Genomic DNA, 72,089 nt, shown 5'->3' on the forward strand with positions numbered 1-72,089 from the left:
CTAGTCAACAGCCACTTTACATCTGGGATGTGATTCATCGACTAGTATGCATTTTGGTGTGTAGAATCCGAATATACCTTTGAAAATGTTCCAGTACGTACAATTTTTTAGTTTTCGAAGGTTTTTTATTTTTCGTACTCAGTATTTTGCTTTTTGCTGTACTTCTGTTTTAAGTTTAATTGTTTGTTTCTGATTTGCAGAGGAGAGCTAGAAGATCTACAAATCGTCAGTAAATGGTTGGTGTGGTAATCCAGTGCTGTGAAAGAGATCCTCAGGGAGTGTTTCCTGTGAGAGACAGTGCAAACCTTTTGTGTTTAAAACTTACACTAAGAAAAATGGCAATAAATCTCGTTGCCGTCTAAACCACCCCGATGACTTTTGTTATGTGTGTGGGAAATTCACTTCAAAAGCCCAAAGAAAACGAATCACTGATTTGGTTAAGGAGGCATACAGATTGTATTTTGATTGTCCTGTTGGTGATCAATATAAATATTTTGCACCTCATATTGCCTGCATAACCTATACTACAAATTTAACCGTGTGGTTGAAAGGAAAACGCCGAGCCATGCCATTCACTGTTCCGATGGTATGGTGTGAGCCTAATGACTATTAGTCAGACCGGTACTTCTGTCTTACAAATATTTCGGGAATTCGAGCAAACAACAATAAATAAAGTATCCAAATGTATCTTCAGTGAATTTGCCTGTGCCCCATGATGGGGGGGGGGGGGGGGGGGGGTTGCCTGTTCCTGTCTGTAACTTGAAAGCCACGGAATCAGATACCACGTCAAGCGAATCAGAAAGTACTGAACATATAGAAGAGTACTGCCTCAATATCATGAAACTTTGCCTCAGCTCTTTAATCAACAAGAATTCAACGATTTGGTTCGCGATCTGAAACTTTCGAAACAAGCTGCTCAACTCTTGGGGTCGAGACTGCAACAACGGAACCTTCTGGCTCCAGGGACAAAAATTTCCTGTTTCAGATCATGTGGTGCCTCCTTCGCTCAATATTTCGATACGCGGAATTCAATGTGTGTATGTAGAGATGTCAATGGTCTGACAAATAAGAAAATTGCTGAAAGATCCAACCTTTGATACCAAACTCACAGATATCAAATTAGCTGCTTGGTCTCCTTCTAAAGTAATTGTGAAAGGCTTTTTGGGTAACAGTAAAGACAAAAACTATGTTACCATTGTGAATGATCTGTTGGACAAGTATAAGAACATGAGGTGTAGAATGTCGCTTAAAATTAACTTTTTACAGTCTCGTCTTGATTTCTTCCCGGAAAATTTGGGAGCAGTAAGCGATGAGAATGGTGAACGCTTTCACCAAGTACATTCTTACCATGGAACACCGTTACCAAGGCCATTGGAAATGTTCGATGATGGGTGATTACTGCTGGGGTCTTGTGAGGGAGAGTGACGAAACGGCAAACATAAGAAGAGATCCGTCGTCTCATTTTTCAAAAACCAAAGACGATTAAAAGTGAAAATATCTTCTGAACTAATTTGGACCTTTTATTGGCATCATGCCCAAGCATACATACAAAATAGTATTGATTTCAAACGTTCTGAATGTGTATTTTTGTTTGACTTAATTGTGTCAATTTTCGCTATTACATGTTTTATTCTGCTGTGTATCTAGGAAATGTGACGACATAGAGAAAAACTGATTTTACCAGTGAATTCAGCACCCCAAAATGTGTAATGAGACTGAAAACACTGCGAGTGAACTGGCTACTCTGTGTTGTTCTGCTTGTATAGATCGATGTGTTCATCCTTTCCAGAAGCTCAGTCCGAGTTTCAGCTCCGTACAGACATCTCGTGACTTTTCAGAGCGCCGTCAGCGAAGTTGTGTTTTTGTCGTGTGTTACGATAATGGAGCAGCGTATTGTAGAGTAACATTATAGTATCAAGTTTTGTGTTCAACCTGGGGAAATCACGAATGTGACCTTCGAAAATTTGAAATAGGCCTACGAGGAACATTCCTGATCAAGAGCACAAGTTTTTAGCTGCACAAATTATTTATTGGAAGGTCGAGAACACGCTGAAAATGAGGGAAAATGAACATCGATCTAAGAGCCTTCAACTTGAAAACCTAGGAAAACGTCTGACGCTTGGGTGCTCTTGTGAGATCAGACCAACGTTTGACAATAAGGATGACGAGTGACCTGCTAAACTTAAACACTTTCATCGTACATCAAATTTTGACCGAAGTTTTGCACGTACGAAAGGTCTATGCCAAAATGGTGTCGAGAAACCTCACAACTGAGCAAAAGGATAGCCCAGGAAACGTGTGCGTTGATCTTCTTGAGAAGATTGCGAATGGCCACGCATGGTTCAGTCGGATGATCATACGTGTTGAATCCCGTATTTCTGAGTACGATGCTGAGTCAAAGTGGCAAAGTGAGGAGTGGCACACCGAGACATCTCCTCGACGGGTATTACAAACATGTCTTTGAAAGGTTCAGGTAAAGGATGAATCTAGCGAGGCCGGACATTGCAGACAAGTGGATGCTGCACCATGACAAAGCCCCATTCACACGGCGACTTCCATCACGGAATTTTTGACCTCAAAACGGCGTTCCTGCTGTGCCGCAGTCTGATCTGAGTCCTTGTCACTTTTTTCTTTTCCCGAAGCTGAAAAATGTATTAGAAGGACGTCATTTTGGGACTCCGGAGAACATTCAAAAGAACGAGACCGACATGTTAAAGGCCCTACCAGTTGAACACTTTTGACGCTGCTATCGAGACTGGGAACGGTGTATAATTGTCGAAGGGAACTGCTCTGAACGGTCAAAAAATAAATAAATTTGTAGGCAAAAAAATTATCCTCATTACTATTCTCATACACGTCTAAATGGTTTTCCCCTGCAGTTGAAGAGTGAAGAGGAGTTAAGCCGATTGTGCGATAGATCTCGCACCTTTCTGTTCTCGCAACGCTCAGGATTGTATGGATTATACTTTTCCGAAAGAAATGGTGCCAGATGTGTAGAATTTTGCCAGGGGAGTAACACACGAGACAGAGAAATTTACGAGTAGGGGAAGCCAGCCCAGCTGCTAGTGTTACACTGCGTCGCGTACCGGCGACTGGCGACAGCTGCGTGGTCCGGCGCCGTGGGCGCAGAGTGGCCGCCCTTGAGCTGCCTGTGGCCGGTCCCTCACTTTCGGCGGGCCTCGCCGCGCACCGCCGCTCCATATAACTGGACCGACCGCCGGCCGCGGGTACGTCGGGTCGCGTGGGCCACGCACGAGGTCAAGGACCCCGCGGCCTCGCTCAAGGTCACCGCCTGCCGCGGAGGGACGCGCCGCGTTGCCTGCGGCCTCCCAAGTGAGTACGTAGCCGCCGCGGCGGGTTAGTCACGTGACCCGGAGGTGGCCGGCACGATACGAAGTTTGCCGAAAAGTACTGAGCACTTTTGGCGAGAGACGTGAGGTTCATCGGGTAATCTACTGTCCACAAAACTTCCTGCACACATGACGTCTGACCGAGGGAGGTGGCCGCAGTAGTTAGCACACTGGACTCCCATTCGGGAGGACGACGGTTCAAACCCACGTCCGGCCATCCTGATTTAGATTTTCCGTGATGTTCCTAAATCGCTTCAGGCAAATGCCGGGATGGTACCTATGAAAGGGCACGTCCGACTTCCTTCCCCGTCCTTCCCTAACCCGATGGGACCGATGACCTCACAGTTTGGTCCCCTTCCCCAAATCAACCAACCCACGCACGACGCGACACGTAATTATTAAATACCGGAAGAATTGCTAAAGGCTTTTGTTAGCTTAGATGCGAAGTGCTTAGGAGATACCATATTGGATTCCGTAGTTGATTGTTTTTTTTTTCATAACTTGCGTATTATGAAAGTATGCCTTTTCAAGGCAAAGGCGAATCGAAGATTTATAAAACCACGTGGTTCCTGGTACGATTTGTTATAACTAAACGTCACATTACGACATACCTACCATTACGGCCAGCATCAGATCTAAGCTGCAACAGAAAGGCTGTAATGTAACTACTTCCCCGTAGTGTAATGGCTATAAGCATGTTGTTATTAAACGTAAAGTAGCTGCTTCGTGTGCTGCCTTGCCCCAACTTGTTTTCCCTCCTTTGCATTTCTAAAAAATTCTGGGACTTCCTTATTAAATTAACTGAATTCTCTTCCGTAATTTTCGATGTTTTTGTGCTTATAAGAGTGCTGTCTCCTTCACTTCCTCCCTCCCCCTCCCTGTCTCTGTCTCTCTCTCTCTCTCTCTCTCTCTCTCTCAGGAGTGGGGTGTCACTGGCAATAACTTACAAAATGAGGCAATGAAACACGCGAATATGAATAAGTATTCAAAGCACGGTGATCATCTGGTAAAACAAACTACCACTCTGAATAAAAAGCATACAAAAGACTGACAAACATGCGAAAGAATTCAAAGCTAACTTGGTCTCCACCACCCATAAAGTATAAAAGAAAATTTGCGAGCCAGTTTTTTAGCACATTTCTTTTACAACCCAGAACGTCTTCAATTAAGGTACGTCTTGAACCACCAATACGACGTTTTTAGTCTTTTTACCACAACAGATTTTACCAATAGTCTACCGACGCGTTTCCGAGCAATCGTCAATTGGCTGGTGCTTTGAAACAGCATTTAGGCGTAGGACATCTGTTAAATGACCCGCTGATTTAATTCGTCTGCTATAATGGCTACTCGCCCTTTCCAATGAAAATAACCTTATCTTTAAGACCCTTTATTTGATTCATTCCTGTCTGGCTACAGCTTGTTTTTCGCTTGTAGTTCAGCAAGTCGTCTCACTTTCAGGGTTGATTAAGGCGTATAAGGAAAATTAGTTAGTACAACTTTTTCAGAGTTAAATTTTCGGAATTAAGTCTTGTAAAACCTTTGACCTTTCCTTTATCCATTGCCCAGTCCGCATGAATGCAGAACTTTACACATTTACAAACAACATAACATCGGGGTTAACGTGCCCTTTAGTAAACAAAAAGCGTAACCTCCAGTTCTCTCTACCTCAAGTGAATGTTACTGTTTTGAACCAGATGTTCGTCTCAAATGCTGTGAATCGAACCATCACCAAAGTCGACAGACACCTCTTCTCATCTTCGATAAATCGTGTGACATCAAAATGGCGTCACGTGTGTACAAAGAGCTCGTTAAGTGTAGGTTACTCTGATGATACCTCTCCGTGGCGTCACTATGACGTATAGAAGCCCAATTTCGACATTTGGGAACGTCTATTGATTTTCGTGGTTGTATCGATTTCTCAGGGGCGCGGGACGCGAAATGGAATGAAACCATGAAAGTAATGTAGCATTTTGCATCTAGTACACTTACTTCCGTGACTGCATGATTCTTAGAAATAATGTGACTGGATGCTTTTCTCAATATTTAATTATTTCCAAACATGAAAGTAATATGTGGGTAATAAGGTGATGTTAGTTTCAGAAATGCTGTCTGTAAATGCATGATCACTGCGAGTGCCTTATTATTATTATAACATGGAAACAGGTTTCTCGTCAGTGGATAAGTCATTTCTCCCTCTTTTTATTCGATTTTACGCGGTTAGTGAATTCGTTTTATATGATCTCTTTACTCATTTGACGACCACATGGATTTCTACACCAGAATAATAATTTTAATATACGCATAACACTCTTCTTAAACAAAAAAACTATTGTAAATATTGAGAATCATCGTGACGGTGGTAGCTACTCATGCACACAAAAAAAAACCAGCAGTTCATTATATACATCACTTGACAGATTAATCGCAATTTTGGAAACTTGCTACCTTTTCTTTACTTGAAAATGTCAACCTCATACTCGTTGTTTACACAAGTATTACGAAATGTACTTAACAATAACCTCCCCCAATGATAAAAGTGTGCTGGTTTTGTCAACTATGTTTTAATTTTTGCGAAAAATTACAATTCACTGCCAGAAAAATAGCCTTCTTGCTTTGCACTTGAAAGTAACTGAAACAAGGAGAAAAGCCGACACCAGGAACGTTCCTTTACCAGCATCAGAATACATTTCGCCTGCACATGTACTTTAATTAACGATATTCTTCTTTGGAAAAGGAGTATTCTTAAATTCATCTATACTATTAGTCAGTGTCCTGTAGCAACGCAACTTCTTCAAAAGAACTCTTAGAGCTAACGAGAGCATTAAACACGAACACAGACACTTTACCTTCTCTCACCAATTTATGGCAACTTCTCTATAATCCACACTTTATTAAATTAAAAGGATCCTAAGTGCATGACGTATTCCCACCTCTCGCCATATGGGGATACATCCACCGTTGTCGAATATGATTGTTTTGCGCGTCCTGGCGATTTTGTGTGGGGAGGTATAATGTTGCATGGACGTACTGACCTCCAAAGCTCTGAACACGGCACATTCATCGGTCAAGGTTTTTTTAACACTCCACTCCTTCCCCACGTGTATCTTTCCACGGTGCAGTCGGCCCTAACTTGGTTTTTATGGATGACAATGCACGAACGCATCGAACAGCGCAGGTGAAGTACTGGAAACGAGAATATATTCGGCAAATGGACTAGCTTCTCCTTTTCCTCCGTATTAAAACCAGACACTTGTGGGATGCTTTGAGAAGTACAGCGGCACGTTTACAGGCACCAACGGCCGTCCAGCAGGTGTCTACAGCGCTGCAGGAGAAACTGAACTCCAGTCATGTGGCAAGCGTAGAAGCATGTTGCAGAGCAAATGTTGTCCGTGGTGATCACACACACTGTTAAGAATCAGGTCCCGCCTTTTGTAACGTATCGAGGGCCTCATGAACTGCGCTGACTTCAGTGTGATTATTATGTTTCAATAAGAATGGCTCTAAGCACTATGGAACTTAACATCTGACAAGGGAACCTCCCCATCGCACCCCCCTCAGATTTAGTTATAAGTTGGCACAGTGGATAGGCCTTGATAAACTGAACGCAGAACAATTGAGAAAACAGGAAGAAGTTGTGTGGAACTGTGAAAAAATAAGCAAAATATACAAACTGAGTAGTCCATGTGCCATATAGGCAATAACAAGGAGAACGTGAGCTCAGGAGGTGGTCCCGTGGTAGTGTGAGCAGCTGCAGAAGGAGAGGTTCTTGGTTCAAGTCTTCCCACGAGTGAAAATTTTACTTTCTTTATTTTTGCATAGTTATTATCTGCCCGTTCGTTCATTGACGTCTCTGTTCACTGTAATAAGTTAAGTGTCTGTGTTTTGCGACCGCATCGCAAAACCGTGCGATTAGTAGACGAAAGGACGTGCCTCTCCAATCGGAACCGAAAACAATTAAAGTTTTCACTCGATGGAAGATTTGAACCAAGGACCTTTTGTCCGCAGCTGCTCACATTACCACGAGACCACAGCGCTCCTGCGATCTCAGTGTCCTTGATGTTGCCTATCTTCCCATGAACTACTCAGTTTGTATATTTTGCTTATTTTATCACAGTTCCACACAACTTCTTCCTGTTTTCTCAATTGATCTGTGTTCAGTTTTTCAAGGCCTATCCACTGTGCCAACTTATAACTAAATCTGAGGGGGGTGCGATGGGGAGGTTCCCTTGTGAGGTCATCAGTCCCCTAGACTTAGAACTACTTAAACCTAACTAACCTAAGGACATCACACACATCCATGACCGAGGCAGGATTCGAACCTGCGACCGTAGCAACAGCGCAGTTCCGGACTGAAGCGCCTAGAACCGCTCGGCTTTGCGTAAGAGTGTCATTGCTGTTCGTCTCAATGACATTTTCCTTCAGTTACGTCCTGTACTATACTGCAGCAGTTCTTCGTACGTATTGTCCAACTTTCGTCGAGCTATGTTACTTAGCAGCGACACATCATGCGAAAATTACTTCCGTCCTTAAATTTTGCACACTAGTTTATCACAACAGTACAGGAGCGTAGTTCTCGTGCTTATGTGCACCCGATATTGTAGACATTATTACACTCAGAACCGCTACCGAGTAGTAAATTCGTATTATCTTGGAGAACGTTGGCTTCAGGTCACATAATAAGAATAATAACGCTTCTGGCGAGACTTTTAGCTCGTCTGTCCAACATGGAGACTGCGATATTTCTCCAAGCGAACCGAGTAAAATCGCAGTGGGAGAGAAAGGAAGATTAATATTTGGCGGCAGAACATGTTGACCTTCGGTACGCCTCGAAAGATGCTGGCATGTTTCGTTTCCATAAAACGCTGCTGAGCTGCCTCTCGATCGGCGAAAAGTCGAGCGCTAATGTTCCCTGTCGTCCATACTTCACTGCTTTCCGTAAACAACCTGCAGTTTGCTTTCGGTTACGTTACGGATGAAGTATTGGACAAGTGTAATAGTGGCGCCAGCTATTTCTTTCTGGGATCGTTTGTATTTATGTCTTATTTATGTTTAATGTGTTTTGCCGAGAAGCACGAGAAGAGACCGAACTGGAAAGAAGAGCCTTCGTTCTGAGTTTGTGCACCAGTTATTTCTCCGCAGAAGAATTCGCGAAACTACACGTACGATAAAAAAAAAGAGTCGATCGGTAATGCAGTTAACAAAAATGTATGCATAGTGAGTAATGGAAAAAATATGAAATGTAAACTATAATTACGGGTTGCACTGAACCTAAATGGTAAGCAGTAAATTACCAAATATCGTTTACTAGCAACAAACAGGTTAGTTAACTTGATGTAATGGAAAATACAGTACAGGTTTGTAGAGAAGCCCTGTGACGCTTTCAGACTAGCTTTCGCCGTGGGCCGTGGGTAGTTAACTCTTGCGAACGAAGGACAAGTAATGGACTCCCTGCACAATTCTGTGCCGTTCCGCACCATTGGTTGGAGACTAACAACAGCCGCACTGAATAATTACCGTCCCATGCGTAGGCTCCCGTTAACAGCACTTCTCAAACGGCTGTGCCTGGAGAGACGTCTTCGCGGGGAAGCACTGACTGCTCACCACTGTTGTCGCATTGCCTTCAGTGACGAATCGCTATTCTGCACCTCCGGGATGTCCATCATCAGCGAGAATGGAGGCGATTTCCACGTCACACACATCCTTCCTTCTCATATGTCACCTCTCTTGCGACAGTATCGTCGTGCCATTTTTCAACAGGACAACGCTCGTCCACACATGGTACCTATGTCTACGTACTGTCAGCATTAAGAGACTCCCATGGTCAGCAAAATCTCCGGATCTGTCCCCGATATCACATGTGTGGTAACGTTTCGCACTTCCACTCTATTGCAGTGCCAGTAATGAGGATATCAAGGATCCGTGAACGGCCCTGATGTAAACAAGCGCACAGTAGGTTGCTTCTTCGCCTGTCACGAGTTCACTGACGGACCACTGTCGTAGTGATACGTTCTGGTTTCTACCACAAAAGGCGGCAGGTGTGGCCGAGCGGTTCTAGGCGTACAGTCTGGAACCGCGCGACTGCTACGGTCGCAGGTTCGAATCCTGCCTCGGTCATGGATGTATATGATGTCGAAAAATGGCTCTGAGCACTATGGGACTTAACATCTATGGTCATCAGTTCCCTAGAACTTAGAACTACTGAAACCTAACTAACCTAAGGACAGCACGCAACACCCAGTCATCACGAGGCAGAGAAAATCCCTGACCCCGCTGTACGATGTCCTTTGGTTAGTTAGGCGTAAGTAGTTCTAAGTTCTAGGGGGACTGATGACCTCAGAAGTTAAGTCCCATACTGCTCAGAGACATTTGAACTATTTCTAACACAAAACAACCTTTTCTCTGTCTTACGTAGTTTTCTTATTTATTTAGCACTCTGTTTCCGTTTTTGTCAGATATTGCGCAAGACCAGCGTGTTCTATTTTGCCGAGTAATCTGCAGGAACGCGTTGGCGGTCGTCAATGTAGTAGCTGCTCGCTGGATCGGGATCTCGGGCGGTGAGTGAGCCAGCTGGAGAGAGGATGAACGCTCCGCTGTGGAGCGTACAGAGGCGGCCGTGTGTGGACTGCGGAGAACGGCGCAGCCGCTCCGTCCTGCCGCTTTTTGCCCCGTCGGCGATACGACTCGGGCGGACGAGTCGGTGTGTCGACCTAAAGTGTGACGGGGCGGCGGAATGCGGGGCTATTCCCGGCAGTTCTCACAGCCGTGGCCGCAGACGCGCCGTCTGCCGCATACCAGTACCAGAGGCACAGGCGGCAGGCGCGCAGCAGCGCCGGATGCGACCATTCAGGCTGCGGAGGCGCTGTGTAGCGCTGTGTAAGCGAGACGAGGATATGACATCGACTGTCGTAGTTCATGCAGGCCCGAGCAGCCACGCACACCCTCCGTACTACCCACTGTTAGCGTCAGTAACGTCTGTACGGCACTGCAAAGTTCTTTTGCTCCTGCGATTTCACATATCATTGCTTACGCCAAGCGATGCTGATGACACTTCACAGTACTAATTTTCTTCGAAGTGGATTATAATACTTCTTTTATATACTTTTACTTCACATCGTGGGGCAAGGCACAGTGTAGTTTGTGACATTTGGGAATTTGAGTTGGACGGGAAGCGTGCTCGGATAGCCGAAGTGGTTAGAGGACCGCTCGCGATTAGCGGGAAATACGGATTTGAGTTCCGGTCTGGCAGAAATTTTCACTTTTTGTCATTGGATTTATTTCACTGCCCGATCGCAGCAGTTGACGCAATTTCTCTTACGTCATGTGTACATATACGGCTCCAGAATCACGAATGGTATCTATTCTTTAGGACATGTCCTATAGGACGTACACCACACACATAAAATGGTCACATAGTGTTACAGTCTCTTCCCCGACTTACCCCCCTCCCTCCCCCCTGCCCCGACCACCAGTACCACCACAATCCCCACTGTCGAGGGGATCAAAAAGTTTCGAGACTGCCTGTGTTTACAAGAAAGTACGGGGTGTTCAAAAAGTCTCTCTGCTGTGCCGTATGATTGTTAGCCGCGCGTGCCGTTTGATTGTTCGCCTGCCTGGGTTACTTCCCTTCAAGTGGACTCTCCCAACATTCCACTGTTTCGTTTATCTCAGAAAAAATGAATATTCAATAAATTAATAACTTGTATTTCACTGAGTTTAATTTCGGTATATTCACTGCGGCATACGGCACACGCGGCTAACAATCATATGGCACTGCAGAGAGACTTTTTGAACACCCCGTGCTTCACTTCCGTATCTACATTTGCACACAGTAGAATTCGCTATTTACGCACGGGACCTTGGGGTCGAATTCGTGATGTACAGAGGCAATAATGTCGAAAGAGAGGATGAGCATACACTTGGTCGCGCTGTGAACCTACCTCGCCTGTTTCGGTGGTGGAGGTGATGGTCTCTTCTACCGCGAGGCTGTTTCACTGTCTCACGGATGTACCCGGACGCCCACGGTTCGTCACCCGTAATGCCGTAATGCTTCGCGACATGAAGGATCGATCCTCCATGGCACGCTGACGGAGTTCTTGGCAGACTTAGATGCTGCGTTCCTTCTGCTCCTGTGTCACCAGTCTGAGGACGAACTTGGCAGCAACACGCTCCATGTGGAAATCACGTGTGATGACTGCCGCCTGCCGCTTTGGCCGAGCGGTTCTGGCCACTTCAGTCCGGAACCGCGCTGTTGCTGCTGTCGCAGGTTCGAATCCTGCCTCGGTCATGGATGTGTGTAATGTCCTTAGGTTGGTTAGGTTTAAGTGGTTCTAAGTTCTAGGGGACTGATGACCTCAGATGTTAAGTCCCATAGTGCTCAGAGCCATTTGAACCATTTTGAGGGCTGCTTGTACTTTCCCCGTCGAGACACAATCAATGGCCAATATTGTTGTGGATTCTTTTTCGACGATCCTCGTGTTACAGAGCTGGTCTAGAAACATTTGATAGCATCTTGTACTTGCGATTACACACACTAACATCTTACAGATGTCGACGATTTTAGTAAGAATAATAACAAGACATACATAAATACATACATACATATCGGCGATCACGGACTCTGAAGATCATGCACTGACCTTACAACGTTCCATCATAGGTGCTGATTTTGTACTTTTTCGATCCAGTTCTTATCGATACCCAGCTGCCGAAGGTCTTTCTTTAGTTCATCCTCCCATCACTTCCTTGCACTTCCAATTAGAAAGGTACCAACAGATTTTACTGCAAGCTCAGCTTTGGCCTTCTAGAGATGTGCCCTGCGAGACTTATTCGGCACGCGTTCATTTTCTGCACAATCTTCAGTTGTTGCATCGGGTCGTACAGTTCTTTCTACGTCTCCAGGTGTTCTCTTCGCGGATTTGTCCAAAGCCATTTATCATGATTTTTCGTCCAAAGATCAATAACTTCGCTTTGTTCTTTTTATAGTGAGTGAAGTTTCTGTTCCATACTATAACATTGGAACTATCACTGGATCATAGGCTTTAAGTCTGGCTTTAATTAACAGACATTTGGATGAGATTATCTGCTTCAGAGTGAAATACATTTTAGACCTGTTGACACTACCTTGATCAATTTCCTGTTTTAAGTCAGAAATCGATAGAAGAATTCATCGGTGTGAATTTGATCGACAGGTGATCTTCCTGCCCGAAGACCCGTCGGGTATTCTACAATAATATCACGAGAAAATGGCAATAATAACAATAAAATAAATGAAATATTTAAATATATTGTCATTTATTTACATTATTACTCAGAAAACCACTCTAGCTTACTTCTAGAGGCTAGCGTTGCTGCCTCTGCATCACGGGATCCCAGGAACGATTCCCGGCCGGGTTGGGGATCTTCTCTGCCCGGGGACTGGGTGTTTGTCTTCATAATTTCGTCATCATCATCATCATCATCATCATCATCATCATCATCATCATCATTCGTGACAGTGACCAGATTGGACTGTGTAAAAAAATTGGACTGTGAAAAAAATTTGGGCATTGTATGGGCGCAGATGACTGCGCTGTTGAGCGCCCCGCAAACCAAATATCATCATCATCATCATCATCATCACTCTAGCGTACCATCCAGGAAATCAAAGTTGAGATAAATGTAGCATTTCCCCATTCGTCTGCGTAGTTGCCAATAACGTGTATCTTGCAGTTAGTTTAAGTACTGTAATTGTAACAAAATTGCACAACTTCGACAACATCATAAGTTACACAATACAAAATCAGGGCGAGCAGTCATATTGTCAGTATTTTACACAGGAGCTCGGATCTGAAGATTATAAGTGTGTTGAATGCTATTTCTTTCAGTAGTTTACAACTACGTGCAGGAAATCAGTTTTTTTTCTTTTAGTGGGCGATGTCTTCCTTTCTACCTTCCCTTTCTCAGGTTCCTGCGGTTTAACAGCTTAGGTACCGTATTGAATTTGTTGTTGGTAGCAGACGATAGCACTACATTCTACGAGCACTCTTCAGTCCCCTACATTGCACAGTTCCAAATACGACACATTATTCATGCGTAGTCACCGAGGCAGCGCCGGTTCGAAAGACTTGCTCCCAGTTATGGGGAAGATGATAGTCTCCTCAGCTACTCTGCAGAACCCCCGAAACGCAGAAAACAAAGCGGTTTACCTAATAAACAAGCGGTATTAGTGCAGAGCTCTGAATAGATCACATAGCAAAAAATGGCTCTGAGCACTATGGGACTTAACAGCTGTGGTCATCAGTCCCCTAGAACTTAGAACTACTTAAACCTAACTAACCTAAGGCAATCACACACATCCATGCCCGAGGCAGGATTCGAACCTGCGACCGTAGCAGTCGCGCGGTTCCGGACTGCGCGCCTAGAACCGCGAGACCACCGCGGCCGGCAACACATAGCATGGAAGTTATTAGTTTCATGAGGAAGCTGTTCGGTAGGTCCTTTGGTACTGGTGCCTCTTGCGGTATCATACATACAGTTACTAGTGAGCGGCTCGAGTAGACACATTCAGATTAACTTCCTGACATCCGAAAGGGTTTCTTACTCAAGACCATGCAGGAAAAGTTGGATTAGTTACGCAGGAGTATTGCAGAAAGATGAGGATTGTGTTCCTGATAAAAAGTGTAGTAAACTCTAGAAAGAAGAACACTCTTGTGGAGCATGTTGTGCCAGTCAGTGAAGAAAGTTCGTTTTAGTCCTGAGCTAATTTCAAGAGAACAGGCCTACAATAAACAGAGCAAATAAAACTAAAACCGAAAAAAATGTACGAGAGGAAAATTAAGAAGCGTCATTTCACTTTTCTCTCTAAACATTATTGCGTGTCGCAATTAAATATCTCCCTCAGAACGCGCAGAATTCTGTGATCGTTTCCTGCGCCGCCGCGCGACCCCACGACCAAATAAATGTTCACGCAATTGTGTGACAGCCGAGACTGTGTACCTTTCATGGGAGAAATATTGCCTAGTCCGGAGAGCGCAAAGTTTATTCCGGGGGAAATATTCCGTTCCATTCTTCTTCTCTTTTCAAAATACCTGCTCCGTGAGGCGGAAACATGCGTAATTGCTGCATTCATCAACAGAAGCCCGCGGGTCATTCTTGCTGTTGTCCCGCACGTTTTCCCTTCACTATCGCATAGCTGCACGACGCTGTTCACTCATAAATGCGCCTTCCTTTGCCTTCCACTGATGAAGCCTCGATCGTCACCGTGACAGAAATTTGTCGGTCGGTCACAAGGTAAGGTAGTGGAAGTTATGAGCCTACTCGTAAGGGTAGTTTCACACCTGTAGAACTGCTTCTAAACGAAGAAAAGTGTTCGAAAAAGATGAAAACAAGCATGCTCAAGTGCACCTGTAGTTGGCTGCAGTTTTTCCTGCCTCTACGTTTACAGTACGTAAGGCACCATAGGTAGTGTGTGGGGGGAAGGTACATCGTCAACTAAGATCGTCGCGTCCCCCTCACCCCCCTCCTAACCCTCTTCCTTCTTCCTGACACATTCGCAGATTGTCCGCAACAAGAAAATATGAGCCGAATTTCTCTAATTTTATCACGAAAGGTCGTGGCACATCCTGTGACGTCACAGACTAGCACGCGCCCGACCGCCTCATATCACACTTTTTCGATTTTCAGTCGTGAGTCTGACTCCGCCGCATCAACAACTGGTTGGGTTGTAAAATTGCAAGAGAGTGGGACTGTACAGCATCTGGAATTGTATGTAAGTGATCCGGTGTCGTATGATGCAAGTGCCGAACATTGCACACACGACGAAGTAACAATAGCTGCGGCATAGAGAATTCCCAATATGCTCACGAGTCCTGGCTCCGGAACAAAGTGGCTGATCCCAAAATAAAGTAAAAAAAATTTAGGAGTACTTATTGTCAGCTGCTGAAGAAGACACCTGACGGCGAGCGCTCAGGATCCTTCACTGACGACAACTACATACCAGAAGACTACTAGTCTCACCAAATGAATCCTTTCATTCGCCCTTTTGTTCAGCAACGACCAACACAATCGAATTTTGGTGAATGAAAAACAGTTCATTTGTATACATGAACTGTTTAATGGCTTTTGAATAGCATCGCTGGTATTGGGTTCGAATTTACTAACTCTATTTCTTGGATCACGAAATACAAAATTCAGTGCGTCTCCTCAGGCTAAGGACCGTAAGTCACTTCGCGTCGTTTGCGCCACACTCGAACCATACTATTAGCTCTTGCCGACTGAAATCGGGACTTTTCTCACCGAGCCCACATGTTCTGGTAGTCTGGAGTCCAACTGATGTCGTCACGAGCCTAGGGGGATGCTACAGGAAACGTCGCGCTTTTAGCAAAGGCAAAGGCGTCTGCTGCCATAGCTAATGAACGCCAAACGGCCTCTCGGGATCGTTTGTAGTACGTCCCACGCTGATTTCTGCTGTTGTTTCACGCAGTGTTGCTACTCTGTTTGCACTGACAACTCCACGCAAACGCCGCTGCTCTCGGTCGTTAAGTGAAGGCCGTCGGCCACTGAAATTTGGTATTCTCTGCGCACACTTGCCACTGCTGGGAATATTGAGTTCCCAAACGATTTTGCAAATGAAATGTCTCCTGCGTCTAGCTTCAACTACCATTCCGCGTTCAAAGTCTGTCAATTCCCATCGTGCCGGCCCTAATGTCGTCAGACATGTTTTTACATTAATCAACTGAGTACAAACGACAGCTCCGCCAACGTACTGCCCTTTTACACCTTGGGTAGCGATACCACCGCTATCTGTATATGCGCATGTCGCTATCAAAATGGTTCAAATGGCTCTGAGCACTATGGGACTTAACATCTGAGGTCATTAGTCCCCTAGACCTTAGAACTACTTAAACCTAACTAACCTCAGGTAATCACACACATCCATGCCCGAGGCAGGATTCGAACCTGCGACCGTAGCAGGAGCGCGGTTACGTACTGAAGTGCTTAGAACCGTTCGGCCACATCGGCCGGCCGCAAGTCGCTATCCCACGACTTCCTTCACCTTGTTGTATCTCCCTCCTTCCCTAAGTAAATACTGTTATATCGATCATTTCGAGCATGAATCTACTTCAAATACGTAGGTTACAGCTTTGCTTTTGGTGTACGAGTAGATTACGCTTTCAAGGCACATTCCTTTCTGACGTAAGATTAATTTCCAGCATCATGCCCCAGGATAGTAGTCGGAGAGCTGTCGACCTGGGAAAACATATTACGCGCTGTTTAGTTGCGAGACTCTAAGGGAACGTGTTTAGGAAACAGGAACCGCGGCTGCAACACGAAACCCCATTCCGGAAGTCGCGATTCGTAAATCAGAGCCGGCGGTCCGCGCCGCATACATCTTCGCGGCGGCGTGCCGTTTCCCCCGGTAAGGAACTCGCAATAATTTACTGCCGCCGGGACATTTTATTGTGCGGCTTAATCCGGCCGGGGTGAGATGCGAGGCCAGATATCGCGGGGTCGCTGCGAACAGGCTGCCGCAGCTTAGCAAGCGCTGCCGCGGCGAGAGAGGGTTCACCACCGTGGCTGCAGCTGGGCGAGGTGCCTCGCAATTGTCTGGCTTAGAGGAATTTTAGCTGACAAGTTCCCCAGAGAATAAAGTTTCCCGGGTGCGATTAGCACCAGCGCACTGAGAATTCCGTACAAACTTAATTACGTACACCGATATATCTTGTTTGTCGGCCCTTGGAACGAAATACATTACTGATTCTGCGTATCTGGGATCCGGCAGTTTGTTGGCAGGTATGTGTATTTGATGTCTACGCACAGGTCACTTAATTCGCTGATTTGTGTGCGCGTTTATGGCGTCCGATGGCGACCTAAATAGATTCCATATGTTTTATTGAAAATATATGTTCCCTATCAAGGCCACCTTGGACAGTCGCCTTGCCGCAATGGTAACACCGGTTCCCGTCAGATCACCGAAGTTAAGCGCTGTCGGGCTGGGCTAGCTCTTGGATGGGTGACCATCCAGTTTGCCTAGCGGTCTTGGCAAGCGGGTTGCACTCAGCCTTTGTGAGGCAACTGAGGAGCTACTTGATTGAGAAGTAGCGGCTCTGGTCCCGTAAACTGACTTACGGCCGGGAGAGCGATGTGCTGACCACATGCCCCTCAATATCCGCATCCAGTGACGCCTGTGGGCTGAGGATGGCACGGCGGCCGTTCGGTACCGTTGGGCCTTGCAAGGCCTGTTCGGACGGAATTAAGTTTTGAGTTTTATAAAGGCCACCTCTCTGGAATAATGTTGGTTCGATAGAGCGATGCAATATTTAGGACAAATTTCATTAAAGTATAAATACACTTAACAGCCAAAGAAACTGGTACACCTGCCTAATATCGTGTAGGGCCCCCGCGAGGACGCAGAAGCGCCGAAACACGACGTGACGTGGACTCGAGTAATGTCTGAAGTAGTGCTGGAAGGAACTGACACTATCAATCCTGAAAGGCTGTCCATAAATCAATAAGACTACAAGGGGTGGAGATCTCTTCTGAACAGCACGTTGCAAGGTATCCCAGATATGCTCAATAATGTTCATATCTGGTAAGTTTGGTGGCCAGTGGAAGTGCTTAAACTCAGAAGAGCGTTCCTGTAGCCACTCTGTAGCAATTCTGGACGTGAAGGGAGTCGAATTGTCCGGCTGGAATTGCCCACGTCCGTCGGGATCCACAACGGACATGAATGCATGCAGGTGATCAGACAGGAAGCTTACCTACACGTCACCTTTCAGAGTCGTATCTAGATGGATCAGGGGTCCCAAATTACTCCAACTGTACATGCCCCACACCATTACAGAGCCTCAACCAACTTGAACAGTCCGCTGCTGACATTTAAGATCCTTGAATTCCTCAGGTTGTCTCCATACCTGTCCATCCGCTCGATACAATTTGAAACTAAATTCGTCGGACTATGAAAAATGTTTCCAGTCATCAACAGTCCATTGTCGATGTTGACGGGCCCAGGAGACGCTTAAGGCTTTGTGTCGTGCAGTCATCAAGGATACACCAGTTGGCCTTCGGCTCCGAAAGCCCATATCGATAATACTTCGTTGAATGGTTGCACGCTGATACTTGTTGATGACCCATCATTGAAGTCCTCAGCAATTTGCGCAAGTGTTGCCCTTCTGTCACGTTGAACGATTCTCGTCAGTCGTCGTTCGTCCCGTTCTTGCACGATCTTTTTCCGTGCGCTGCGATGTCGGAGATTTGATGTTTTACGGGATTCCTCATATTCACGATACACTCGTGAAATGATCATATGGGAAAATTCGCAATTCATCAATACTTCGGAAACGCTAAGTCGCATCTCACGTGCGCCGACTGTAACACACACTTAAAGCTCGATAACCTGCCATTGTAGCAGCTCAAAAGGGGCACACGGCTCTAAGCACTATGCACTGTAGCAGCAGTAACCGATGTAACAAATGCGCCAGACACTTGTCTTATAGAGGCGTTGCCGACTGCAGCGCCGTATTCTGCCTGTTTATGTATCTCTATTTGAATACGCATGCTTATTCCAGTTTCTTTGGCGCTTCATCGTATACTGGGAAACTTCTCGTAGTCCTACTCATTACCCTCGCGAAAAACAGTAGGTACCTACTTAGAAAAGCTGCCCATGTCTTTGAACACGAAACTTCGGCTTACACGGGAAGAAAGGTGTTTGTGGTGACTAGTATGAAGCATTGTCCTTATTGAAAGGACGTCAGTTGGCGACTATGCCTTTATTGCAGCTGGGTACGGGAGGGAGAGAGCGTTGTTTTTAAATTAAGGAGCGGCCGCAACACCGGCACCGGCCATTAGCGTATTTATTGACAAGGGCCCGTTTGCACAGAGTGCGCATGTTCCCATAAGGTCACAAGGTCATCGCGCTTACCCTCTATTTCCATTACTCTCTCGAACAAGGAAGGGCGCAACAATTTTCTTACAAAAGCATTGCTACCACAGCGCACACTCAATTTGCCTAAGTAATCAAATTTGTTGTTATCGATTACTACACTTTTCCATTACGTGACTCTATAATTAAAGGTAAGCGCATCTGTCGGTGTATCCCTGCCAAAACAACAGAGTGGAACAGGAGCAGAATGGACAGTATCGATTTCAGTCTGTACGCTGAAAGAGATCAGACGCTTCTAATGAGTGCATAGTTTTTAAAGCTGTCTGTGGCGCTTTCAGAGGAAACCAATGTGATACTCATAGTGCCATTTTCTCGGTGTGTACGCTAATTCTGAGAAATTCTCAAGCTTTCATTGACTGAGTTCGCTCCTTTATCAGAAGCTAAAAACTGGCAGGAGGTCACTGGACAGTTCTTTATTTTTACGTTACTGACGTTTATCTCTCTCTCTCTCTCCCCCCCCCCTTCCCTCTCTCTCTCTCTCTCTCTCTCTCTCTCTCCCTCCCTCTCCCTCTCTCTCCCTCCCTCCCTCCCTCCCTCCCTCCCTCCCTCTTCCTCTCCCCCTTTTTTTTTCTTTTCTCTCTCTCTCCCTCTTTCTCCACCTTAACTCCTCCTCTGTTTCTTGCTCTCCTCTTCTTTCTCTCTGTTCCTCTCCTCTTCTTTACCTCTCTTCTTTCTCCCTCTCCTCTTTTTTTCTTTTTTCTTTGCTACAAGCAGCATGGTCATTTATAACTATTTTTCAAGGGAGAACGACAGGGTGACGGACGAAGATATTGCTGAAATTCAAGATTTTTTTTCGCTGTACTGGAATGTGGTAGACAAATGGGATTTGCTGCAATTAATAAACCACACACTGAAGTTTATATTAGTATTTTTTATTGAAAGATATTAATATTTTCAAATTGAGATTTTCCCAAGGCAACTCTGAAAGGAGGTAGATCGACGGTTGTCGCTGTAAATCTGGTTGTGATTATCTGAAAAAAGACATCAACATATCACCCTGATCCTTACGGATCTAATTAGGTCATCGTAGAGATTTTCAATTTTTTTTCTTTTTTTGCTAAATTACAGATAGGTATGAAACAAATGGCCATTTTTGGACGACTCTTATTATTTGGCCGAAAAAGTGCCAAAAATCAACATTAAAAAAATCGGCTACGATGAACTGAAGAGAATTGAAATTGCTTCAAGAGAGACCGAAAATCATTAAAATCCGATGAAAACTGTAGCGTGGGCGACGACAACCAAGCCAAAACACATTGTTTTGAGAAAAACGCGTTTTAAGTTTGACAAGTATTTATCATATAAAAAAGGGACAAAGCTTGAAACTTACGGGATATCATCGACGTCTGGTCCATAATAACTCTAGTGGATGGCGGCTTTCTGCTACTTTGACCTGATAAGTCCTCAGTTTCGTCCTCAAAGCCCTTTTCGTTGCTGAGTGCATCGCCGCTGGCGTCTCTAATTTTACAGAATCGGCGCATTTCATCGTCGATTTTGATTTGCAGGGCATCTGCCACGTGCATTAATGCAGTATGCCCTACATTGAATGGAGATACGGCCAGATTTGAAGTAATGCTGACAATTTCGCTTCGGCTGGATGTCATTTTTGGAGTATATCTCCAAATAAGACTATCGAAACTTTCGTTCATATTTTGAGTAAAACCGCGCAAACAACTCTCCAGCAAATTTAGTTTACTCAAATCGGTATAAATATGAGTGATGGCATCGATAACGACTTGTGGCAACAGTTTTCTCTAACGCTGTGGCGTGCTATGCACACTCGGCTTCAAACGCTCACAGAATAGTTACTTTTTGGAGTTCACGCATAATATTTTGAGGAGTAATTCTTCAATGTATATACATTCGAATTCCGTCATGAAAATAATTCGAGTTTTTTTCGAACGCCACCCTATCGTTCCCCTTTAGGGTTAGCGAAGACAGTTAAATCTTAACTGTTCAGTTATTTTAGTGATGTATATCAGTATGTCAAATTTTGATGTACCGGTATCAGAGATTTAAGTCTGTTCCTGCACATCTTCTCCGTCTTCCATGCTTGTTCCCTTTCTCTGCGTAGTCGGCGTTGTTATATCGGTTGGTTCCCAGATGACGCCTTGCCCTGGGGTGGAACCTACGTACGCCTTTTCGTATAGAGTAACCTTTTCATATAGAATAAAACACATCTTCAGGTGTGAGACCGTTTTCTACGTGTTTGCGTTTAGTGTACTGAGGCTGGACGTGGATACCAGCCCAGTATTTACCTAGCTGGATGTGGGTAAACCGCCTAAATACCACATCCAGGCTGGCCAACTCACGACCCCTCGTCATTAATCCTCGGGGTAGATTTGTCTCCCCGAATCCCAGAGGCGGAGCGTTAACGCTTCCGGTCATCCGGGTGGATCACTGATCCTTGTAGATAACTCCTTATTAAAGTGTTAAATTCGGGACTTGTGAATCATTAGAGTTTCAGTTGTTATTATGGGAATTCGCACTGTTACGAGTCTTTTTCACAAATGAGGCATTTTCCGGAAGAAAGGCTGATAGAGCAAAGCGGTAGGACAGTTTAAGTACTTACTTTAATATAATTGAGTGACAACATCATTCTAACACACAAGTATATTTCAATAGGATGTTTACTACTATTAAGTAAATGTTGCCATAATACTAGTATTTTGACTGATGTTGTTAATGTGCAAAATAATATTTCTGATAAACATTTATAGGCCTTTTTCCCATAAATCAGTGTCATAAGATTGAAACGAGTAAACGTTTCTTTCACCAAATGCTATTTTAACCTTCAGAACACATTAAAGCACAACAGTAACGCTATTCTTAATAATACTCACGATCAGGGATTCCTTCGAAAGGCACAAAAGTAAACTAGCAGAAATGAAATTAGTGACATAATAACAACTATACAAATAAAATACTACAGTTTTCCCCTGTGGTCCATACAAAATGAAGGATAGTTTCTCTGGTTTGGTTTCCCCTCACTGAAAGAGCCTCTGTTTCTCGTATTCTTCCTCTTCTTCTTCTTCTTTTCTTCCTGCCCTTGATACCTATTTTCTAGATCCTACTTTTATCATCCATGTCCAAAAAAAATCCCTGACATTCTTTTCCGTTTCTGGATTCACTGGATTAAACGCCACAGTTGACAGTCTCACGTTTTTCAAAACTCCATTACTGTATTTCTGTTTCGAAAGTCGGAATGATGTATATGGACCTTTGTATTTTAGTAATTCTTCTACTGAACCATCTGCTTTGTATTTCAGAACAAAATATTTCCAAATTTTAAACATAGTTCCCTTGGCGATGGGTTTCACAGAGTTATATTAGAAAGTGAAGAAGAATTACATGATCTGCTGAATGGAATGAACAGTCTAATGAGTACACAGTATGGTTTGAGAGTAAATCGGAGAAAGACGAAGGTAATGAGAAGTAGTAGAAATGAGAACAGCGAGAAACTTAACATCAGGATTGATGGTCACGAAGTCAATGAAGTTAAGGAATTCTGCTACCTAGGCAGTAAAATAACCAATGACGGACGGAGCAAGGAGGACATCAAAAGCAGACTCGCTATGGCAAAAAAGGCATTTCTGGCCAAGAGAAGTCTACTAATATCAAATACCGGCCTTAATCTGAGGAAGAAATTTCTGAGGATGTACGTCTGGAGTACAGCATTGTATGGTAGTGAAACATGGACTGTGGGAAAACCGGAACAGAAGAGAATCGAAGCATTTGAGATGTGGTGCTATAGACGAATGTTGAAAATTAGGTGGACTGATAAGGTAAGGAATGTGGAGGTTCTGACTTCCATGGTACTAGAGGGAGCTGTAGGGGGCAAAAACTGTAGAGGAAGACAGAGATTGGAATACGTCAAGCAAATAATTGCGGACGTAGGTTGCAAGTGCTACTCTGAGATGAAAAGGTTAGCACAGGAAAGGAATTCGTGGCGGGCCGCATCAAACCAGTCAGTAGACTGATGAAAAAAAAAAAAAAAAAAAAAAAAAATTGTCAACACCGTTTTTCAATTGTTTTATTAGGATCCTGTCCATAAGAACAATAAAGGGCGATGGACAAATTCTGTACACCACCATTGCTGATAAATATGGCTTCGCACTAGGAAAGGCTGCTTCTTTCTTCTTAATGTAAACACAACACTAACTGCCAATGCTCCAAGTGAGCTGACCTGCACTTAAGCACTCGCTCCATAATACCGAATGAGGAGTGCTGCGCGAGCACACATCAAGAAATCGCTGCCCTTAGCTCCAACACTGAGGTCATGAAACACAACGTTTGTAGGCTATTATATAAAAACGCGCTGATTAAATCTAACAATTTCCCCAACAAAAGCAGTACATAGGCCAATTGAACTTTCTTCTGGAAATTACCTCAGTTTATTTTGGTGTGGACGTCGTTTACGCCTCCGTCGTCGCTTGGATGTTCAATGCACGTGCCAAGGTCTCTCACTTGGATAGTATAGAAGTGAGCAGGGCAACACGCTTGTCCAAACCTTATTCCTATAATTCATGTCACATTTCTCGTCAGTAGAATCTTCTGACCGCATCAAGGTTTGGTTGGTATGATACCAACGTACGGGCAAATACGTGACCCGGTTAATCTACATAGTAAACCTGAATTCTACCGTCGAATTTTTGGAGGATGTACAGAGATATATTCTAAGTATTCTGGTACAAGGGACCAGTAGTGTCCAGCGGCGCGTTACAGAGCAGCTGGTCTCACGGTCCTGTTCTGTGGTCAACTTGGCCACCAGACTTTACACCAACAGACTACTTCTTCTGGAGCCATGCGAAGATCCTGGCTTATTAAAATCCAGCCATAATCATCTGGCAGGTAGGATTGTTACAGCCGCGGAAGTAACACTCCAAACTCCTGGGATTCTTGAGCTCATGAGGAAGTCGATGATGCTTCGCTGTGTACTATGTCGTGAACATAGTGATGTACATTTTGAACAACTCCTGTAAGAGACAAGTTCTATATTTACTGCATACTGTACTGTAAACTGCCTACATATATTCAGCACACTGTGATATAAGTGTACGTGCTATTACTCAGATTTGTTGTATTATTCTGTGTTTTGTGTTGTACGTTTGATTAACGGATATTGTAAATTTTCTCACCGTTTTGAAACAAAGGTAAATAGGGTAACAAAACGAATAAATCAGAATTACATTATTTCTCTTAACGGGACCCTTTGTAACGAAACATACATAATATATACCTTAAAAATGGTTCAAACGGCTCTGATCACTATGGGATTTAACATCTGAGGTCATCAGTCCCCGAGAACTTAGAACTAATTAAACCTAACTAACCTTAGAACATCACACATATCCATGCCCGAGGCAGGATTCGAACCTGCAACCGTAGCAGGCGCGCGGTTCCGGGCTGAAGCGCCTAGAACCGCTTGGCCACTGTGGCAGGGTATATACCTTTAAAACCTCCAAAATTTTACTGGTTGAGTATGGGTTCTTTCTGTAGACATGAAAAAAATGTGCAGTGCATCAACGTGGGCGCAGTATAGAAGAAACGTATACAGACTCAACTTTCTTTATTCTGGTTAGTTGGTTGATTTGGGACAGGGAAGGGTGGGCAAGGAAGTCGGCCGTGCCCTTTCAAAGGAACTATCCCGGAATATGTATGAAGCGATTTAGAGAAATCACGGAAAACCTAAACCGGAATGGCCGGACGCGGGTTTGAACCGACGTCCTCCCGAAAGCTAGTCAAGTCTGCTAACCGCTGCACCACCACGCTCGGTCTTCATTCTGGAAACAAAGGTAAATGTGAAATGTGTAACTACTACAATAACTCAGTTAAGAACGATCCAATGTTGCTGACTGTTATTTGGCTTGAGTCGCGGGCACGACTTCGAAGAACAGCACTGGTTCGAAAGGCCACACATCCGAAGACAGCTCACCAACTGCAGCTTTTTCCGGAGACAAAACAAAGATGCCGAGTTCGCAGCACGCGCCGGATAAAACTCGCGTCACATGGCGTCGCGAATTTACTGTTGGTTCCGCTCGACAAAAGCGAGTTGCAATTAAGTTGAGATAATTGATGGGCGCAGTTTTCCTCGTCTTTCTACATCGCGAGCACTAATTGCTTTTATATTAGAAGCGTTTTAATTAAAAATTAGCGCACGCCGCACTGCTTTAAACTTGGTCGTTACTGGAACGTTAAGTTCGCGTAAAACGAGCACTGCTTCTTCCCTGGCTAACAGTGCGCCGTCTGCGCAAGGCGACGTTCTTATCCTGGCCTGGGGAAAAGAAAGAAGGAATTACAGCGCCAGATTCTTGCTGTCTTCCGGCAACATCAATTAAGACAGCGTAACAACGAACGATCTCTAATTACTAGCATAACGACAGAAGAGGGTACATTTTCCATTTGTTATTTTCCGTGCAATGATGTCCGACAGTAGAGTGTGTAGCTATACGTATATCGGCATTCCCAGTCCACAAATGAATGTCAAGTGCACGTAAATGGCGATTTCACCACAATTTACAATCCAATACCAGGTCGACTGTGGTGAGAATAACTTCCGTTACACCTTATGAGGTTTCTGTACCTCACACGTCCAGTTTCACCGGAGTTTTAATAGCGTACACTACCTCTGGTAGAAGAAGCTGCAAATAAAACATAGCGGAGGCTCGAGTCCTCCCTCGGGCATGGGTGTGTGTGTTTGTCCTTAGGATAATTTAGGTTAAGTATTGTGTAAGCTTTGGGACTGATGACCTTAGCAGTTAAGTCCCATAAGATTTCACATGCATTTGAACATTTTTGCAAATAAAATAAAACTGAAATGTGGGTCAACAGCGTTAAAGCGTGTTTGCGCGGGAATCACAGATCCGGTAGAGTCGAGTCAGTGTAGTGGAGCCTGTTAGCAGAATTCATAATAGCCAGTTAGTGTGAAACGGATTACTGATATCAGTGTGAAATGGAGTAATCTCTAGTGACGTATTTTAGGATTGATTGCTGGAAGTATTCAAATACTTTGTGATTTATTCTTCAGTTATCCTAATTATGAAAAAATACCAGAGTTAGTTATTCGTCTCATGTGGAAAACCTGGACATAACCCGATTTTCTAGACACCTCACTCGGTGGCAGACGGGTCAAAATAAGCGAACACATGTCTCCCTTTATCCGTAGATCCTCGACCATTTGTGAAAAAAAAACGGCACTCTTAGTTTTCCAGGTAGTTTATGTGCCTTTTTCCGCGCAATATTATTAGAAGAAATGTGCACAGTGGTCGGAATCGCGGCTTCTTAATTTTGCCCCGCATGTTCAAAATCCGTTTATTACTTTTATTTTTGTTTTTAATTTATACACACACATGTGTAGAAGGTTATTATAAAAATGTTTTCCAGTGTACACTCATATACCGTTTTTCTTATTCGTCTCTTAATTGTATGTCAGATGAATGAATAAAAAAAAAAAACGAGAAAATTATTCGAAATTGTTTTCGGTGAAATTCCTTTAGTGTACCTTCTCTCATAGTCAATTACGAACGCCAGTTTTCGGGAAAGTGATCCATTATGCATGGTTTGCCACAAGATTATTGCCAACATGAGAAAGAAATGTCAGGATATGAGAATCTGAAAAGATTACAACCCCTCAACAAACTAAACACACGTATATTATATAATAAATGCGTGACTCTTATTGTGAAATCCAATTGTAGTTTTACAATTAATATAACGCCCTTGTATCGCTAATTTGGTAATAAACATTCTTCTAATAAACTTCTTCAGACATGACTAAATACATGAAAACAATAAATAAATAAATAAAACAAAATAAATGACAACAATAGTTACAAAACAATAATCGGGTATCGAACATGGGGCGCAAAATTAAGTAGCTGCGAAGCTAACCACAGAGCCACCAAAGCATGGTAAAAGGCACATAAAGTACCCCAGAATGTCTCTAAAACTTTGAACGTCTATTTTTCAGAACCGTTCTAGTATCTACGGATTAGCTGAGACACATGTTCACTTATTTAGACCCCTCTTCTACAGACCGAAGTTTCCGTGAAATAGAGTGACACATTTCTTTTGAATTAGGAGCCTTTCTTCCGTCCAGTTACAAATAAATAGAAAAATAATTAATTGAAAACTGAGTCACGTTATAAGCAGCAGCCTTAGGGAGTTAATTTGATGCAACTTGGTTTGTACCGTCATACAAAAATGGAAGCAGGCGGGAAGCGTCATAACCCCAACAGCATAATTAATGTGTTTCCTAACACAGTTCAGGCGTTAAATAAAGCTAATATTTGCTACATTACTAGTTACACACATCACGTTCATAAGTCTCTTGATATTGAAATTTTCTCAAAATAACAATATGTCCTGTGTGGATTCTGATTTATTTATGACCGTGGTTTTGGCCGTTGCCCCAGTCTCAAGTAATAGGTCGTTATGAGGACGTATTCTTTGTATCAATCATAGTCATTTATTTTATGCCTTATGCGCAAGGATACAGCATTCTTCAACATATGTTTAAAAGGACGTATTACTTCATATAATAATTCATATGGCTTACTGTCTTACATTCAAGACTACACGTTTAATTGTCACTGTCGTCCAAAGTCACATCTTTAGCAGGGACAAGATATTCTCTTTTCTTGTGCGTATAATATGAAATGTCGTTTACAGGAAGACTACGTCTTTTTAATTGGAATGAATATGCATTGACACTATTACTTGATAGCACAACAGTCGAAATAGGTTCATAAATAAATAAATTTAAATATAAAAACAGCCCAAGTAGAATATATTCTTATTTTGAAACTGCTTCGAAGCTGCAAGTAAACCGAAAATAAGGTTCTCTAGATCTTCCCGGACTACTCACAAACGATAGAGGTATGAGACATGCGAATGCCAAAAACCATTTTGATTTCTCTTGATATAATGTTGTAAAACAATTTATTAATTGTTTATAAAACTACTTTATATCGTAAGGTCCAAGGGTACAGGCCTTCTGCACATCAAACCAGGCATCTTTAGCCATTCTGTTTGCAGTTAACAACGCAATGTGTGTGGTAGATGAGCACACATAGTGACAATAATAGTAAACTTAAACCGGCCTCAGACAGGGCGACGATCTCTGCCTCTATTCCTTTCCACCTTTGCTCTGAACAATATCATCCGACAGCGAAAAAAGCATTGAAACTTCTTAAATACCGAAATATTATACAACTAAGACGACAGAAAGATGATTTCACAAATGTTTGTCTGGTCTTTGCAAACGACTTAGCCTTGTTAGCCTATGACGAGACCACTGCATTCAGACGTAACAGTCAAAGAATGCGCTGAAAAAGCTAGCTTACAAACTTCGCCCCAGCAGTCTCAATTCACGTGCTCAAAAATTGTCCACAACGTGTGATCAAATGACGAAGTCCCGTACTTCAGGTACCTAGGCGAGATCCTTAAACCTATAGGAAGGGAATAAAATAACAAAGAGAATTTCCCTGCGGGAACTCGATAGTGTCTGCGGAAGAACTTGCGACATGCTACAAGGAATTTGCACACCTACAGGCGGAATTAAAACATTTTAAGCAGGCTTTCCAGGAAAATGGCTTTTCAGGAAAAGGAATAGGTAGAACTCTATGACCAAATAACACTAGGCAAAAGGAAAAAGATGAATTTATTTTAAAAAATAACTAATGCTAAGATTGCACAGAAACGCAACATCAGATTCACTTTTAGACCGACAAAGAAAATAAGTCAAGTCCTCAGATCTGTAAAGGCTAAACTTCCTCCTCTGTCGACATCTCGGTTATGTCAACTCCCATGTACCTGCGGTAAGGTCTACACTGGAACAACAAAGGAAAGCGTGAATACACGACTGAAAGAACACAAAAGTCTTTGCCGAGTGGAAAAAGTAGAAAAATCAGCTGTAGCAAAGCATGCTCTTCACACGGGAACCGTGAATTGAAGTTTTCTGTCGCCAAAATTTTATCTACAATGCCGAAATATTACCCACTGCTTCATAAAGGAACCATCGAAATACACAAACATTGGGACTATCTAACAGGAAAGAAAAAGTCAACAAACTTAGGGATATATGTAGAGCAGCTCTACAGAAAGAATACAAGGATTTAGTTTTGAGACACGGTAGTTCGATATTTACCTTTTATCTTTGACAAGAATTATCTCTGCTTAGCAAGTTTAAATTTCAGCTACGGTCCCTTCTCACGGTATTTATATCGCTCTCCGATGTCCGGTCAGGCGCAAGACTGGCGAAACCAGAAGCACTTCTGAAGACGTCCGACGCAGCTCTGGAGAAAACGCCAGGAACAAAAAAGTTTCTTTGACCACGACCATACAAATCGCAGGATTCAATAGCAATTAACAATCAGATTATGCCCAGGTTTCGTTTGTCAACTACGCAGGACACCCAAGAGCGGAAAATGCAAAGGTCGGTGACACAAATTCGTAGCAAGAACAAAAGTGGACAGCTCTCGTACCCAGAGAACATAAAAAGCAACTCTGGGCAACTGAAGAATTGGAAATTGCTTGCTCGAGGCGCCGTAAACAGAGAACGCGCAAGACGCAAATGTCGTCCGACGGAATAAAAACTTTGTCGTTCGATGGATGCACAAAAGAAAGACGCGCCCGCTTGATGCAGTGCTGCGAGCTCTCCCATTCAGTGGGGACAACGTGAATAAGGCCAGCACAGCTCCCGACTACTCCATTTAATGGCCTTTCTCAGTAGACTACAGAGCTCTACACAGGCAGAAAACTACGTTATACGAGTTCAGTGGCGAAGAGGAGTGAGTCCTCTAAGGATTGCGCAATAATTTCTCCGTTTGTCGTTCAAGACAAGAACTTAATAGGTAATTAATCTTCGGGCAGGCGTGTGACTGAGTGGACGAATCCTGGTTCCACACCGTGCGTAAGACGTATACTGAGCAATAATGAGGCAGTTTACAAGTAGCATAAGTCATTACTTAGATGAAGATAATTAACACAAATTTGGTTTCTCAGTTGAGCCCATGGCTCTGGAAAAGGAGGAAGTCACTCGGAGGATACAAATGAGTAGTTCGTCCGTTTCGTGCACTTCGATCATTACTTTGTTAACTGAAACATCACCGCAGTATCAGCAAATTATTCTTCATACGGAGCTAATTCATTGAAGATTGATGGCCCATCGTTGACATCTCAGGATATGTCCTATCAAACGATCGATTCTTTTAGTCACGTTGCGTCACAGGCCTTCTTTTCCATAAATCGATTTAGCACCTTCTTGTTAGCTATTCGATCTATCCATCTTATCTTCAAATTTCTTCTGTAGCACCGCATCAAAAAGTTTGCCTTCCCTCTTTCTATCAACTGTTAAACGTCCACGTTTCACTTCGAGACCATGCTACTTCTCCAGACCAATACCGTCAGATAACATTTCCACACACTTAAATTTACAAGGACGTGCTGAAAAGTAATGCCTCCGAATTTTTTATGTGAAAACTCTTAAAGCTATTGTAGAATGTTTGACTTTCTGGACAGAGCCACCACCTCATCTCTGCTTGCATCGCTTCATTACATTCCAAGTGAAGTCCTCGAAGGTGTTCTTTGAGTTTTGGAAACAGAAGAAAATCGGAGGGGGCCAAGTCGGGACTGTACGGAGGAAGAGGGATCACAGCGAACTCCAGGCGTGGGATTATTGCAGACGCCGCAACGCTCGTGTGTAACCTGGCATTCTCAAACTGCAGGACAGGGTTGAGCTAGGTGAGAACGAACTCCTCAAATTCGAAACTCGATTACAACATTCTGTTTCTCACGCAGTGACGTAGTTACGTGACGCACTGCCATGTCAGACGCTACAATTCGAAGCCCTCTAGAGGCAGAGGGTCGCAGCGTGTATCATCGAAGCGGGAAAGTCGACCGAGTAATATGCATGACAGGTAATACCTCAACCGATACTGAGAACAATAAAAAAATCCGGAGGCATTACTTTTCAACACGTCCTCGCATATTCGATGCAAACAATTTCTGTAATACCGAAACGCCTTTCTCGTTACCTGCAGTCGGTAATTGTTATCCTCTGTAATTCGGCCATACAAATTTCATGTACTGCTTTTAGTATCTCCCTTCTTAATCTAATTCCCTGAGCATCATCTGATTTAACTCGATTACATTCCACTGCCCTTATTTCACTGCGTGAAACGTCTCTAGTAATCCTAGGCGAAGTAAATGAAAAAGGAACTTGCCCCAGTTTGGGAGCGAGATAAATATTAACAGACCGCCAGGAAATCAGATTAATTTCCGATCGGGAATACGAGTGTGTAAGGCAATTACTACTAGCAGGGAGATCCTGGCTGTTTGGATAACCGGAAAAGTTGGTAGGGATTCGGAATGGTAATAAGAAAAAGATTTAGAAGTAATAAAAACAGATATATTCTCAAATCAAAATGGAACAGGATACAATTAAGCCGAGGGTAGCTTTTACTGGCGTTACACAATCACAAAACGATACGGAGGATAGGTTATGTAGCCATGGCTACACACACAAACAAACACACGCACACACAGGTAAAAGAAAATCGGAGAGAGAATGATGAGCCATGAGAAGAGATGAAAGTGACAAAGGGGTTAGGGGAGGGGGGCAAGACAGAGAGAGAGAGAGAGAGAGGGACTTCGATGAATCTTACCGCATGGCTGGTGCCATTGCTCCGCTGTCATCGCGAAATACTCGCGATCACCAAGCAAACGAAATGGCAACCAAAATCGAGCAACTCTGCTGATCTCTGTTCGAAGTAACGAACGGGCAACTGTACCACTGCAAAGCAACGAGCGCCTATAGTATGACGCCGTCACGAACGCTGACAAGGCGGCAGTTGCTGATCGGTCTCGGAAGATGTAACAGAAAGAGCCGGCACGTGGAAGTTTTGGAAGGGTTCGTAACACGTGGTGTTACAACACTAAAGGCACATAACATGTAAACACAGATTACAAACTATTTTCCGCCCTTCTGCATACTGTGACCCTGTTATTAAAGAAGCAGTAGAAAATATAATGAGCGAGAACAGCTTCAACGGGGACGGCAGGTGGTATCCTAGTAGTGCATCAGACCGAGATCTAGAGGCAGAATAGGGAGCTGCGATCGGCAACGCCTATATAAGATAACAAGTGTCTGGCGCAGTTGTTAGATCGGTTGCTGCTGCTACAATGACAGGTTATCAAGATTTAAGTGAGTTAGAACATGGTGTTATAGTCGGCGCACGAACGATGGAACACAGCTTCTCCGAGGTAGAGATGAAGCAGGCATTTTCTTGTACGACCATTTCACGAGTGTACCGTGAATATCAGGAATCCGGTAAAACATCAAATCTCCGATTACGCTGCTACTGGAAAATAGTTCCAGCAAGAATGGGACCAATGACGACTGAAAAGAATCGTTCAACGTGGCAGAAGTGCAACCCTTCCATAAATTGCTGCAGATTTCAATGCTGGGCGATCAACAAGTGTTAGAGTGCGAACAGTTCAACGAAATGTCATCGGTATGGGCTTTCGGAGCCGTAGGCCCTCTCGTATACCCTTGGTGAAGGCACGACACAAAGCTTTACGCCTCGCCAGGGCCTCTCAGCACCGACGCCGGACTGTTGATGACTGGAAACATGTTGCCTGGTCGGAAGAGTCTCGTTTCAAATTGTATCGAGCAAATGGAGGTGTACAGGTATCGAGACAACCTCACGAATCCAGGTACCATGCATGTCAGCAGAGGACTGTTCAAGTTGCCCGAGCCACTGGAATGGTGTGGGGCGTGTGCAGTTGGAGTGATATGGGACCCCTGATACGTCTAGACACGACTCTGACAGGTGACACATACGTAAGCATCCTGTTTGATCACCTGCATCCATTCTTGTCCATTGTGCATTCCGACGGACTTGGGTAGTTCCAACAGGACAATGCGACACCCAACACGTGCATAATTGCTACAGAGCGGCTCCAGGAACACTCTTCTGAGTGTAAACACTTCCGCTGGCCACCAAACTCCCCAGACATGAACATTATTGAACATATTTGGGATGCCTTGCAATGTGCTGTTCAGAGGAGATCTCCACCCTGTCCTACTCTTACGAATTTATGGACAGCCCTGCAGGATTCATGGTGTCAGTTCCCTCCAGCACTACTTCAGACATTAGTCGAGTCCTTGCCACGTCGTGTTGCGGCACCTCTGCGTGCTCGTGAGGGCCCTACACCATATTGGGCAGGTATACCTGTTTCTTTTGCTCTTCAATGTAGATGTTGATGCAGGTACAGAAAAAGATTGAGGATTTCGTCGAAACTTCAAAACTGTTCTCAAACAGTTCTCCGCCACACACCGTTGGGTGGCTTGCGGAGTATCAATGTAGATCAATGTAGAAATGAGAAGCGACAAGTAAACCGAGACAGTTCTTACACATTTTTTGCAGTTTTTTACGGTCGTCCATTGGCGATACTTTCCTGTGGTGGAGCTGAAACTGGGCAGCGTGTGGATAGTGTTTGCCAGCAAATGTGGTGAGTGGTGGTGGTGGATTGTGCAGTGTGGCGGAGGGTTCCTTAGCGGCGGCAGCGGCAGACGCAGGGCGCGTTCCCCCGTGCTGCCGGCGGCCGGCCTGGGACTATTGCGGAATGCGGAGCCGTCCATCAGAGCCGCGGGCCGCTCTCTGGCCGCCACAATGGGCAGAACGCGAGGCACGCCGCCGAGTCGGCCACGCGATCTCAATCCATCAGCCGCCCGCCGGCTGCGTCTGCCCGCCGCCGCCGCCACAGCCGCGCTACACTACACACTGCTGTGCGGCCAGTGGCTCAGGGAGAAAGACTTCCTCTCAGCCGCACACCTCACCAGCTAAACAAGTGTACAGCTGCTGATACCAAGTGCCCTAACGAGTTATCATGTTACTGGATCCGACTTTAACGTGATTCGCTTGTTATTTTTAAAATGCAATGTAGAAATTACTTTTTCTTGGAGGCGTACGACTCTCAACTTTATCTTTAATAAGGACAGAAGCTCAAGAAATGAATTAAAATTGTGTTAGGGAGGGCACTGGACTGGGATAGTCCGTGCAGCTGTTTTAGCCACAATGCCATGGTGGTGTAGTGGTTAGCACATCTCGCCTAGTAAGCACGAGACCACGGTTCAAGCCCTGGACCTGGCACAAATTTTAATTTGTCTCTAAAGCTTCTATCATTCTCGAGAACTGTAGAAATTACCGCAGGCCGTCCGAGTAATACAAAGAGGGTTGTAACATAATCTCATGGGAAGAAGTTGCTGCGGGAGTCCCACAGGGTTCCATAACTATCCCACTACTGTTCTCGCTTTGCACTAGTGCTTCCCAGCCTACTAGTAATTACCGCCTCAGAGGTACAGGCTAAACAATACGATTCTGTTTCAGTCACGAAATTGATTCTTTTCGAAAGATTATTACTATTATCACAATTCTGTAAGATTAATGTTCATTTTATAAGTTTCAATAATTATTTTTCTCAATTAATAGCAACAGTTCGGTGCAGGTTACAAGTTCTTCACATACTCCACCCACTACACACATATGTTCTGCTTTGTCCCGTACATCGCTGATGATAGAAGTGAGACACATACGCAATAAATGCTAAATGTCTCAAAAAAATGTGTTTTCCACGTTGCAGATAGTACCCGCAGTAGTCCAGAAATTGGTTCATTACCCGTTTCGAAAGAGAGAACTCAATTAATTGACAGCACGACACAGCAGTAACTCCAGAGTGCTACTACAGTGCTGTACACATTATTATTACTATTATCATTATTATTATTATTACAGTGGTTAGACAAAAAGCATTAAGAGCCTGTCAAATTTCTGCCACCTAACCAATTTCTGCAAGTTCAGAAGTAAGGAGTGCAGAAATCATGTGATTTACAAACAGTAAGAATAGTGCACACATCTGAAATTGTTTGATTTTAAATGAGGTTGCTGTGTGCAAGTCAAGCACGTGACGCAGGGGAGAGGAGTAATGCAGGGGAGCATGTTTTGTAGCAAGTGTGTACCCTTACTATGGATTGTTAACTTTCTTATCTGAGAAGGAGTTGTTGGTAGCACTTGCGATGCACCACGAATTCCTTCGTCATCCATTCTAACACACACAGACACACACACACACACAGACACACACACAGAGAGAGAGAGAGAGAGAGAGAGAGAGAGAGAGAGAGAGAGAGAGAGAGAGACTCTGAATATCTGTCATCCTTCATCATTTTAAAAATAAAAAGTGTCCCAAGAAAAGTCTCTCATTGTACAGTTTATTTGGGTGCTAAAGTTGGTAATAATGGGGGGGGGGGGGGGGGAATACTAGCAAAGTCTGATTGCACTAATGGGTAATGGTCTAAGAAAGATTGGGAATCACTGCTTCATGCACTGCCTAATAAAAGAGTGAAGTGTCCAAAAGCAGAAGAAGAAACTAGTGTACCATCACCGGCTAAGGGGGTATGTGGTGTCATTTCACTGATTACAAAATCGAGTCAAATTTACCGAGTACGTGAGAATATGAGCCTACATATCAACATAACATTCAACTACATCTACGTGATTACTCTGCTATTCACAATTAAGTGCCTGGCAGAGGGTTCAATGAACCACCTTCAAGCTGTCTCTCTACCGTTCGACTCTCTAGCGGCGCACTATGGGACTTAACACCTAAGGTCATCAGTCCCCTAGACTTAGAACTACTTAAACCTAACTAATCTAAGGATATCACACACATCCATGCCGGAAGCAGGATTCGAACCTGCGACCGTAGCAGCAGCGCGGTTCCGAACTGAAGCGCCTAGAACCGCTCGGCCACAGCGGCCGGAGAAACGTTTGTGTCCGACTACTCTGGCGATAAGAATAATTGCCAAGTCTGGGGATACAGAAGACAGTGATTTAAAATATTTTGCTTATTTTCACGCAATGATATTTTGTGGGGTAACATTCTGTGGTAATAGGGGGTTAACACACATACTTCTTGCAGGTATGTCTTTAATCTGTTGCGAATATTAACAACAGAATTAGAGTACATTTATTCGTTTATGAAATGTCTCTGAGAGTAACAGATATTCGCAAGTTCAACAACAGAAGCAAAAACGAACAGCAATACCTTTTTATAAATCTAACTTTGGCCCGAAAGGGGTGAAATGCGCACCTCTAAAACTGATGATATTCTTGTCGGGTCTGCAGCCGGATCGTGCAATCATCCAGACACAATATTTCCGCTATTAGATTGACAGCTCCACTATCCTCAGGGAAGAATGCTTTCTCCTGCCTCCGGAACTGATTCATACCATGAATAGAGACCCTTTTGTACGCCGTGGAAGAGCAACAGCGTGTGCACCAGGAATCGTCGCTGCTGCCACCCAAAGCAAGTACGTGTAAAAGCGCAGAGCCACAATGGTGGAAGCTAATAAAAATGGTGAATCACTATCAAGTACCACTGTCAAACGTTCTGCAGGCAGAATCATCGTAAGTTGATGCAGGACTCCAAATTTTACTTGAAGGGTAACCATTTTCTCTATTTATGATGTTTACCAGTCAAATTTCGATTTTGTACTTCAATACAGTGCCAGTAGATAAATTTATGGTGAGCAGTTGGTGTCTCATCATACAACAATCTGTGTCCGTCTATAAGACAGTGCTCCGTCAGCGCAGTTTTCTCAGGCTGCAATAATCGTGTGTGGCGATGGTGCTTAACATATCTGTCGTAAATTGTGCGCACTGTTTGAGCAATATACGTTTTCCCAACAACATACGTTGCTTATCGATGAAATATCAGTTGCAAATAAAGTAAACGGCAAGCACAGCTGAGTCGAAAATTAGTTTGCAAATAGCCTTTGTGCTGCATAAAAAAATAATTTACAGCTGAGGTCCCCAATACCAGTGTCTTGGAAGCAGCACGATTCCCGTGTTGCAACCACCGCGCCACCTCACTCATCCAGATGAATCTCGCATTTTCTGTTGCGACTTGATGTTACGGAGGTGCATTAACATCAGCGCGGAAGTCTTGGGGAGCCGGTTCTTCAAAGTGTAGCGTCATCACGAGGCGCATCGGAAGGTGGGCCGCGAGGAGAAACCGGTGGCCCGCTGTCACAGCCGCAGCTTTCGTCTGCCAAGCCCCACCTGAAGCGAAGTTACGCCACAGTCCGTCATCAGGCGAGCAGGTGCTGCATCTGCACGCAGTCCATCAGTGACTCAACGCAGATTCAGAGTGCCGATAAAACCTATTCATCTTATCGTGAGTTACCTCACTCGCACTCCCACACGTTCCAGATTTCCAGTGTCTCAAAGTGCGGACTACAGTGGATATTATTCCTCGCGCAACCGAAATTTCAAGACTTTCAGAAAGCATACTTATCGAAGTACGCTTAAAACTTCTATTGAACATCTTCTCTTAATCATATTGATAATGTTTTTCGTGTATAGCGTAAATGCAAAACCTGGAAACAGATGTACACATCGCCTCTGTTCGCCTCGGCGGGTGGGCTGTTGTCACATACAAATGGTTCTAAGTGCACGGAGAACATCTCTTTCTTACTAGTGCTGACATTCGAAATGTTTAAAGGAAGGTGGGGGGGGGGGTTCTGGTGATTTCTGTGTAATGCAAAATTATGAAGCATTTAGTAGCGCTAGAATTTTGTATCTGACCAGATTGAGTCTCGAGCCACCACTAAAAGCAAATACACTGAAGCGCCAATGAGACTGGTAGAGCCACGCATCTTCAAATACACAGATGTATAAACAGCCTGAATACGGCGCTGCAGTCGGCTACACTGAATAGGATAACAACAGTTTGGCGCTGATTGGTTAGTGCTGCTACAATGGCAGGTTATCAAGATTTAAATGAGTTGAACGTGGTGTTATAGTCGGCGCTCGAGCGATGGGACACAGCATCTCCGAGGTAGCTATGAAGTGGTAGTGTACCGTGAGTGTAAGGAATCAGGTAAAACATCAGATCTCCGACATTGCTGAGAACGGAAAAGATTCTACAAGAACAGGACCAATGACGACCGAAGAGAATCGTTCAACATGACAGAAGTGCAGCCCTTCAACAAATTGCTGCAGATTTCAATGCTGTGCCATCAACAAGATTCAGCGTGCGAACCATTCTACGAAACATCGTCGATGTGGGCTTTCGGAGCCGACATCCTACTCGTGTACCCTTGATTACTGCGTCACATAAAGCTTTACGCCTTGGCAGGCCCGTCAACACCGACACTTGACTGTTGATGACGAAACATGTTGTCTGGTCGGACGAGTCTCGTTTCAAATCGTACCGAGCAGACGGACGTGTACTGGTATGGAGACAACCTCATGAACCCAGGACCCTGCATGCCAGCAGGGACTGTTCAAGCTGGTGGAGGCTCTGTAATGGTGTGGGGCGTGTACATTTGGAGTGATATGGGACTCCTGATACGTCTAGAAACGACTCTGACAGACGACACGTAAGTAAGCATCCTGCATCCTGCATTCATTATGTCCATTGTACATTGCGACGGACTTGGGCGATTCCAGCAGGATAATGCGATACCCCACACGTGCAGAATTGCTACAGAGTGGCTCCAGGAACACTCTTTTGAGTTGAAACACTTCCGCTGGGCACCAAACTCCCCAAACATTAGCAATATTGAGCATACTTGGAAGGAGAGACAGCATTGGTCGTATTTTTTTGTTTTATTAACCGCAAAATCGATTTTCGGTTACTTAGTGACCATCCTCAGTGCTGTAATATACAATTTAAATGGGTAGGCACTGGTGTCAACAAGCTTAGAGCTCTAAGCACTGCAGTGCTGACAAGAAACCGCGCTACATCGGGTCATCCGATCGTCGCCAATCATCGTAGAGCCAGGCTGTTGTGTTTCACGGAACTTTTCTTAGAGTGTATTACGCAGGGAATGGAAACAAGAACTCAACTAAGCACTTAGGAAGGCCACTAAGTGACCGAAAATCGATTTTGCGGTTAATAAAACAGAAAAATACGACCAATGCTTTCTCTCCTTCCAAGTATATCTATTATCTGGTCGTGGTGCACAGGACACTCCATGGAGTCGCCAATCAATTATTGAGCATATCTGGGATGGCTTGCAAAGTGCGGCACAAAAGATATCTCCAGCCCCTCGTACTCTTACGGATTTATGGACAGCCATGCACGATTCATGGCGTCAATTTTCTCCAGCACTACTTCAGACATTAGTCGAGTCCATGACGCTTTGTGTTGCAGCACTTTTGTGTACTCGCGCGGGCCCTACAGGATATTAGGCAGGTTACCAGTTTCTTTGGCTCTTCGGTGTATCATAGAAACTGTCATTCTTTCGTAATTTCATCCTTGAGCATTACGCTGTAGTCTTAAGCTTGTTGCTTAACTTTGCGTCTCCTACCGAAAGAGGCAGCCTCAGAAGCTACAAAGACTTTGCCACTTGATTTTCGGACGGAAACGATATTAGCAAGCGAAGTGCTGACAAGAAACCGCGCTACATCGGGCCATCCGATCGTCGCCAATCATCGTAGAGTCAGGCTGTTGTGTTTCACGGAACTTTTCTTAGAGTGTATTACGCAGGAAATGGAAACAAGAACTCAACTAAACACTGGGAATCTCGCTATAAATCAATCACGCCGAGAAAATCTGAAAGTTCTTATGGAAATTAGATGATTAAAGCACTAGCTGGAGAACACTCAACGCTTCTTGCAGAAGGTGAGTAACGAGCCGTTTCTTATCGGCTCTTCAGGACGACTGAGTTTGCTTTAATAATTTGTGAAGTAATCAAATGCTCAGCACTGTATGCCGCAGCTGTGCCGACAGAACAGAATGGCGGGACAGAGTGGGAGAAGCAGAGCTGGCAGCCAAGACTGAGCGCATTATCTGCGGCTTGCATCACCCGTCCGCTTCCCCGGTGACCTCATTTCACGGAAGGCTCGCTCTCGGAACGCCAAAGATCACGTCCGCCGGATACGCAGCTGTTGAATCCAGACAGTCTGCAGGGTCCACAGCCGCGCACGACCATCTCCGTTCCACTGCAGAGACTGCCTAAAAGCGATCGTAGGGGGTCGCCAGCCGTGAAACTCTTACCGCTTCTCTTTCGACGGCAAACATCCGTCCACTCGTCGCAGACCGGAGGCTCTATCGTCCCGTGGTTCCTCTCAATAACGCCGCGCTCGACAGACGCATTCTGCCGTGCCTTGCAACTTAGTAACACACTGAAACCGTCCAGCTATTACGATCAAGACTGGGAATTGTGGGCTAACTGAATGAATTACGCTTGAAGCCCATAAATTCTCATACACGAGATTCCGACGAGCCACTCCGCAGAGACAACAGGCCATTAAATTGCCGGTCCTCTTCTAATTATCTCGCTCTCCATGTCGTTGGAATGTTTGACATCCTTGTGATACTTCTAAAAAAAGGAAAGGAAAGAAATGAAAGAATGGCGCAGTGGTGTTTTAGTATTGTGGAACGAAAGAAGAAGACGCAGAAGAACAAAAAATATTTAGAGATAAGAAAGAAAAATCATTCATCTAAGAGGAACACGAAGTACATTACTGTAAATAAGTACCCTATCGACTTGTTCCATTCTGACCTACGACACGCCGGCCAGTGTGGCCAAGCGGTTCTAGGCGCTTCAGTCTGGAACCGCGCGACCGCTACGATCGCAGGTTCGAATCCTGCCTCGGGCACGGATGTGTGTCATGTCCTTAGGTTAGTTAAGTTTAAGTAGTTCTAAGTTCTATGGGAGTGATGACCTCAGATGTTAAGTCCCATAGTCCTCAGGGCAGGCTTTTTTTTTTCCTACGACAAGCGACAAGTCATTCCATGAGCTAATCTCGTCCTCGGTGCTAACGTCTTTACTGGAATTTTGGTCACATTTGTCATTACTTAACCGACTACTGTTGGTTTCACTCTCTCTCTCTCTCTCTCTCTCTCTCTCTCTCTCTCTCTCTCTCTCTCTACTGCCATAAGATTTGCTACTTCAGAAAGCCATAGTGTTTATTTCGCTGAACTATTTCCACTTTTATTTTATGTTACAGTGAACAGTCAAGATGGCAATAATATTTGTTTATTTACCAGTTTCGGCTTATGTTAAAGCCATCCTCAGAATTTTAGGCCCTCTGTGGTCGGTGCTGGCGGCTCGTCGGTTTTCTCGTGATACGACGATCGTGTAACCAGATCGCTGCATTCCATAGGCAATGTTGTCTAAATTTATGGTATTTCTGCTTTCGTTCGCTCTCCCTATTTGTTGCTGTCACTGTCTACTCCTTCGGACACCTTAATATCTGAGTTATCTCTCTTTTTGATTTGTGGCGCCCTTCTTTAGCATGACATTACAGATGAAGCTTTTCCCTCAATTCTCGTTTTCTCATGGCATATGAAACATAAAACGAATGAAATTCAGCAAACTGTAGCATTCTGATATAAGATAAATAAGACCGTGCCATCGGTTTCATATATAAGTCCCATAAAATTTCCTTTCCATACCACTGTCACAGCTATAACTTTTGAAGGTATATACAGAAGGTATACAAAATAAGGAAACACCAAAAGCACGATACGATACCATGCGGTGCAGGAAAACGGTTGGCATTCACAACAGCTTCCAGTTGCCTCGAAATGGATAAATACATATCCTGTATGGTTTTCAAGGAACCTTATACCGTTCTTCCTACAAAATAGCGGCCAGTTCAGCAAGAGATGATAGAGCTGGATAGCGTACTGCACCCTTCTCTCCAAAGTAAACCACAAAGGCTCCTTGATACGGTAGGGGAGATGTCACACTTCATCATGGTGCTCACAAAATAAGTTCTGGATGATGCGTGCTGTGTGAACAGGGGAACAGTCGACTTGGAACAATGCATCACCATTAGGCAACAAACATTGTACCATGAGATGAACCGGGTCAGACAAAATTGTCAGATATTCCTAGGAGGTAATGCGATCTTGCAGAATAGCTATGGTGTCCATTGAACGCCACGGTATGGCTGCCCAAAAATATACCGAAGCCCCGCTCTTTGGATGTAAACTCGCCCAGAAGTTAGAAATAGTGTAAAAGAAGATTCATCAGATCAAATAACTTTCTTCCTTTGGCCCAAAGTCCAGGTTTTATGGCTTCTGGACCACTTTTTCCTGTTACAGCCATTTCCATCACTGATGATCGGTTTTGTAATTCCAGTTATTCCTGCAATTCGCCACTTGTGGAGCTCTCTTTGTGTTGTATTGTGTTGACAAGTTTCGCGAGTGCGACATTCAGTTCTGCAGTGACTTTTGCAGCTGTTGTTTTCCGTCACAGTCCTTTTCAATGAACGCCTGTCATTATCACCTAACACACACTTTCGTCCGAGTTGTCGCTTAGCGGATGAAGTTTTCCCCAGTTTCCCTGTAATAGGTATAAATCTTCGATATGGTGTCTCTAGAAACACCGAACCTTTCAGTTACCTTGGTTACGGAAGAGGTGGAGATAAACCAGACCATTTTTGGTGTCTGCATTTGTCGGAAACACGAGAGGAGTATCCACTGAATCGCTGAAATTCCGGAAATTCCGCTTCAGCAAGGCGGGCAGAAAACGATCTGCAAATGCGAATCAGATGTTTCATCACGGTTAAGGTTCGCGACAATGCTTTCTTCGGGCCGATTTTCACTACGCTGTCGAAGATCTGACAAATTATTCCCAGTGGGAAAGCAACTCCTCTCGGCGACATTCTGCATAAAATTCTCTCAGTTTTCTCACCTCGTCATGTCTGAGTGAGAATACAAGCTTTCGATTACTTCATCGCAACCGTCTAGAGCTAAATGTTGTAGCTGTCTTGCAGAAGCGAAGAAATTTGCTAACGCCACCAGAGATAACGTCGCTGTCTGCGATAGGTCCTAGAACAGACTTCGATATAGGTGGAATGCAAACAATTCGGCACATTTCTCTACAGCCCTTTAGCGTCGAGAGTCCGATTCAAAGAGCCAATAAGACTACTGTCCAAGTGAAATCTTTGTTGTAAATTCTCTTACGACTTACTTCATAACGTAATACTAATAGCTCTATTCATGAGACAATCATACAGAGTTCCACGTGTGATACTGAAGCCATGCCTTTCAGCGACTGATTTTTGTAATCTGATTATTTAATGTGACTTCGGTGTTTTGACGAATTTCTGACACTCAAGATCTGTGTATGAACTAACCAGTACAGCTGCACCGGCACTCACAAGAAATCCTATAAATACCAGGAACCACGGTATCAAGACTGTGTTTAACCAGTCCCAGCATGTCTTCCATCATATTGTGCCGTTGGAATCTAATCTGAATGCATTATTTACTTTCCTGTGGTACTTCCAGCACAGACGTGGACATAATCTCTACAGGAAAATGCAATTTTTTTTTTACCTTCTGCATGTCGCATAATAACGAATGTCCTCTTTTACGCACAGCTGCGTGTATAATCTGAATCTCCACTCAAGTTGTTGACACGCACACTAATTTTCGCAGGCCTTTGATGACTCAGTTCTAGTAGATTGAAATTTGGCCGAGAATCCTTGCTTGTTCAGACAAGATCTTGTAGTTAAAATTTTTGGAATTCTAAACAGGCTTTCACAGCAATTTTCCCCGTTTATCTTATTCCCGGCTCGAGTCATGAGATTATGATCAGATGCGTGTAAAAAATACAAAAAGATGTGGAAACTTATCAATGAGAGCAGTACTACAGCATACAACGGGATAGGTAACATCGTTAACCTACATGCCCTGAGAAGCAGCTGCATGGCAAGATATCTGTCTTCCTAATCAAAAGATGTATAAAGATAACAAAAGTGCTATAAGCACAAATGATCTGTAGAATAGCGTCATTGTCAACATACTCTGCTCGCAGGTGCACTGTTCAGCATACCGTAATTGTAATATTTTCAGCAAGCATTCCTTAATTACAATGGTGAAATCTTATGCTACGTTTTGTTCCAACTAAAGGTATGTGAAAGGAAGTAATATTTCGTTCCACAGGTAAAGTTGTTTGAAAAACACGAGAAAAAATTGCGAACACTTTTTTCAGAATAAATCAGGAAATTCACAGACTGAAAGTAAGGTGTGATATCGTTATCACGGAAGTGCATATCTCCTCCAATTTGCGAATAATTATTTTGTTTAAAAATATGAACTGAATGGTAAGGGTTAATGCCTATATCTCGTAGAAATACATTGGTCTTCAGTTCTAAAACTCGCTGAATGAGAAGATTTCAAGATGACAGACTGTTAATATCTGACTCATTGTAAGAGTTCCGTGCGTAATCTAATACATTGTGCCGCTCATTCTGATATTTTTCGGAGTCATACACATAAACGCTCATTTTGTGTAAAAACCGGAGCTCATGGTTAAAAACGGATATCATTCCTTTTAAAAGCGCGATAAAACATCTCCCACGTGTTATTGATGAATTATTGGCAAGATAAATGCTTCTTGCCAAACTGTTATTTTGTTCTCATCTGCTGTGGAATCAGTGAATTAAATAAATTACTCGCAACGCAAGAAGAAATACAGGAACTCACTGCAGGACTGTGTTTAAAACTATTTGTTACTCTCTCGCCGGGCCAAATACAAAAACGACAACCATCGTATTAATACTAGGAATTTTTGGAGATACTGTATAAGCGTACCACAACACTTGTAACACTAATACGAGAAGTCGTTTAACTATTAAAATCAATGCCCGATTTGGGCTGTAAATGCCGGCCGAAGTGGCCGTGCGGTTCTAGGCGCTGCAGTCTGGAACCGCGAGACCGCTACGGTCGCTGGTTCGAATCCTGCCTCGGGCATGGATGTGTGTGATGTCCTTACGTTAGTTAGGTTTAACTAGTTCTAAGTTCTAGGGGACTAATGACCTCAGAAGTTGAGTCCCATAGTGCTCAGAGCCATTTGAACCATTTTTTTGGGCTGTAAATGAGAAACATAGTAAATATCGACTCCAATTCACATAGTCCAAAATGATCCGCTTTTTGCTCTTTGTCACGTGACTAAAATGTTTGTTTCAAACCTTAGTACGGCACAGATAGGGGCGTGCGCGATCTGTGTGTATTATAGTCTAAGCTTCTTCGACAGTCAGTCGCTTTCCTGACGATGACGATGGTGGATACTCTCGAAAGCTCGGGATTTTGTAGACAACTAGGCAAACGCACAGAGAATATCAATACAACAAATCTGTTGCGAAAGACTTCGTGGTTGTATAAGATACGATAGTCGGCTTCCAACAATGACGACAGAGAAAGCTGTCGAAAGGTTATCACTCATACACGTCACGGCGGGAAAACCCAGATAATTTCATACAAACTTATACAGATCTGACGCGTTATGCCAACTTGTTTTCATTTCATCTCTGCTGTGAACAGGAACAATGCATCACGTGCTGACAGCTGCTCCATCTGTCGTTCTGTACTGTGTGTTTATTTTACGTGTGTGAAGACAAGTCCAGGAAAACAGCCGGGGCCATAAAACTAGTGTAATCTGGATACAGCGGAGGGAGCGGGCGAGGTTAGGGAATGGGAGACCAGACGCGGGCAACAGCTCACAGCGCGCTGTGTGTGTGTGTGTGTGTGTGTGTGTGTGTGTGTGTGTGTACTTTCACTCTCGCGGCCCACGGAGCGCGAAGGGAAAAACAAACGTCGCGACACCAGCTGTGAGCCGGTCCATAATTTTCAGAACTTGTTTTTGATTCCGCTGTGAAACGAGATGAATAGACAGACACTAGTCAAGACGGACGTGTTACCAATATGTGCACGGTGTACTTACTAGGTTCGCGTAAACTGAATTGTCACATGCGTCGGCAATTTGTGCCGGTGTAACTAAATGTGACGACTCAGTAAGGAATCAGTAGAAACTTAGCGCCGAGAGAGATCAGTCAAGGCTCGCGGTGTTCATACTGGGGAAGGCTGTGAATCGGTTACCAATGTGGTCGGATTCTCATTTGCCGGATAGTTCTATTCAGTTTTTGTACCCTGCATTTATGTTTTAAAATACGTGTTTTCGGCAGTTCTATCCACAAAGTGGCAGCACCTCAATAACACAGTGTGCTTCAGAAGTGATGGTCAATAATTCACACATGGAAAGTACAGGCCAAAAGTAGCTGTAAAGCTCCAATAAACATGGGTCGACAAATCAACCGTTGTCGGGTTACAACACATTTTCTGTTGCGGTTCATCAGTGCGTAGAAACACATGGCATTACTAAACGTTGACGTAGATGTTCGAAATGTCGTCCATGCGTCTGAATGCAACATTAAACTCATCTCAAAAATGAGTTGCGAGTTCTCTCAGGCAGTCTTGGGGAATTCCGTAAATGTTGGAAGGCTGCTTCAATATGCAAGGGTAATTCCTCAAGATAGTTGACCATGTTAGCGTAGACCAGGCTTTTGACACTAACCCACATGCAGAAGTACATGGGATTTAAATCCGGAGACCTTCCAGGCCATGACACAGGCCCTATTTATCTATCCACTGTTGACCATATGTCCAAGCTAGAAGCCAAAGCACCCTTAAAAGAAAATAAGCTGGAGGGCTGTCATGCATCAACCACATGTTCAGGCGTTGGTTCAGCGGGACATCGTCATGTATATCTGAAATCGCATGTACTGCAATCCTGTTAGTCTCTGCGTTAGCGAGAGTGGTCCAGTTATGCGGACTTCGAGCAATCCTGCCCAGACGTTCAACGAATAACGCTGCTGATGTCGTGATACGTGTATTGTATTAGGATAGACCTCGGCCCAAATGTGACAGTTATGGTAGTTAAAAATACCGTCAGTTGCAAATACAGCTTCATCTGTGAACAGAATATTGCTTACAAACAGGGGATTCAGTGTACACTGTCGTTGCGCCTATTGGCAGAAATTCTCTCTAGGAGGGAAGTCTGCATTGCTGACGGCTTGCACTCTCAGGAGATGATATGGATAGAGTGCTTGCCGATATAAAATCTGCCACTCACTGCTGTGCAGAATTCGAATCGAGAACAGCTGCCAACATGAGTAACGTAGAAGTAAATATCCTCGGAATAGTGAAGCAACTCAAATCACTTAATGAAAGCAAGTCTTCTGGTCCAGACTGTATACCAATTAGGTGCCTTTCGGAGTATGCTGATGCATTAGCTCCATACTTCACAACCATATACAACCGTTCGCTCGACGAAAGATCCGTACCCAAAGACTGGAAAGTTGCACAGCTCACACCAATATTCAAGAAAGTAGTAGGAGTAATCTACTAAATTACAGGCCCATATCGTTAACGTCGATATGCAGCAGGACTTTAGAACATATGTTGTGTTCGAGCATTATGAATTACCTCAAAGGAAACGGTCTATTGACACACAGTCAACATGGGATTAGAAAACATCGTGCCTGTGAAACACAACTAGCTCTTTATTCACATGAAGTGCTGAGTGCTATTGACAAGGGATTTCAGGTCGATTCCGTATTCCTGGATTTCCGTAAGGCTTTTGACACTGTACCACACAAGCGGCTCGTATTAAAATTGCGTGCTTATGGAATATCGTCTCAGTTATGTGACTGGATTTGCGATTTCCTGTTGGAGAGGTCAGAGCTCGTAGTAATTGACGGAAAGTCATCGAGTAATGGTTCAAATGGCTCTGAGCACTATGGGACTTAACATCTATGGTCATCAGTCCCCTAGAACTTAGAACTACTTAAACCTAACTAACCTAAGGACATCACACACATCCATGCCCGAGGCAGGATTCGAACCTGCTACCGTAGCGGTCACGCGGTTCCAGACTGAAGCGCCTAGAACCGCACGGCCACACCGGCCGGCCTCATCGAGTAAAACAGAAGTGATTTCAAGCGTTCCCCAAGATTTGGGAGACAATCTGAGCAGCCGCCTTCGGTTGTTTGCAGATGACTCTGTCGTTTATCGACTAATAACGTCATCGGAAGATCAAAACAAACTACAAAACGATTTAGAGAAAATATCTGAATGGGGCAAAAAGTGGCAGTTGACTCTAGATAACTAAAAGTGTGAGGTCATCCAAATGATTACTAAAAGGAACTCGTTAAACTTCGGTTACACGATAAATCAGTCTAATCTAAAAGCCGTAAATTCAACTAAATAGCTAGGTATTAGAATTACGAACAACTTAAATTGGAAAGAACACACAGAAAATGTTGTGGGGAAGGCTAACCAAAGGCTGCGTTTTATTGGCAGGACACTTAGAAAATATAACAGACCTACTATGGAGACTGCCTACACTACGCTTGTCCGTCCACTTTTAGAATACTGCTGCGCGATGTGTGATCCTTACCAGATAGGAGTGACGGAGTACATCGAAAAAGTTCAAATAAAGGCAGCACGTTTTGTATTATCGCGAAATACGGGAGAGAGTGCCACAGAAATGATACGGGATTTGGACTGAAAATCATTAAAAGAAAGGCGTTTTTCGTTGCGACGGAATCTTCTCACGAAATTCCAATCACCAATTTTCTCCTCAGAATGTGAAAATAATTTTTTGACACCGATCTACATAGGGAGGAACGATCGCTACGATAAAATAAGGGAAATCAGAGCTCGTACGGAAAGATATAGGTGTTCATTATTTCCGCGCGCTATACGAGATTGGAAGAATAGAGAATTGTGAAGGTGGTTCGATGAACCCACCGCCAGGCACTTTAAGGTGATTTGCAGAGTATCCATGTAGATGTAGATTCAGGACACGCTCTTGGGTAGCAATCCTCCTCCTTGTTTTACAGTGCGTAACAGCCTTTCCTCAACATCGGGTGTTATGGATACGGGTCGACCTTCTCGTATATGGTGTGCGTAACTCCCGGTTTCTCTAAGTCGCTGATGTAGCCGGCTAAATGTACTCCCGTCGAGCTGTCTGCGGAGAGGAACAGCTTCTTCATACAATCGTGCAGTCGCAAGGGCACTGCCATCCGCTTTGCCACACACGAAGAGCATGTCAACTTACTCTTCATTGGTGTAACCTCTGTCCGTGCTGCCTTCACTTTCGTAACTTATCGTGAGGCCGGTACGACTCAGTTCACGGAGGAGCAAAGGGAAGTAGTTGCCCATGCGTAAGCAGATAGTCGATCCCAGCCCTTGAGATACCAACGTCTATACAGGGGTATCCAGGGATGTTTACAGTTGGCTCCCAACCCAAATTAATGCGATACCTCTGCAACAGTTCATCAGCGGAACCATGTTTATTGGAGCTTTTTAGCTACTTTTAGCACGCAATTTCCATGTGTGAATTATTGACCATCACTTACGAAACACCTTTTATACAGGGTGAAAAGTATTTAAACCGACAAACTCTGGGAGGTTGTAGGGGACATCAAAACAAATATTTTTCCCTAATGTCATTTTTTCCTATGAGGACTATTTAAAACGATGGAGGCCGTATTTGCCTCTTCAGTTGTTAGAGGCCGTATTACGATCTTCAGTTGTTAGAGGGCGTTTTACACTCTTCAGTTGTAGGCAACTGCTGTCCACCAGTGTAGTAGTGCATTGTCTGTTCACTAATGGAGCGATACACCTGGAGTGAGTACACTGATATGGTTGGTGCGTACTACGTAGCGCATCACAACGGACGAGCTGCACAGCGGGTTTATCAACAACAATATCCTAATCGCCGTATCCCGCATCATACGACCTTCTCTGCTGTGCACCAACGTCTGCGTGAGCCCGGGTCATTTAGCAGATTACCTGGACAGGGACGCCGCCGCACAGTAAGAACGCTGCAATTTGAGGAAGCTGTCATGCAGCATGTGGAGCGAGATGCTTCAATCAGCACTCGTGCAATTGCACGTAACATGGGGACGAATCAGACGAATGTAAGGACAGTCCTTCGAGAGCAATTGTTACGTCCATTTCACTTACAGCGTGTCCACAACCTGGAACCAGTTGATTATCCACCCAGAGCACAAGTTTCGTAGTGGTACCTGGGACACTGTGAAATGCATCCTACATTTCCATCCTCTGTGTTGTTTACCGATGAAGCAACGTTCGGGCGTGATGGAGTCTTCAACACGCACAATTCGCATGTTCGGAGTGAGGATAACCCACATGCCACAGTTACTAGCGCTAATCAAGTGCGGTTCTTTGTTAACGTGTGGGTCGGTGTTGTTGGGGACCGCATCTGCTACCTAGACCGTTAAATGGCAGTCACTATTACAATTTTCTCGCCAGAGCATTGCCAGAATTGCTGGAAAACGTCCCGCTCCCTACAAGACAACGCATGTGGTTCCAACATGACGGGGCGCCGGCACATTTCAGTCGTCGTGTGTGTCGATTCCAGGACCGACGGTTCCCAGAAACGTGGATTGGCAGAGGTGGTCCTGTACCATGGCCTGCTCGATGCCCAGATATGTCCCCTCTGAACTTTTTTGTTGGTTTAATTAATTTATCGCCAGAGAAATCTTCCTCTACCGGTTTAAATACTCCTCATAGGAAAAAATGACATTAGGGAAAAATATTTGTTTTGATGTCCCCTACAACCTCCCAGAGCTTGTCGGTTTAAATACTTTTCACCCTGTAGTGTAGTTTAGATTATGTGACACTCTATTTGAACTTGATGGCAGAAGTAAAAAAAAAAAAAAGTGAATAAACTCATAAATTTTAAGCTGAAGAAGAAAAGTTGTCCAACTCTCTCGCACTTGTCCTACTGTGATATCAACTGTAGGCATCCACGTGTTCATCAAGGCAAGATTTCTTCATTTTGTGCGAGTTATTACCCCAGAGTAAGGCACAATGGAAGCAGGACGGCTGCAGAGCGGGGATCCCCCTGAGTTTATGACGCCCCCGTGAATGGTGACGAGGGACGCGCTGCGACGGGACGGGGCGGGACGGAGGTGTGGCGCATTCACCGCACAGCGTCCAGACGCGAGGAGCTGGCACCGCCGAGAGCTCCGCGCGGAAACGACAGCTTTTAATTAAGGCAGCTCGGAGGTTAATTAACTGCGACGGAACGGATCGCGCCGTCCTATTTCTCGCTCCTTTCCGGAGGCGCCGCCCCGAACGGAAAGGAACGCGGCTGCGCGAGGTGGCGCGCCGCTCACGTGGCTGCTGGCGTCTCGCCTCGCGGAAAATACTCGCCAGCTGCCGCCGTCTCCCAGGGTGGGAACCCGCTCCCTATTACCCGCCACAACCTGCACTCCGCACTGTGACCCTCGGCCCACTTATTTGCTGGAAGGAACACACATCAGCCGTGAAAACAAATCTTCGTTCAATACGACCTTAAGTTTTGCCCCAGTGCAGAAACACAGGCAAAGCGTTAGACATCTTAAGAACTGAAATACATTACTGGCCATTAAAATTGCTACACCAAGAAGAAATGCAGAAGATAAACGGGTATTCATTGGACAAATATATTATACTAGAACTGACATGTGATTACATTTTCACGCAGTTTGGGTGCATAGATCCTGAGAAATCAGTACCCAGAACAACCACCTCTGGCCGTAATAACGGCCTTGATACTCCTGGGCATTGAGTCAAACAGAGCTTGGATGGCGTGTACAGGTACAGCTGATCATGCACCTTCAACACGATATCACAGTTCATCAAGAGTAGTGACTGGCGTATTGTGAGGAGCCAGTTGCTCAGCCACCATTGACCAGACGTTTTCAATTGGTGAGAGATCTGGAGAATGTGCTGGCCAGGGCAGCAGTCGAACATTTTCTGTATACAGAAAGGCCCGTACAGGACCTGCAACATGCGGTCGTGCATCATCCTGCTGAAATGTAGGGTTTCGCAGGGATCGAATGAAGGGAAGAGCCACGGGTCGTAACAAATCTGAAATGTAACGTCCACTGTTCAAAGTGCCGTCAATGCGAACAAGAGGTGACCGAGGTGTGTAGCCAATGGTACCCCATACCATCACGCAGGGTGATACGCCAGTTTGGCGATGACAAATACACGCTTCCAATGTGAGTTCATCCCGATGTCGCCAAACACGGATGCGACCATCATAGTGCTGTAAACAGAACCTGAATTCATCCGAAAAAATGACGTTTTGCCATTCGTGCACCCATGTTCGTCGTTGAGTACACCATCGCAGGCGCTCCTGTTTGTGATGCAGCGTCAAGGGTAACCGGAGCCATGGTCTCCGAGCTGATAGCCCATGCTGCAGCAAACGTAGTCGAACTGTTCTTGCAGATTGTTGTTGTCTTGCAAACGTCCCCATCTGTTGACTCAGGGATCGAGACGTGGCTGCACGATCCGTTACAGCCATGCGGATAAGATGCCTCTCATCTCGACTGCTAGTGATACGAGGCCGTTGGGATTCAGCACGGCGTTCCGTATTAGCCTCCTGAACAGATCGATTCCATATTCTGGTAACAGTCATTGGATATCGACCAACGCGAGCAGCAATGTCGCGATACGATGAACAGTAATCGCGATAGGCTACATTCCGATCTTTATCAAAGTCGGGAACATGATGGTACACATTTCTCCTCCTTACACGAGGCATCACAACAACGTTTCACCAGGCAACGCCGGTCAACTGCCGTTAGTGTATGAGAAATCGGTTGGAAACTTTCCTCATGTCAGCACGTTGTAGGTGTCGCCACCGGCGCCAATCTTGTGTGAATGCTCTGAAAAGCTAATCATTTGCATGTCACACCATCTTCTTTCTGTCGGTTAAATTTCGCAACTGTAGCACGTCATCTTTATGGTGTAGCAATTTGAATGGCCAGTAGTGTAGTACCAACAGACTGAATACGACAAACTCAGATACAACTTGAGTTGTGATATAATTCTGTGCAACTCTTCGCTCTTTCCGCAAATGCGAGATTGATTCGTGTGGCTAAGGTTTTCATACTTGGCATTTCTTTTAGAAACTATTGTCAAATTTACTACGAACACTGGAAGCCAGAGCCACCTCTTATTTGCAGTGACATGATAGGGATATCTTTCCAGCTAACGCTGCAAAGCCTGATATGCGAACACTGCTCATCTTAATTTTTACAAATTTTTAAAAAGGCTTTTTGAAGTACTTGCAATCCATTTGTGGCACACAGCAAACCACTGCTTGACAGTATTGGTTAAAAACAGTCTTGGTTGCAATTTTATTTTTTAATTTTTCAACGACCCGTTTCGCCTTATTTAGGCATCTTCAGGTTATCTTTTCTAGATGGACGCGAGAGGCACCATGATCTGCAGTGGATAGAACACTGGACTTGCATTCTGGCCGTCGGCGGTACAAATCCGCGTCTGGCCATCCTGATTTAGCTTTTCCGTGATTTACGTAAATCGCTTCAGGCAAATGGTTCCTTCGAAACGGCATAGCCGACTTCCTTCCCTAATCCGATGGGGTCGATGGCCCGCTGTTTGGTCCCTCCCCAGAATCAACAAACCAAAGAGCCATCTTCACCAAATACTCGAATACAGTTCCAGATAAACCTAACCGTGATTGTGATGGAGCAGCAGTGGAAGATAGCAACGAAATTTTTCTCGAATGTAAACTATATGCATACCAGCAAATCAATTTCATACGACAGTTGAACGGATCTCATTAACAATTACCAATTGATTTAGCAACTGTTCTTCATTAAAATAAGACATTAATTTTGAATCTAACGATGATTTTTAAAGCGTAGCCATACCCCCTAAAATCCTCGAAAATATCTAAAACTCTGATTGATGGCTGCGTGACGTTTAGTCCAAAAGCAAAAAAGTTGTGCCATAACAGTGATAGACAGTAGAATAGCTAGATTTACTGAAAGTTGACCAGTATGTACCTTGTGTATGAGGTCACACTAATACATTGTAGACTGACAGAATAGACAGAACACACTGCTATGACCGTGTTTCGTGTGAGAATCGTTGTATTAAACTGTCTTCTCACGTCACTTCACCTATCCTCTCCACTCCTCTCCTCTCTGTTCCTTGCCTCACGTTACCTCGCCTCTCCTCTCCTCTATCCCTAATCCTACCTCACATCACCTCTCCTCTCCTACTCTCTCCTCATCTCTCTTCATCCGTTTTCTCCTCTCTTCACCTAGCTTCACATTTCATCTCATCTCATCTCATATCCACTCCTCTCCTCTCTCCTCCCCTCTTCTCCTCTCTTCATCTCTCTTCACATCTCCTCCCTTCACCTCTCTTCACATCTTTTCACCTCTCTTCAGCTCTCTTCACCACTTTCATCACCCTTCACCTTTCCTCTCCTCTTCACCACTCTTCATTTCTCCTCTTCCCTTCACCCCCCCTTCATGTCTCCTCTCCTCTTAACCTCTCGTCATCTCTCTTCTTCACCTCTCGTCATGTCTCTTCTCCTCTTCACGCCTCTTTATCTCTCTTCTCCACTTTAACTCTCTTCATTTTCTCTTGTCGGTTTCAACTCTCTTCATCTTTCTTCTCTTCTATTCACCTTTCTTCATATTTCCTCTCTTCACCTCTCCTCTCTTTACCTCTCTTTACCACATCACTTTACACCTCCTCTTCTCTGACTTCCCTCTTCTCCCAAACCCTCCCTATAAATAACAGACAGTTGACTGACTTTTATAAATAAATTATAAACTTTTAAGAGTTTGTGATTTATATAAGACAAAAACCGTGTATGTTACTTAATTCTGATGATACCTTGAAGTGGTGCAGTACCTTTTGAGACACTCCGTACAAGATGGTCTGAAATCAGTTTCAGGAGTGATAGTTGTTAAACTCAGGGGAAGAAATATGTAATGCAGACGAAAGTGTGAAGTAGTGCTAGGAAACGTTCCAGAGAAGAAACGAGCCTTTACAGTGCCGGCCGGTATCTATGTTTTGGCAGTGCCGCAGACTGTTGCGCTCGTAAATGAGGCAGGCAGGCAGCCGCTGAGATGCAGGCGTGTCCCGTCTGGTCTCGCCTGCTGTCAGCCGAGCTGAGGCGCCGGCAGATACGGCGGGCGCCTGGCGAGTTGCCAGCAGGTCGGTGGACGCCGGAGGCACGGTGCCACACAGCCAGCGGGCTCTCTCAACGCTGCTTACGGGTGAGGACGCAACGGCCTGACACCTAATATCACCGTCCAAATATATTCTAATATTGCGAAAATTAGTGTAGCGACAATAAAGATAAGCTCAGTTGAAACTGCTTTCATACAGTGCAGTAGGTACACTACAATATACAGGCCGTTTCACAATACATGTTACACACTTCTACAGATTGTAGAGGGGACTTATCAAGTTTTACATTGTAACCTATGTCCGGAAACGTCATCCAACGACGTTACAATACGGCGGCTATAAATGGTAAGTATATGCAGACATGGTAATTCCGTGACGATATTAGAAATTTTCTAGGACGGCGGAGTAGGATAAATGTATCAATCTAAAGTAAGAGTCCATGTACCAGAAACCAGCGAGTCTAAAGTTACAAACGATAACCGTTCTGACATCTATGACATTGGAATACATGTACTGGTACTGTTGTTGCTAAGTTGGTAGGGTAGGCAACTTTCAGAGGTGGCGGTATGGACCAAAAAGGGAAAAAAACTGTCCATTAAACATAGCCTCTAGAGTGCATACCTTAACAGCGATGAACACTTGTTCAATAGGGGGAGATGTGTTTCACACTAGCGAAGATGAACAAGTGCTCATAGTTTCTCAGGTATGCACTTTACAGCTCATGTTTACGAGACTTTTTTTTTGTCTTGGTTCTCTGAAAGTTGCGTACCTTACATGTTTAGCAACAACAGTACCCGTACATTTATTTCACAGTCAGAAGTATCAGAATGATTTTCGGTTGCAAATTTCGACTCGTTCCTATCCGAACCAGGAACCATTACCTCAGGTTGATACATTTATCCGGCTGCAACATCCTTGCAAATTTGAAATATCGTCACGGAATCACCCAGTATATATAAACAATTACAGGGTCAGGCACCTGTATCTTTGACTGTAGCGTCGTTGTGTGACGTTTCCGGGAAAGGGTTCCTGTTCAAAATATTACGTATCCACTCCCCTCTACAAGTCCTAAGAGTTTGTAACGGAATTTTCGAACACCCTATAGAATATTTTTCCGTGTTTTATAGAAACGGGTGAGATCTAAGAATGATTTAAACATTTTATAATCAACACATTTTTCTACTACATTCAAATTTCTGTACCAATATTTAGTATGGTACGACATGTTTCGGCAGCATGCTACCACCATCAGATGACTGTCAACTAATTATCAATTATTCTGATTACATTTCCTCTAAGTCTGATGTTGTTGCTGTTTGGTGTGTCAGTGAGGTTTTGTGGCGTGTTTCCATTAGTCCTAACGATAAATTTACTGCGAGCTACCAGGTATATTTCATACTTTTATGAACATAAGCCAATAAACTAGATTAAGCACACTCACAGAGTTTTGTTCATAATAAAGCCATGTACCCACCTCCTTGTGGACGCCTGTGTTCACGACTAATAATTCGATCATTCCCACATCGTACGTACTACTTTTTTTCCTTATTTCTTCCTTTTCCACGTCTCGATTGCATGTGAACATCATTTAGCAACAGCAACCATAAACTTCAGTTACAGGTACTTCTCTTCCTTCTCTCATAGGATTGGTACTCAAGTGTTCTGCAACAGCTACCCGATCACACCCTGCCTTGGTTTTTCTCACTTCTTTTCACCTTACCATTGACAATTCACCTGCCATACGAATAAATTGCGTAGTTATGCGTCGGTGGCGTATCAGTTACTCCCATTTAGGTGCTTCTACTATTTCGGTATGCGCCTGTATCGCTCCACCTCGTAACCCAACACACAGTTTGTTCGTGGCTAGACTCGCAGTCAGAAAAACGACGCTGGCAACGCCTGTGAGAAGTGATTCGCAGTGAGTGCTATTTCTCTCACGAAGGAAATATACGGTGTATGCTTTTCTTACCAGACGCTGAACACACCAAGAACTCGCCAAGGCCAGCCTCACCTGCAACATAAAACAAAGGGACGGTCAGTATCAGGTGAAATTAGTAACACTTCCAAGTCAACACTTAGCATATTGTCTCAGCAAAAGGAGAAAGAGTAACTGGTTCAGAAATTCAATGACAGCAACATATTTTGCATTAATCCACTGGTTAGTTATTAATCTTAGCAACCAAGACACTAGAATGAGCCACAGTACGCAGCCGAAACCATCATGACGCCTAACGCTATTTCAACCCGACATCGTTGCCACTGAACAATACACACTGTTTGTGTGTGTGTGTGTGTGTGTGTGTGTGTGTGTGTGTGTGTGTGTGTGTTTGTGTGTGTACTTAGAGCGCCCAACAGTAGTGTTATTAGTATCCTTGCTAACCTAGTGTGATTTGAAAGTTGTTAGATAAGGTAGCAAAATAAAGAAATAAAAAGAAAAAGGAAAACAAAGAAAACAAACTCACTTGATCCACAACTCTCCCATCTTCACTAACGTTCGCTTATCCATTTATATGTAGTCACAGATTAAGTAAAAGTGGGTGACAAAATGTGCCATTAAAATTCCAGCTGAACAGTATAATAAATGCTAATGAATACAAACGAAAGGTTAATGAATGTTATAAGATGAATACAAACTAAATTAAAACAACGGTAATATAATTTAGAGGAATTTAATCAGGCGATGTTGACAGAATTAGGTTAGGAAATGAGACACTAAGTGTAGTAGATGAGTTTTCTTTTTGGGCCAACAAAATAACTGACGACGGCCGAAGTAGAGAGCATATAAAGAGCAAACTGGCAATAGCAAAGAAAAGCGTGTCTGAAAAAGAGTTATTTGTTAAAATTTAACATAAACTTAAGTGATCAGATGTTTCTTCTGAAGGCATTCATATCATATACAGCCTTATAAGGAAGTGAAATGTGGACGATAAGCACTTCGGACAAGAAGGCACTAGAAGCTGTTGAAATCTGATACTACAAAACAATCTTGCGTATCAGATGGGTGACTAGCAATACGAGTTTCACAAAGAAAAGGGGGAAAAACCAACACAGCGGTAAAATGAAAGGAATCAAGAATCGCTTACGGAACCAATAAATAAGTTTGAAACAGTAGGTACAATTATTACGAGAATGCTAAAAATAAACAATTAAAGTGACTTTCAGTGTTTGAAGCACACTCGATTCCTAAGCAATATCCATTGGCGTACTCACTCTGTGATGTCCGGCGTACTGCGAACAGTTTTACACGCTACAAGAATCTAAAATCATAAGACAATCAAATTCTCTTTCAATTGCGATCGTTAAGCTACCATTTAACACACAATTCCATGCTAACGTAAGACACCAAACACAATTAACATTCGTACTTTGACGAGCATACTCCGAACTACAGTACTGAAGAAGCCACATTCTGTATTCATCAGTGCGTGCTTTTGTACTGAGGTGTTCGCTGTGATAATATCTTTGGAAAAAATAATAGCTCAAATTAGAAGTTTAAGTACTGGGGTTATCAGCTGCCAGCCGTAATTGAAAAGGACCACAGGAGTTAAGGTGTTACCGTATGAAGGGTTACTTTGTACACAGGCTTCGTGCATGCGGATACCGTAATCAACCGCCGTTATGTAAGTCATTAGATAATAATCTTGACAGCCACGTAGTGTGACGGCATAAGGTAACACGGTACTTAACGCATGCCGCTGCCTTATCGGTGAGCAAAGCCCCTGAGGAAATAAATCTATCAACGATATCTAGCTTACGTGAAACCACGCTACCACTCGCTAAGACGTTGCATCGGTGGATAACGTAATGAAGATGCTAAGGTTACAGCTTAAGTTTCCTGGCTTTATTTAGATTTTGGAAATTGCAGTAACAGGTTTGGTAACACTGAAAGAACAGTTCCGATGTATTAACTATGACTAATCACGAGAAAGAATTTAAATTTATTATTACATGTTTTACACCATCAAATTCTATACGTACTTAGTAACGCTGTACTTCGATTTTTAATTATACGGATTTATAGAAATCATTATCGACTTAGATACCCAAGATGCTACGAATACACGCAGGTAACACACCAATGACACGCTCAGAAAAACTGCATTTCCTGGTCGGAAGTACACCGAGATGACAAAAGTCACGGGATACCTCATAGTATCGTGTCGGACCTCCTATTGCCCGGCGTAGTGCAGAATCTCAACGTGGTATGGACTGAACAATCTGCTAGAAGTCCTCTCGAATAATACTGAGCCATGCTATCTCTATAGCCGCCCATAATAGCGAAAGTGTTGCCGTTACAGAATTTTTGCACGAACTGACCTCGTGATTATGTCCCATAAATGTTCGATGAAATTCATGTCAGGCGACTGGGTGGCCAAATCATTCGCTAGAATTATCCAGAATGTTCTTCAACCAGTCATGAACAGGATTGGTCCTGTGACATGGTACAATGTCATCCGTAAAAATTTTATCCTTGAATGGCCGGAAATGGTCTCCAAGTAGCTGAACGTAATCATTTCTAGTCAGTGACCGGTTCAGTTGGAGCAGAGAACCCAGTCCATTCCACGTAAACACAGTCCACACCATTATGGAGCCATCACTAGCTTGCACAGTGTTTTGTTCGCAACATGCCTCCATGGCTTCGTTGGGTCTGCGCCACACTCAAACCCTACCATCATCTTTTACCAACTGAAATCATGACTCATCTGATCAGGCTATGGTTTTCCAGCCGGACAGGATCCAACCGATATGGTCACGAGCCCAGGAGAGGCAGTGCAGGCGATATCGTGTTGTTAGAAAAGGCACCCGCGTCGGTCGCCTGCTGCCATAGCCCATTAACGCCAAATTTCGCCGTACTCTCTTAACGGATACGTGCGTCGTGCGTCCTAAATTGATTTCTGCTGTTATTTCACTCAGTGTTGCTTGTCTGTTAACACTGACAACTCTAGGCAAAAGCCGCTGCACTCAGTCGTTGAGTAAAGGCTGAGCCTGCCGGAGTGGCCGAGCGGTTCTAGGCGCTACAGTCTGGAACCGCACGTCCGCTACGTTCGCAGGTTCGAATCCTTCCTCGGGCATGGATGTGTGTAATGTCCTTAGGTTAGTTAGGTTTAAGTAGTTGTAAGTTCTGGGGGACTGATGACCTCAGAAGTTAAGTCCCATAGTGCTCAGAGTCATTTGAACCATTTGAAGTAAAGGCTGTTGACCACCGTATAACCCGTGGTGAGAGGTAATGGCTGAAATTTGATATTCTCGGCATACTCTTGACACTGTGGCTCTCGGAATACTTAAATCTCTAACTATTTACGAAATGGAATGTCCCATGTCTATTAATTCCCTTCCTGCGGCCATAACAACGTCATAAAGCTTTTCACATGAATCATCTGAGACCAAATGACAGCTTCGCCAATGCACTGAGCTTTTATACCTTGTGTATGCCAGACTATCGTCCCTCAGTGTAAAATCAGTTCTGTTCCTAAAATGCACGACGTCGATGGCGACCAGCAGTTAACTCAAATTATTTCACAACTCAGTGTGTGTGTGTGTGTGTGTGTGTGTGTGCGTGTGTGTATGTGTATGTGTATGTGTATGTGTGTCATTGGGCAAAGTGATATACCAATGCACGTCCTTAAAATCAGCTGTGTTACAAGCTGCAGCAGCAGTAGGAATATACTTGTTCTGACAGGAAAATATAGTTCGGAAACTAACGTAGGAAGCAGATGTTTCTACATTTTTTCCTCTCAAATTTTATTGATCATTTTTCATTTACTGAACAATATTGATTAAAATTTCATGTTCCTTATTGTCTCTTGAAGCAACTGAGATTGTAACCTATCAGTTTTACTTACAAGAAGAATATTTTAAAGCGCTGTCTAAAAATAAATATTTGGAACTTTAATTGGACAAAAACGTGTAAAAAATTGAGACATCACGACAGTTGATGGGGTCATCATTGCATTCACCAAATATATTTTAGACAGAATGAGATTTTCACTCTGCAGCGGAGTGTGCGCTGATATGAAACTTCCTGGCAGATTAAAACTGTGTGCCCGACCGAGACTCGAACTCGGGACCTTTGCCTTTCGCGGGCAAGTGCTCTACCAACTGAGCTACCGAAGCACGACTCACGCCCGGTACTCACAGCTTTACTTCTGCCAGTACCTCGTCTCCTACCTTCCAAACTTTACAGAAGCTCTCCTGCGAACCTTGCAGAACTAGCACTCCTGAAGAGACGAGGTACTGGCAGAAGTAAAGCTGTGAGTACCGGGCGTGAGTCGTGCTTCGGTAGCTCAGTTGGTAGAGCACTTGCCCGCGAAAGGCAAAGGTCCCGAGTTCGAGTCTCGGTCGGGCACACAGTTTTAATCTGCCAGGAAGTTTCATATCAGCGCACACTCCGCTGCAGAGTGAAAATCTCATTCTGGAAACATCCCCCAGGCTGTGGCTAAGCCATGTCTCCGCAATATCCTTTCTTTCAGGAGTGCTAGTTCTGCAACGTTCGCAGGAGAGCTTCTGTAAAGTTTGGAAGGTAGGAGACGAGGTACTGGCAGAAGTAAAGCTGTGAGTACCGGGCGTGAGTCGTGCTTCGGTAGCTCAGTTGGTAGAGCACTTGCCCGCGAAAGGCAAAGGTCCCGAGTTCGAGTCTCGGTCGGGCACACAGTTTTAATCTGCCAGGAAGTTTCATATTTTAGACACTCCACGGAAAACCGGAAAGTAGAATCCCCGTTCCACGGCCTTTTGTGAATTATGCAAATAAAGAAAAATCTAATTTGTGTGGTTTTGCATCGCTTCTGATGAATACCAGTCGTGTCTGACGCACTATACCACCCGGTTCCGTCTTCAGACCCAACAGGAAAGGAATGAAAATTTGCCCACGTGCTACATTTTGCGAAATGGTTCGAATTGCTCTGAGCACTATGGGACTTAACATCTGAGGTCATCAGTCCCCTAGAACTTAGAACTACTTAAATCTAACTAACCTAAGGAGATCACATACAACCATGCCCGAGGCAGGATTCGAACCTGCGACCGTAGCAGTCGCGCGGTTCCGGACTGATGCGCCTAGAAACGCTCGGCCACCGCGGCCGGCTTTTCCGAAATAAACCGTAACAATCAAGAGGAATCACACAGGTTACACTAGGTTAGAAAACCACATATTTAAGCAACTTGCGATTTCTCTACGCATCGTACTATGTGACGTCATGCTGGACTCAAATGCAGGTTGGGAACTGGATTTCTTAGATATAATGCTCGCAATATACAGGGCGAATGCGATCTCCACCGACAAAATTTCAGAAGTTGTTCAGGGATATTTTCTAAATATTTTGGTATAAGAGACCCGTAGTCTTAAGTGGAGTAATAGTGTAATTACCTTTGATTGAAAAAGTAAACATCAAAAAGTACAACCCAAAATACAGAGCAATGCAAAAACCTTCAGATGCGATGTCGTTGCTGTCGCTATAGGCAAGCTCAGCAAAGCATCATGGTGCAGCTGTTCCAATGCATTGAATCAACCCATAAACAAGGTGTGCACTGAGATACTCTTTACTAGTAAACCTAACCACACTCCTGGGTAGAGCTGACATTGCCGGAAAAACAATGCCGAAACAGAACCGACCAGTATTGAATGGTTGAGGGCGATGAGTGAAGTGGGCTTTAATGTTTTCAACAGCAAGTGACGTGAGTGAATGGAACGAGTTGGTTTCCAATCAATACACGCAGCGCATATCGTCGACATTTTCGCTGTAGCACCGATAGTTCCAGTGCAATATATATGGGGCCAAGAAATCAAACAAAATGCTTTTTTTAACTTTTTATACCTGGAATTCATAGTCATGTAGAATTTAAAAAAAAAAACATCATATTTACGCCAGTGACTGTAATAGTTTCCTTATTTCACGACTGCAATGTCGACCTTAGGCATTATCAAGTGAATATGTTATGGCTATTAGTTCATGTCAACCTAAAATGAGCTGACACATTTATATGTCGTTGTCCTTACTATATAAATGTGTCAGTTCATTTTAGGTTGACATGACCTAATAGCCATAACATATTCACTTGATAATGGCCTAAGGCCGAAATTGAAATCGTGAAATAAAGAAAGTGTTATAGTCCCTGGCGTAAATATGATGTCGTTTGCCGCGCGGGATGAGCCGAGCGGTCTAGGGCTGGTCCCGGCGGAGGTTCGAGTCCTCCCTCGGGCATGGGTGAGTGTGTTTGTCCTTAGGATAATTTAGGTTAAGTAGTGTGTAAGCTTAGGGACTGATGACCTTAGCAATTAAGTTCCATAAGATTTCACACACATTTGAACATTTGATGTCTTTTACAAACAAAATGCAATCACTCTGTAACAAGCCATCAGAGACACCGCTTCTATAACACCTATATACCGAGGAAACAACCTCTGAAATTATCTCTGTGGCCTCGGCTTCTGTGTTTCACTTTACGGTAGTACTGAGAATGTAATTAGCTGTCTTGCCAGCGATACGCTTGCGACGGCTGGCAGCAGTGGGTTACGCGGGGAATCCCAGGATAAGCCGGTGCTGGTGTTTACACTCACTGTGCCGGGCAGCCGACAGGGCCGCCAATCGGCACCGCGGTGGAGCGACGCGCGCCTAATTGGCAAATGTTTGCGCACCTGGAGGCCAAGCCGCGTCACAATCCCGGCGTGCCCCGCGTTTGCGCTGTGCGGTCAGGGCCGCCAACCGCCCACTGTCCGTCTCTGTACGGCCACGGCTGCGTACGGGTCGAAGCGCAAGCCCAGCGCCGAGATCGTGTCAGCATCAACCACACTGCGTTTCCGAACGATGTTGTAAATCACATGTGCCTCTTACGGAAGGACAAGCTTTACTTCATAATCAGATGCAAGAAAATAAATGTTTCTTACGAGGATTTCTTTAAAAAAAATTCAAAGGAGAGCCCCTGAGATAAACTAAGGGAAGGTAATTTCGCAGTGTAGGTAATTTTACAGTATTTCGTCATACGCGTGCTGTGTGAACCCATCCAATGTAGCAGTGTTCCCTATTTTCGGCAATACGTGGCAAGACAAAGCCTTCTCCAGCTTCGCTACAGGTGCGCTCTTCCGCCGTCTGTGGAATACACTGCAAGGCAAGTTACTGTTGTGTGACGCATCTCATCGTGGAAGCAGGATCGTTTGTTTCGTCGTAGCAGTAAATATATTTTAGAACTGCAGGAAGCAAATAATGTAAATACATTTTAGAGTTACAAAAATCAAATAATACACGTTTTGTGAGATGTGTCTGAAAAGTTTCAGCTCTTCTGTAAAGTAGGATATATGGCGATCTGTGGCATCCTTGGCGAAAGAACACAATGCTGGTGCACGCACTAGTGTTTCGGAGGACACCGTTCATCGTAGACTGTTGAACATGGAGCTCCGTAGCAGACCACTCATACATGTTCACATCTTGACCCAACGATATCGTCAGGTAATGATTGCAGTGCGCACGGTACCATTGGGATTCCATCGTCGATCAATGGAAACGAGTCGGCTCTTCGGATGAATCACATTTTTGCTACGGTAGGTCGTTGGTCGCCTCCACAAAAGCCGTCATCGACGTGATTGGCGGCTCGAAACGTGCAGCGCGCCACGGACGCAGGTTGGTGAGAGCAGTATTATGCTATGGGACATATTCTCCTGCCCTTGCATGGGACCAGGTATAGTCATCGATGACACGCTGACAGCTGCGAACTACCAGCTTCCCTTCACGCTTGATGTCTTTCTTGACAGCGATGTCATCTTTCAACAGTATAATTGTCCGTGTCTCGGAGCCAGAACCGTGCTACAGTGGTTTAAGGAACATTACAGAAAGATCACGCTGGTATCTCGCCGACCAAATCCGCCTGATGGAAATCCTATGGAACCCAAGTGGGTCGCTATCGGGCGCCATCATCGCGCACGCAAAACAACGACCCTTTATTTACTGGAATTACGTGACTTGTGCATAGACATCTAATGCCACATACCTTCACAAACCTACCAAAAAACTGTCGCACCCATGATGCACAGAATCAGAGACAGACAAAAAAAAATTAAGTAGGTGCTCATAATATTTTCCCTTCCCAGTGCATACACAGTTCCTTATTTTAATACTTGACTTGCTGTGTTAGATCTACGAGTATAACATAGCATTATAGCTCTTAATGAGTAGATTATGACAGCATTTCAAATTTTTAAACTCGACCGACAAGTGTACGAAATATTAAAAATCAAAATTTTGTTGCTCCGGAAGTCGTTAAAGAGGCAAGTTGCAACTGGGATCGTGTTCACAGTTAGCTGTTTAGTAATACAGACGTTATTTTTAAAACTCAGTGACTGATTTTTGGATGGATACGAATCTGAGTTTTCATTCCACTCGGATAATTCCTTATTATTATTATTATTATTATTATTTAGTGTACGATGTTTCAACAGAACTACCGAAGGGTCTTCCCCGAATATCGGATCTCAATGTACCCAGTAGGGTTTTGGTGAGAACGATGTCACCTTATCTTAGGAAAATAATAGTATTTCGCAGCTGTTGTCGATGATATTGGATTTTCTTGCATATTGGTACCACGAGGTTCTTGCATAATCTTCCCATTCAACCCTTCCGTACAATTTGTAGCCAGCTCCTGGGAGAAGGCCTTAGTAATTTTATTGTTCATAGCGATTTTAAGAGATTTTATTGAATATGTTACAAATTTCAATTGTTTAAACCGTCAACAGTTTAGTAAAACTTTACAAAATTAAATAATTAACGTTAATTGGTCTAAAACGCTATTTTTGTGAGTTAATCATCAGAAAAATTTTCTCTGGTATGTAGCACACTAGAGGATCAGCGTAGGGGTCTACTGCTCATAAGTACGTCCCTGGTTTGTCCAACAAAAGCGTCGATGGCGCTTAGAGAGGGTAGGAGTTACTCTGTATTTAAGAGTTGGTCCTTTTAGCCACAGGGGAAAAAGAATTACAGGATTTGGTGGACACTATTGGAACTAACGGAAAAAATATGGAATGAAAATTAACACAAATAAAACATTGGCACTAGGAGGAAAAAAGGAAATAAAAATTATGCTGAATGGAGAAATACTAGAACAGGTGCAAAATCTTAAGTATCTTGGAAGCAGGATAGATACCGACTGGAAGTGCACCACAGAAATTAACGAGGATAGCAATGGCAAAAGAGGCGTTTTATAAGAAAAGCGGTCTGGATAGAGAACTCAGAAAGAGACTCATAAAATGTCTTGTATGGAGTGTTCTTCTATATGGCGCTGAAAATTGGTTCAAATGGCTCTGAGCACTATGGGACTTATCATCAATGGTCATCAGTCCCCTAGAACTTAGAACTACTTAAACCTAACTAACTTAAGGACAACACACACATCCATGCCCGAGGCAGGATTCGAACCTGCGACTGTAGCGGTCACGCGGTTCCAGACTGAAGCGCCTAGAACCGCACGGCCACAACGGCCGGCTATGGCGCTGAAACATGGACTATGAGGAAAAAAGACAGAGAAAGGCTGGAGGCTTTTGAAATCTGGACATGACGGAGGATGGAAATAATAAGTTGGATGGACAAAGTAAAAAATGAAGAGGTACGGAGCAGAGTGGGAGAGAAAAGACAGTTACTAGACGTAATAAAGAGAAGAAAAAGAAATTGGATTGGACATATATTAAGCAAGAATGACAGTCTGATAAAAACAGTTTTAGAAGGTTATGTAGAAGGTAAAAGGAAGCGAGGAAGGAAGAGATTCCAGATACTGGATGACATGATGGACGGTACAACATACAGCATCCTTAAGAAGGAAGCAATGGATCGCAGAAAATGGAGAGGCAAAGGACCTGCTAATATAGCAGGTAACTGATGGTGATGATGATCCCCGTATATGAGGGTATGACACCAGCGTGTGCAGTGAGTATCAAGGAAGACTCTGACTTAGAGCTTGAGGTATTCACCACCTGCCTACGACATAAAGTCGTGTAGACGAGGGCCTTGGATCTTTGCATGTTCGTCGCCTTAAGGACGCTGTCGAAACAATAGCACGTAAGCAGAATTACGACTCCGGCGGTACTCTGTTACACAAAGAGAAAGGAAATAAACTTTTTTGAATATTTACTTTAGCGTGGCATGTCTAACGGCAGTTGAAGCTTGTAACGGAAACGGTGAAGGTGAGGGGGGAGGGGGAGGGGAAGGGGGAGGGAGGGAGGTAGGGAGGAAGGGAGGAAGAATGGAGTGAGGGGGAGAGAGAGAGAGAGAGAGAGAGAGAGAGAGAGAGAGAGGGAGAGAGAGAGGTGGTGTGTGGAGGGAGGGTGCGAGGGCCGGCGGTGAAGTTATCGTTTCATCTTTCGTTTATTCTTCAAGTCACGGAAACAGGCGGACGCTAATGGAGATGCTAAATGATAAATTGCGAGGAATGAGAAGCGTGAGAGCGTCGGCCGCGCCGGCGTGGCGGCGGCTGCCTGTCTGTCTGCCGGTATCAGCGCCCCTCTTGAATTATTGAGCCGCGTGCTTAACCCGCGGGCGCGGGCAGCGGCGGCAGCAGCTTTCGGCCTGAATGTTTCAGACAGCGCTCAGCCGGAACGCTCTTACAGCGCGCCGAATCGCTGCTGACGATGCTACACGCCGTCGCGCCGAGACTGCTCCGACCAAGAGTGGAGGACACGCCGACAGATTTTCTACTTTACCAGGTAAGCATGCTGGTGACAGAATACTACGGTCCTCAATAACGCCATACCACCACTCTAAGCCCCGTCATTTTCTTTTTCTTTCTTATTAAACCTCTTTTCCCTCACTGATTCGAGATCCATAACACTATGACCGCAATCCACTGCGAGACCGAATGCATCCTGGTAGCACTGCGGCCGCATGGTGCGTGAGGGAAGTGTACAGGGCGATTCAGTTGCCCCTAACTACGGGCTCCATGCAACCTGCAACACATTCAAAAACCATGAGCGAGATTTTCGCTCGCTATAAGCAAACTATTAGTCTACAGAAAAAATGAACTGGACTACTTGGTATGAAATTTAGTATAATTAAAATTTTTACTGGGATACGTTTTCACTGGAGCCCACAGCTTTCGAGCTATTCACGAAAACCGAATTTGAAGGTCACTTTTACACTTTTTTCTTGAATAATTCGCAAACTACAGCCTCTAGCGAAAGCGTATCCAGGTACAAAACTCAACTACATAAAATTTACTAAAAAGTGGTCCTATTCCTTTTTTCTGTAGGTCTAGAAGTTTGCACATTGCGAGCAAGATAATACGAAAATCTTGTGTGTGTGTGTGGTATTTCAAGGCGCTGCTGGTTACATAAATCCCATAGGTAGGGGCAACTAATCACCCTCTTTAAGTTGAGCAGAGATGATGGGGGAATCATTTTAATGATTATACAGACCGTAAATGAAATTCACTCACATAAGCGGCTTTGATAAACCAATTATCTGGGAATGAGCATCTCGGAAACAGTGAAGCAAGTAGGCTGTTCATTTGCAAGCCGGCCGTTGCAGCCGAGTGGTTCTAGGCGCTTCAGTCTGGAACCGCGTGACCGCTACGGTCGCAGGTTCGAATCCTGCCTCGGGCATGGACGTGTGTGATGTCCTTAGGTTAGTTAGGTTTAAATAGTTCTAAGTTCTAGGGGACTGATTACCTCAGATGTTAAGTCCCATAGTGCTCAGAGCCATTTGAACCATAATTTTGTTCATCTGCTGCTATCGTGAGCATCTACGTAAATTGGTCGAAGGATGATGGCACCTGGAATAGGCGTTGGAAGTCCACGCCTCATCACAGAAAGTGGAGGGCGAAGGCTTGCCTGCTGTGTAAAGTAGGGTAGACTGCGGTCTGTGGCAGATCTGATGACATAGTTCATTGCTGGTGCAGATGCAAGTGTTTCAGAACACACAGTTCAGGGCGTATTGTTAAACACAGGGTTCCACAATAGACGACTCCAAAGTGTTCCCATGTTGACCAAACGAAATAATTTGACAGGGTTCGGCATCATCGAGATTGGAGCATACATCAGTGGAAACGTGATGTCTAATCAGATGAACCACGTTTCTTCTTACATCAGGTCGATGATCGAGTCCGGACACGACTTCACTCACAGGAATGGTTGTTCGGAACATGCACTGTGCCATGGATGCAAGCTGACGAGGGCAGTAATATGGTATTGGGGATATCCGCCTGGGCTTGCACGGCAACCGTGATAGTACTCGAAGGCATCATGTCAAATATGCACTACATAAATATTATTACGAACCACCTGCATCCCTTCATAGTTGGTGTCTTCCTCGACGGCGATGGAATCTTCCAGATAGATAACTGACCGTGTGATATGATCAGAATCTTGCTACAATGGTTTACGGAGGGAATTGCGTAATCTGTCCGTAAACATCTGATCCACATATCTAACAAGAATTTGCTGAGTCCATGTCACGCAGAATTGCTACCATCTCGCGTTCAAAGTTAGATAAACACTCTATTAAGCAGATGGTCGTAATTCTCTTGCTCATCAGTGTATTTTTGAATTGCTTTTGTAAGTAGGAATCATTTGCTAAAGTTTATATAATAACACCAAATGTTGTGTGCTGTCACAGAAACTACCGTTCTCACAAGAAAACCCAAGGGATTCAATCATTCAGATCATTGACAAACAGTCTGAGAACGACAACTGCGGCCACGACATATCTGTCTTCAATACAGATACACCCGAAAAATACTTTGAAATATTTCGCACATCTTTACTTACTGCAGTCCAGTCTACGGCGTCTATGCGAACAGATGTATCACACTTTCCTACTAGCAGTTTCCGGCAGCCGAATGCAAGTGCAGCTCCGGGTTTATCTTCTCGACGCTTTGTTCTGCTTGGCCTCATTCTGCCTGATGCTCTGCGAAGAGGGAGAGTCACACACGAAATCTGAGCTCGCGTCAGGCGTATCACGTTGTACAGTGTAAACGAAGGCACTCAAACAAACATCAAGGGGCGAGCGAGCGAGCGAGGGCGAGTTCACACACACACACACACACACACACACACACACACTCACACACACACTCACACACACACGTGCACACACAGAGGCGGACAGACACTGGATTTCTCGGGAAGAAGTCCTTCTGATGAAAAGGGCAGCTATGATCAAAAAATTACACTTAATAATCTCTCTTGCGTCCTTTTTACAGTGGTCCGAGACAGAGGTAGATGTGATAGTGTCCTTTCTGAAATTATAGACCGCAACTTACTCATTTCATTAAAAAAGTATTGAAGCAGATGAAAGCTTCAAGCCGATTCATTTGGCGTAACAGGGTAAGTCAACCAGAACGTAACATCCATTTACAAGCTGTTGAAAAAATTGTACGCAACGCATTCTCTGAGTGTCATTAACAGACATTACATTTCCATAACTTCATTTCGAAAACTTTTCACAAATTTGCTAGCTGCATTACACTTAACCTCTGAATAATGTGGAACATTTTATAAAGCTTACTCTCACTGCTCAGGTATATGAATTTTTGAAAACCAAAAAGGACAAAAACTAACGCCACGGCATAATCCTTATTCTAACCTCGCTTTGCTGTTGATAAAATAAAGCAGTGGAAACTACTAAACAAAGAAAACTGTATTTGAAATTAGTGCACGGTAATTTGTCTACGAAGTATTTCCTGCCACGTGGATGTTTTTCCTGTCGAGTACGACAACATATGAACGGCCAAAATACAAACTGATGACGTCACAGGAATGGCGGCAAATGTGAGACGACTAAAGAGTGCCGACGCTTGCCACAACCAAAGATCCGTTAACGTATGCGATGCAATGTCGTTTGCGGCTCAACTTCTCACATCAGAATGTAACCTCTTCAATGGTGAAACGACTTGTGGCCCTTTCGACTGTTCTCTGATGTGTTCCGTGTACTTAAAGCCGCAGCACATGGATAATAGGAAGTATAGAATGTGTGATGTCTGTGCATAAACCTCTGGCCTGCACGCAAATATGTCTGGGCAGCTGCTGGCTACATTTTACCGTTCAACGACCTCGTTAATAAAATTACTAAGGCCTTCTCCCATGAGCTGGCTACACATTGTACGGAAAGGTCGAATGGGACGATTATGCAAGAACCTCGTGGTATCAATAAGCAAGAAAACTCAATATTATCGGAAACAGCTGAGAAATACTATTATTTTCCTAAGATAAGGTGACATCGTTCTCACCAAAACCCTACTTGGTACACTGAGACCCGATATTCGGGGAAGACCCTTCGGTAGTTCTATTGAAACATCGTACACTAAATAATAATAATAATAGTAATTATCCCAATGGGGCAGAAATCGGCAGGTGCGATATACATGTACAGACAAACAAATCATAACAATTTCGTAGAGAAAGACCTACACAAACTGAGCAATTGCAAATACCCGGATGACTTAGTTCTTGTTTAAAACGGATAATCCGTCTTTTAGGTTAAAGTGTACGGCTAAATATAACTCAGAGTTCAGCTTTTAACCTTATCTCCAGAACAGACAGGCGGGGATGGGGGGACAGACTGGCTCATATCCCAACAGATATTGGTTTCCAGACATAAAGTTATAGAAACTTTTCTTCTAATGTTGACCATTACTGCCTGCTGTAGGAATATTTAGCACATTTTTTAACATATTGTATGTATTGAGAAAGTAATGGCGCTAAACATTCCCTTGGAGTACACCGTAAGTCACTTACGTTCACCTATCTGTATAAATATTCCTTTAACTTATTATTATCTAAGTAACGCTGAAAACCATTTGATCAGAATCATCACGTATTTAAAAAGATAAACGTTAGCTCTAAAGTGGCCTCGATGAGCCGCTTCCAGCTCCTGCCCTCGTAAGGGGAAATACGTGAGCGTTTTTTTACAAAAATTGTAGCCCCTCCCTCCCTCATGAGACTCGTTAAGATGTGGTGCGACACCCCACTCCGAACCCCACGTCAAAAATGAGGTTTACGC

Source organism: Schistocerca serialis, chromosome 5 (genome assembly GCF_023864345.2).
Source record: "Schistocerca serialis cubense isolate TAMUIC-IGC-003099 chromosome 5, iqSchSeri2.2, whole genome shotgun sequence".
In the NCBI taxonomy this organism is placed as follows: domain Eukaryota; kingdom Metazoa; phylum Arthropoda; class Insecta; order Orthoptera; family Acrididae; genus Schistocerca; species Schistocerca serialis.